Genomic DNA, 72,089 nt, shown 5'->3' with positions numbered 1-72,089 from the left:
ATTATATTTAACTATCTCCTATCTAATTCCCCCAATTTAGTTAATCTGTCATCTCTGTTATCTCCTTCTTCCTCTTTTTCTTTATGAGTTCAATCGACCAAAATTATTCAAAGCATCACCACCATAATTTCGATACATCAAATAATCATAAACAATCAATATTTCAATGTGTATATTATTAGAAAATGAAAGAAGAAAAAAAAATGGAAACTGCTACTGCAGTCGCGAAAAAAAAATAAGAAAACTTGATTTTTAATTTTTGGACAGAATTAAGTTATGATTATCACATGAAATTTGTAATATATCATTTATAAAACCTCTTGGAACAATCAATTGATCCTGAATCCTAAAAACGAACTTGAATTCGATCACAAAAGATTTGTTGACTTTTTAAATTTGAAATTTGACTCTTCAAATTCGAGTTCGATTTAGCGAATTAAAACTTGAGAATTTGAAGAAATATTCACGACATAAATCAGAACTCCTCTGCATTTCTACTTCTCTTCAATTGGTTTCGAATCAGATTAAAGGTTTGATGGGTTTGAGTTTATAAATATCGGTTCTGCGTTCTTTTTTTTTATCTGTTTTCTCTCCTTCAAATGGCAGCCATCCAAGTGGGTTTATATGATTAATTGAATGATGGTAGCAAAAACTAAAAGATCTCAATTTTGATTTGTAGGGTTCCAGTAGTCACGAGTTATACAGAGGAAGAAGAAAAACAAAAAAAATATAAAGTTGAGAGGGATGGTTATCAGTATTCGCGTTTACCTATCAGATTTATATTGTATTTTAATTTAATATTAATAATTATTAATTACTAACATATAATAATAATAATCATATAATAATAATTATTATTGATAATAATTATTAATTTTGTAATTAATAATGATATTAATAATAATGAATACAATATTTATAATATTAATACATAATAATAGAAATAATAATAACTGATAATATTCAATCTACAATTATAATATATACATAAAACTAATATTGATATTGCTATTAGTATTAATAATGATATATTTTAACTTGCATTATATATTATTATATATATCATATACACATTCTATAATAATTTATATTAGGTATTAAATTTTTATATATTTTAGTATATATTGATATACATATATTAATAATTAAGTATAGATTTCTTAAATATATACTGTATATAATTATGTTTTAAATAACAACCTTTATATATTAAATATATATATTATATCAAATAAACCTAAAGTATAACATTATACGTTTAATACATTGTTAACGTTGACATATCATGTTTGAAATCACTTATGTTCAATATACTCTAAATATTCAAAATAACTAGTTTTAGTTATTTTAAGTTATCTTAGATCCTATAATAGTTTATTAATATATTTAATTTATTATTTCTAATTATTTACATATATAAATATAATTATCTATGCATATATTTCTGTTTACAATTAGAGGTTCGTGAATCGTCGGAAATAATCAAGGATTAAATGTCTCCATGTAAACAGTTCTAAAATTTTGAGACTCAACGTTATAGACTTTGCTTATCGTGTCGGGAATATATATAAAGATTAAAGTTTAAATTTGAACGGAAATTTCCGGGTTGTTACATCAGGCCCATAGATCTATCTTTAGGATTCGCATCAATTAGGATGTCTGTTCCCTAATTCTTAGGCTACCAAGTTTAAAAGGGGCATATTCGGCTTCGATCATTTAACCATTGAATGTAGTTTCAATTACTTGTGTCTATTTCGTAAAGCATTTATAAAACAGCACATGTATTCTCAGTCCCAAAAATATATTGTAAAAGCATTTAAAAATGGAGTAATGAAACTCACGCAAAATCAGTTATAGTATTTGTATCAATTCAGTAAAACATTTATAAAACATTGCATGTATTCTCAGCCCAAAAAGGTAAAGAGTAAAAGAGAATCAAATGAAACTCACTATACGATATTTTGTAGTAAAATATGCATACGACGATACTGAACAATGCAAGGTTGACCTTGGATTCACGAACCTATATCAAGTGTATATATATTAACAACTTTAATTATAATCGAATAGATTTATATATTATAAATGTTATCTTAATAAATTATGTGTTTCATTAATAACTTAATTAAATGTATTAAAATTTATATTAATATATATGATTATATTAAAATATGTTTTTATATCACTTATACTTTACTTGGTAAAATAATATTAATAATAGGAAGTTTGTAATATTTTTATAATGCTAATAATAATAATAATAATAATAATAATAATAATAATAATAATAATAATAATAATAATAATAATAATAATAATAATAATAATAATAATAATAATAATAATAGTAATAATAATAATAGTATTGATAGTAAAAATAATGATAAAAATCTTGATTATGATAATATTAATAATAATCAGTTATTTTATTTTTATAATAAAAACAATACTATTGATAATAATACTTACATAATACTAATAATGAGTAATAATAATACTAAGTATGATAATAATGATAAAATTAATAATTTTACTAATAATGTTAATCTTAATAAAATGATAATTTTAAATTAATAATAATGATAATAATAATTATATTAATAATTATAATGATAATAATAATAATAACACTTATAAATATGATAAAATTAATAATAATAATAATAATAATAATAATAATAATAATAATAATAATAATAATAACTCTTATAATAATGATAATAATAATGATTATAATAATAATAATATTACTAATATTACTACCTTAAGAAACAAGCGTTCCAAAAATAAAACGCCGCTGCCCGGGTTCGAACCCATGACCTATCGTTAACCGCACACATGTATAACCACTCCACTGCTAGTTACTTCTTTGAATTATCTTCTTCACTTAATTCCTTTAAATCGTATCTCGGCCCAACAGAAGAAAATGGATTCGGCCCAACAGAAAGCGAATGGGATTCGGCCCAACAAAAAGCGAATGGAATTCGGCCCAAATCCAAACATAGCAGCCCAGTCAATTAATATTTAGGATGATTGGACTCTTCCTTGGAGTTTGATTACGAAAGAAAAAAAAATATAACAGCGAACTAAAATAAATTAGTCCGAAGCTCTGCTAACCCTAATCGTTATTACTGTTTCTTCATCTTTATGATCATTATCATTAATTAATCCATTATCATTGTAACAGTATCATATCAATGTTATCGTATCACCAGAGTATCATCATTTTTCATAACCCTATACGTAATCATCTTTTCCTGTCACCATATTCCACTCATCTTCTTTCATATAGTATTACCATTATTGTGCTTCTCTTCATGTATCATTGTCTTTCTACTAAATTGAAATCGTAACAGTGATTTAACATGAAACCCAGAACTGTAGCAAAAATGGCGGTGATGGTGGTTTGTTGTGGTTTTCGAAGGAAACAGAAAAGATAGAGGGATTGAGAGGTGATGGTTTAATGGTGCTTGATAAAAGTAAACAGAGAAAGAAAAAAAAAAATAAACCACACAGGTGGTTTTGGTGATCGATGGTTATAGGAGGTGGAGGATGGTGTCGTGTGGGTGGTGAGGTGATGGTAATAGTCACGATGGGTATTGGTTCACGTTCGAAGTAGAAATAGGAAACAAATAGGGCTTACACAGTAGCAACAAATATATGATAGCAGTAGTTCAATGGTTGTCTAAACAAAAATAACGAGCATGTGGCTATTGTGAATCTACGGTGGTTGAAGCAGGAAAAGTAATGGTTGTTTATGATGGGTTTGTGAGTGCACATAAAACATAAATGGGTTTCGTTGATTGGTTAATTGGTGGTGATTAAGTGGGTCTATGATGGTGGTTATCATAGGTGACGGGATCCTATCAAAAAGAATGAGATATAAAACAATGCAAGTGGGTTTGGTGGTTTAAGTGTTAGCCGAAGGTGGTGTAGGTCAGTTTGTGGTGCAATCGAAAAGCATAAGTAAAATACGAAGATGGTGCAGTTCTTGGGTGTTCAACGAGCAGTGATGAACACGAAGTCGGATAGTAGCATCAGTATATTATAAGATGGCGATGATGTTCATAATATGATAAGAGTTATGGAGAGGGTGAAGGTTGCTTGACAATAATCAAAGGGTGTTAGATTATTCTCGAATAGTAACCAGGAACAAGAAGAGAATTTGGGTGTGATGGTGTTTTTTTACACTTCATGTGTATAAGTCCCCTATATATATAAATCTATCTATATGCTATAATCTAAAGTATGATAAAGTTAATTACTATAATAATAATATAAATCCTAAACATGCCTATATTGAATTCAGCAGCCACTGAATTTGATTTTATTCTACCAACAGTTTTAACGGACTGCTAAAAGTACCCCGTTGTTAAAATAGTGGCGGATAAAAATATCTTAGAAAAATCTCAAAATTTTACAGTAATTATCTTTATTTATTTTGGTCATTATGGTATAAAATTCGATCCTTAATTTATTAAATAAAAATTACATCAATGTTCCCTCTCAATTTCGGGTAAAATATAAAAAGTGTTAAAATTAAATAACTAGATCCTAAATACATTTTTTAGTAAACCTAAAATTTATAGAACTCATTTTTTGATCACCGTTTATATTAAAATCATATAAGTTCGAATTAAACTTCTCTAAATAATAATCAAAACGTCCAACGACTATTATAATCATTTAATATTTATTTTTAATATACATTATATATACATTTAAATATATATGTATCTATTTACAAATAGTTGTTCGTGAATCGTCGGTAATGGTCAAAGGTCAATTGAATATATGAAACAGTTCAAAATTTTTGAGACTCAACGTTACAGACTTTGCTTATCGTGTCAAAAATATTAAATCGTATCGAGAGTTTGGTTTAAAATTAGTCGAAATTTTTTGGGTCACTACAGTACCAACCCGTTAAAGAAATTTCGTCCTGAAATTTGAATGAGGTCGTCATGGCTAACAATAAAAATGTTTTCATGACGAATATGAATTGATAAAATAGAATTTTATCACCGTTGCGTAATATAGATAAGATAATTCGATCATGCAAAGAGAACGAATGAAGCTATCACAAAAGAGTGAAATGAATAATTGCATGTTCGTCTTAATCAGTGACGTAGTCACGGTTGATTTCCTGAATTCAAGAGAAAAGGTAGAACTATCAAGATAATATGTTCTTGATATGTTTAGAGGTTAGATAGAATGTAAGAGTCGTGTAACATGGCACATGATGACGTTATGATCTGTGAATCATCATGTTCCATTAGAAACTCAGCATGACTTACTGTAATATAATCACGTTGATCAAGTGTCATTATATTATACTAACTCATGCTTCAGTTCCCAACACTACTTAAAAAACATTCATATTTTGATTCGAATTTTTCAGAATTTAGAAACGTAAACAGTTTCCTTTCTGATGTAACATTGATAACGCGAGAAGATAAATGATTTCGGATAAGAATAGTTATGAAATTATCTTTAGAAATATCGAAGATATTTATAATAGAGGATACGATACTATCTTAGAATTTTAGAATCAAATTGTGATGAAGAAATTCATTCACGATGATTTAGAGCAATTAAGGAGCAAGGTATTTGCTAAAGATTTCATCAGAATCATCAGGATTCTTTTTGTACAAATTTAGTCTTTTTGATTTGTCCACAGTCTCCTTCATGATTTGCTCATCCGTTTATCAGTTCCAACTTTTTTGGGTTTTGCCTACATACTATTCTTTCTCATCAAACTTCTGACGGTTAAGGTCGTTTACGGTTGTCTACAGTTTCTGCTGCTTCATTCAGCTTTTTCAAAACTGAAAGAACCGATTCATAGGCTAGAGTGCTTTTCAGAATTTCAGAATGGAAGATCATAATTCTAAAGGTTATATGTATACATATAACTGTTGATGTAGAAACATTGTGAGATTCAAAATACTGATTGCGGATTCTTGGTAATTGGTATGGCAATTCTCGTTATAAGATGTGGATGGGTATAAGGCTTTAATGAACAAATATAATGGTTCTTCGGAGAAACTTAAGTCAATGAGTAACGAAGTTGCTGGTAAGTTTACTGCTAATGTGGTGGGATATATATATATATGATTCCCTAGTAACGATGACGAACAGCAAACTTATATAACAAAGTTATAATAAAGCTAATCTGAATAAAAATCGAAGTTGATTTGCTGGAGTTGTGACAAAATTGGATAATTTGGAAAGGATTTGCAAAGTTATTTTCGGTAATAACAACGCCAAATGAGCTAGCACAGATATGTGTTAAACGTTTACTCAGGTTCCAAGAGTTTTTCAGGTGCATAACTATATGCATAAATGTCATGATCCAAAAATTTCGATCAAATTTAAACTCTGATAACTCCGACAAGATAAGCAAATTGATGTGTTGCATTAAAATATTTTTTTCATACATTTAATTAACCATTGGACTTTACCCTACGATTCACGAACAACCTATAATTTAAAACTCGAACCCGTCATGATTTATATATGAAATGATAAAAATTTACTATTAAGTGATGCTATTTCAAATTAAAATTTTTACGTATTAAGTCGTTTTATTTGTATGATATAATTTTTGTAATTTTTTTTTAAGAAACGAAGTTAAATTAAAAATGTACAATTTGTAAAGCACAACGTACAACAACGTGTAGCTTAAATAGTTGAATCAAAATTAATTCATTTACTATTCATATGAATAGTAAATGAAACGAAATTAATTAATTTACTATAAACATGAAAGCGACATGATAGAAATTATTAATTATAAGTTACATAATATACCCCTGAAGTATTTAATAAATACGACTTTTTAAAAATTTACGATTCAAATTTGATTCTAAATTTATTATTATATTATTATATTTTATTTCAATATTATTATATTTATTATATTATTATATTAAAATTTATATTATATTATATATCTTTGTCCAGTCAAAAACTAGGAAAAACATATATTACGCTTATAAACTTTATAAACAAACCTTTTTACAACTAATTTCATAAAGCTTAAGACCAAAACAGATATATATGTATTCAAATATAAAAAGTGGAATTTTTACTCATACTTTTACCCGTCAATTATTAGCAACAAGAGTACGAAATACCGGTCCGTGAAAACTGTCGGCAGATATTATTGAATTCTAATTCAAACATTTTTAATTTTTGATTTTTTTTATTATTATTATTGAATTATTGATTATTATTATATTATTATATTATTCTATATATATGAATGATTCAATCGAGAGATATAAAATCTACACACACATAAACATATTCATATACATGTACTCCGTAGTAATATTATTATTAAGATTATATTTCTTAATATTATTATTAATCTTATTATTATTATTTGTAGATTATTATTTTTATGATACAAAGATAATAATATACATAAATACTACGACGGGGTTACGTTCGGGTGATTTCAAAACAAGTTTTTCAAATGGTTTAAAGCTAAGGAATTCATGGGTATTAAATAAGGAGGTTATGGGTATTGATCGGGGGTATTATTCGTGAATCAAAGGCCAAGCATGCATTTGTTCAATGCCGTCATATGTATTTTTACTACGAAATACAGTATTGTGAGTTTTCATAGCTCCCTTTTTAAATGCTTTTGCATTATATATTTTTGGGCTGAGAATACATGCGTATTTTATAGCTGTTTTACGAAATAGGCACAAGTACTAAAACTAATTCTACGTGGGTTTAAACCAGAAATATCCCCTTAGCTTGGTAACTATAACTACTGGTGTATGACTGGTAGGCGCGAATCCTAAAGATAGATCTATTGGGCCTGACAAACCCCATCCTGACTACAAGTTATAGAATGTTTTTTTGTACACTTGTGATTCGGTGTACTTTCAGAGGGTAAAACATGAACGTTAAGGCTTGTTACCAAGTGCCTACAAGTTATATAACACTTCAAGATTTATATAACACACCTGATTCGGTGTACTTTCAGAGGGTAAAACATGAACGTTAAGGCTTGTTACCAAGTGCCTACAAGTTATAGAATGTTTTTTTGTACACTTGTGAGTGTATGGTAATTTATGAAACTGAAATCTTGTGGTCTATTAAAATTATTGAAATTCATCGTTTATGATTAAACTATGAACTCACCAACCTTTTTGGTTGACACTTTAAAGCATGTGTATTCTCAGGTATTAAGAAGCTTCTGCTGTTTAACTGCTATGTGCATGGAGTCTTACATGACATATTTTTCAAGGAAACTTTGCATTCAAACATTAATATGTATTATATTTTGACTGTTTAGTCAACTGATGTATTATTATGAACTATCATTTATTGGGATTGTCAATATGTAGAAATCACCACAAGTCGAAAACATTTATGTACATGCTTTAAAATGTATACAAATTTTAAAACTTTCTTATATAAAAAGCGCGTCTTTTGAAATGAATGCAATGTTTGTAAAACGTATCATATAGAGGGAAAACCTCGCAATGGGACCGATGAATGATGTGCTGCGTCAATAGGGATTTTGGTGGGCCATCACAGTTGGCATCAGAGTGTTGGTCTTAGCGAACTAGAATTTGCATTAGTGTGTCTAACCAGTAGTTGTTAGGATGTATTAGTGAGTCTGGACTTCGACCATATCAGCATATTATAAATTTTGCTTATCATTTCTTGTCGAAAATTACCTGCTTATCGTTCTTAAATCTAGACGTGTTTTCCTGCATTTATTGCATAAATAGTGCTTAGACGAATTCCTATCTTAGCATATCTGTTACTGTGAACTTTGCCTGACATCTTCCAAAGATTCCTCCGTAATTTATGAGATTTTGATATTATATATATACATATGTAAATTATGTATTGAAAAATACCAAATCTAAGTCCTATAATCTATTTCATACCAAACACAAATTCTTTCCCTGATTATACAAGATGGATCCCGCATCTAGTTCAAATTCCTCAGATTCCGACAGCTATTTCGATATGGAATTCAACCTGAGCTCCGAAAGCAGCGTAACCGGAATGAATCAACCAATTATCCATCATCTATTCTGGATGAATTGGGGATGGGTTCGTAATCTACTTAACCATTGGAGACAAGAAGAAGATGATCCCTTCCATCCACCACATTCACCTCTTGGCAAAGAACCTGAAGCACTTACCGGCGAACCTGTTCAAAACACAATTTCCCCTATCATTTCTAGAGTATCTCGTCATGATTATATATTATCTCAAATTCTGAATCTTATTCATCCGCTCGTCCGAACCGACAATCATCCCGGTGTAATAGAAGAAATAAACGAGCTTCGCGCTCGCGTGATGGCTTTGGAGAATATGGTGCAAGGATTACAAGCACCATCAACAACACCAGTATCGCTAACAACATCCACATCGGAAGCCTTAATACCACAAACACCAGCAGCATCACCGACATCAACAGTACCATCATCAACATCAACAGTATCATTACCACCACCAACAACCACATCCGCATCACACACCTCAATATCACATCTAAAATCTGTACTTCGAGCATCAACATCATATGCACTATAGGTACCAAGAAGTACCAACAACAACAAACGATGAAGTATCGATTCATCACTTCATTGAAGAAATATTCTGCAGAGAATATGTAATTTCTAAAAAAAATTAGAGATTACTTATTCTAGTTCTAACCATAAACTAGAAGAGTAAATGGATAGAGATGATAGAGGAAAACCTGACAAGAATGGTGAGTGATCTACAAGCTAGACTGGTTATACAAGCGCCACTAGAAGTACCACCAGCATCACCATTAGTATCACCAACACCAGTAACAACTGTAGCACCACAAGCTCCACCAACTCCATAACCACCGATGATATCGACACCACAATCACCGAGGAGTATATTGGAATAACGAGTTATGAAGTATTAACTCATTATTTCCAAAGAATTTATATATTATATATATGAATTTTGGAAACCATAATATATTTTTTCATACTAAGCTATTAAGTATGAATTGAAAAAGGTAGATACTACTCAGTTAATTCATATTACTAATATGCTATGATGTACATCTTTCGTTAACTACAATCTCTGTTTCAAACCAATGAATTCCATTTCATAATAAACGAAGTGTATTATTCAACTACATGTTTGATTTTACACTCCCATTTTCGATATACTCAAAACTTTCCAGAAAACATCATTCGTACTTTGCGGAATTCACAAGTATTTCATGAGCATCAACATCCTTCACCAAGGAATATCAATAAGAATAAATAATGATGTATTAATTACATTAGTGAAATACTCCACAAAGATTATGTAATCTCTAAAGTTTTAGGGATATTCATTTCTAGTTCCAACCGTAAACCAAATGAGATTAATATAATATTAATTCATTAAATCCATATTACATCTGAAGAAAATATACATACATATATTTTCATAAAGACTGTAATAAAAATTCTTTTGTACAAAATAGTACTTGTGAAATTTTATTTTAACGTGTAGGTAATACCCGAAAAATATTTAAGTTCACATTAATATGTTACGATGTACATTTTCAATGATGTTTCGACAATCGTTAATTATACTCTCTCTTTTCATAGCAATATACATCATTTCACAAAAATCAAGACTACCATTTTCCATGCCAATTCAATTACATATTCTGATTTTGACAAATCAAAATCCAAGTCAAGATTTAATAAGTGTCATCAATCTTAAATTCCTACTTTCTTCGAAACCATACTTTGAATTCAAAAGGTTATTCATAAAACCGAGGAGAATACTATTCGTATCTTTCATAATTCGTGATGATTTCACCTCCACCATCATATACTAATGGATACAACATGCGTTCAAACACTCCAATTCAAAATTCTTGAAAGCATCTCAGATTGAAAATCAACGAATCGGACTCGTTATATATGAGAATGCGGATAAAGCAGCCAAAGCTGTTGATGGTCTTAATAGTCGAAAGTTGATAATAAAGAAAAGTATGTTAAAAAAGAAATTTGGAACTGAAAAACGGATTGAGCAAACTATGAAGGAGGCTGTTGACAAATCACAAGGACTAAACCCGTACCTAAAGAATTTAGATAATTCAGTTTCTGATGGAAACCTCAGAAGATATGCAATCTCTTTACGTATTCTAAATCCTTGCGGAAGAATTTTCTTCATCATCCTTTGATTTTAATTTTTTTTTTTAAATTCTAAGATATCATCGTATCTTCCATTATAAATATCCTCAATATTTCTGAAAAATACCTCCACAACTATTCTTATCCGAAATTAATTATCTCTTCGCGTTATCTGTATTACATCATAACGGAAACTGTTTTAGTTTCAAAATTTTTGTAACATTCGAATTTAAGTTCACTGATATTATAGAGTAGTGTTGGAATGAAAGCATGAGTTAGTGTAATATAATGACGTCCGATCAACGTGATTATATTATAGTAAGTCATGCGGAGGTTCTAATGGCACATGATGAAGGTAGTACTTGATCAACATTACCCTCATCATGTACCATGTTACGCGACTCTTTTATTTTACTTAACATCTGAACATACCAAGAATGTATTTTCTTGATAGTTCTATACTTTTCGTGATTCCAGTAGTTTGCTAATATAATCGTGCCATTACATTTTTCTTTCTGCTTATAACACTAGTTATGCTCATTTTAAATCCTATCTATCGTATTTCTGGAGAAATCTTTATCATTTTATTTGTATTTCTCAATAGTGAGAAATTATCTATTCATTGAACTTGTGCTTATCATAAAATGGAACCCGACCCATTAAGGGTACTCGAAATACTCCATTCATCGATCTTATCATTTTCTTTGATAATGATTATACTAACAATCGAATTCATTTAAAGAATTCAAGTTACATCATATTTCGTGATACGAAAATATCCTCGTTTTTTTTATCAACTTTCTTTAGCCAAATTTCAGGACGAAATTTCTTTTAACGGGTAGGTACTATCATAACCCAGAAATTTCGGTCAAATTTAAACTCTGATAATTCCGACAAGATAAGCAAATTGATGTGTTGCATTAAAATATTTTTTTCATACATTTAATTAACCATTGGACTTTACCCTATGATTCACGAACAACCTTTAATTTAAAACTCGAACCCGTCATGATTTATATATGAAATGATAAAAATTTACTATTAAACGATGCTATTTCAAATTAAAATTTTTACGTATTAAGTCATTTTATTTGTATGATATAATTTTTGTAATTTTTTTTTTAAGAAACGAAGTTAAATTAAAAATGTACAATTTGTAAAGCACAATGTACAACAACGTGTAGCTTAAATAGTTGAATCAAAATTAATTCATTTACTATTCATATGAATAGTAAATGAAACGAAATTAATTAATTTACTATACACATGAAAGCGACATGATAGAAATTATTAATTATAAGTTACATAATATACCCCTGAAGTATTTAATAAATACGACTTTTTAAAAATTTACGATTCAAATTTGATTCTAAATTTATTATTATATTATTATATTTTATTTCAATATTATTATATTTATTATATTATTATATTAAAATTTATATTATCTTATATATCTTTCTCGAGTCAAAAACTAGGAAAAACACATATTACGCTTATAAACTTTATAAACGAACCTTTTTACAACTAATTTCATAAAGCTTAAGACCAAAACAGATATATATGTATTCAAATATAAAAAGTGGAATTTTTACTCATACTTTTACCCGTCAATTATTAGCAACAAGAGTACGAAATACCGGTCCGTAAAAACTGTCGGCAGATATTATTGAATTCTAATTCACACGTTTTTAATTTTTGATTTTTTTATTATTATTATTGAATTATTTATTATTATATATTATTATATTATTCTATATATATGAATGATTCAATCGAGAGATATAAAATCTCACACACACATAAACATATTCATATACATGTACTCCGTAGTAATATTATTATTAAGATTATATTTCTTAATATTATTATTAATCTAATTATTATTATTTGTAGATTATTATTTTTATGATACAAAGATAATAATATACATAAATACTACGACGGGGTTACGTTCGGGTGATTTCAAAACAAGTTTTTCAAATGGTTTAAAGCTAAGGAATTCATGGGTATTAAATAAGGAGGTTATGGGTATTGAACGGGGGTATTGTTCGTGAATCAAAGGCCAAGCATGCATTTGTTCAATGCCGTCATATGTATTTTTACTACAAAATACAGTATTGTGAGTTTTCATAGCTCCCTTTTTAAATGCTTTTGCATTATATATTTTTGGGCTGAGAATACATGCGTATTTATAGCTGTTTTACGAAATAGTCACAAGTACTAAAACTAATTCTACGTGGGTTTAAACCAGAAATATACACTTAGCTTAGTAACTATAACTACTGGTGTATGACTGGTAGGCGCGAATCCTAAAGATAGATCTATTGGGCCTGACAAACCCCATCCTGACAATGGGATGCTTTAGTACTTCGAGGTTTATATAACACACCTGATTCGGTGTACTTTCAGAGGGTAAAACATGAACGTTAAGGCTTGTTACCAAGTGCCTACAAGTTATAGAATGTTTTTTTGTACACTTGCGAGTGTATGGTTATTTATGAAACTGAAATCTTGTGGTCTATTAAAATTATTGAAACTCATCGTTTATGATTAAACTATGAACTCACCAACCTTTTTGGTTGACACTTTAAAGTATGTTTATTCTGAGGTATTAAGAAGCTTCCGCTGTTTAACTGCTATTTGCATGGAGTCTTACATGGCATATTTTTCAAGGAAACTTTGCATTCAAACATTAATATGTATTATATTTTGACTGTTTAGTCAACTGATGTATTATTATGAACTATCATTTATTGGGATTGTCTATATGTAGAAATCACCACAAGTCGAAAACATTTATGTACATGCTTTAAAAATGTATACAAATTTTAAAACTTTCTTATATAGAAAGCGCGTCTTTTGAAATGAATGCAATGTTTGTAAAACGTATCATATAGAGGGCAAACCTCGCAATGGGACCGATGAATGATGTGCTGCGTTAATAGGGATTTTAGTGGGCCATCACAATAAATCTTTCTTCTCGTAGATGAAGTGTGGTTGGTTTATCTTCTCGATTGAGGTGTTTTCAAGAATCATGAAAGGTTTGAACGCAGATTGTAATCGTCAAGATACAAATGAGGTTTAAGATGAAATCAAGTGGAAAAATTGAAGAAATGTTTAGTTTCATATGTTTTAATCAATATTTTAATTCATTTTAATTGTCCAATGTTAATAGTCCACTGTTAATAGTCCACAATCAGTAATTCAATAATTCATATATAATATTCGAATTAATGAATATGTATCGTGACCCATTATATACATGTCTCAGACTCGATTACAACTCAAAGTATATATATTATTTTAGAATCAACCTCAACCCTGTAGCTAACTCTCGCATTACTGCATATAGAGTGTCTATGGTTATTCCAAATAATATATATAGTTGCGTCGATATGATATGTCGAAACATTGTATACGTGTCCCGATATTTAAAGTGCGTAATTAACAGTATTTAAATGACGATAAATAAAGTGCGTAAAATAAAGAACAGAAATTAAATGACAATAAATAAAATTGCGAGAATTAAATTGCGAGAAAATAAATTGCGATAATTAAAATGTAATAAGGAATTAGCAGTTAGCTAGGAACAGTTAGCTAGGATTTTGTTAGCGTGGATTCTTAACAAAATTCTCATAGTTAATTTGTTTGTTTCTAACAAATTTTATTTTATCAAATGTTTTCTTCATTATGCCACTTGTTGGATTCTGATAAGTCAAAATCCAAATATGAAATTGAATGAAATGGTTATTCTGCGGTGAACGGATACATATATCTGTGGATGTAAGTAGGATAGTAAATGACCGTTGAATCGGATTCGAAGAATGTACAGTGTAACTTATTAATGTGAAATCTAAATATTCCTCGGGTATTACCTACCCGTTAAAATATTTTCACCATTAACAGTTTGTACAAAAGAATTTTTAATTACAATCTTTATGAAAACATATATACATATATATTTTCTTCAGATGTAATCGTGGATTTAATGAGTTAATATAATATTGATCGCATTTGATTTGCCGTTAGAACTAGAATACATAACCTCTAAAACATTAGAGATTACCTAATCGTCATGTCGTACGAAGATAAATGATGTAGAATGATTCGTAGAACGATGAGGTACAGAATGAGATGTTGAGGTGTGTGATGTTGAAACTTGGGTTGTTGGTGATACCGCTGTTGATGTTGGTGGTACTGTTGGTGCTGGTGATGTTGCTGAAGCTGGTAAGTTTTGCACCATATTCTCCAAATTGATTACTCGAGCGCGAAGTTAGTTGACTTCTTCTATTAATCCGAGATGATTGTCGGTCGGAACGAGCGAATGAATAAGGTTTAGAATTTTAGATAGAATATAATCGTGACAAGCTACCCTGGAAATGAGGCTAAAAATGGTGTTTCAGATAGGTTCAGCGGTAAGTGCTTCAGAGTTTTTGCCAAGAGGTGAATTCGGTTGATGGAAAGGATCGCCTTCTTCGTGTCTCCATTCATTAAGTCGACTACGAACCCATCCTCAATATATCCAGAATTGATGATGGCTAGTTGGTTGATTCATTTCATTTACACTGCTTTCAGGGCTTAGGTGAATATCCATGTCAGAATAGCTGTCGGAATAACTATCGGAATAGCTATCGAAATCTGAGAGACTTGAACTGGTTGAGGGATTCATCTTGTACGATCAGATGAAGGATTTTCGATAAGAAATAGATTATAGGATGTAGATTAGTACCCTACAATACATAATTTACATATGCATATATAATACTAAAATCCCATAAGTTACGGAGGAATCTACGGAAGCTGTCAGGAAAGTTTACAGTAACAGATACTCTAAGATATGAATTTGCAGATACGTTATGATATGAATTTTGTCTGTACACTATTCATGCAGTCAATGCAGTAAGATGTGTCTAGACTAAGAATAATAAGCACGTAATTTCCGACAAGAAATGATAAGCAAAACTTTTGACATGCAGACCAGGTTCAAGTCCAGACTTATTAATATATCCTAATAACTACTAGGTCGAAGTCCAGACTCATTAATGCATCCTAACAACTACCAGTTAGATACACTAATGCAAGACCTGGTTCACTACGACCACCGCTCTGATACCACATGAGATGACCCGTCACAATCCATAAGGACGAATACAATAACATATAATTACATCACGAGGTATTTGACCTCTATATGATACACTTTTACAAACATTGCATTCGGTTTTAAAAGACAAACTTTCATTTCATCGAAAGTTGATAGATATGCATACCATTTCATAATATCCAAACTATAAATGACCTAATCTGTCATTTACTTAATAATAATCTCTATTGAACTTCAACGACTCGAATGCAACGTCTTTTGAAATATATCATGAATGACTCCAAGTAATATCTTTAAAATGAGCAAATGCACAGCGGAAGATTTCTTTCAAACCTGAGAATAAACATGCTTTCAAGTGTCAACCAAAAGGTTGGTGAGTTCATTAGTTTATCGTAATCAATCATTTCCATTATTTAAATAGACCACAAGATTTCATTTATTCAATAATCATACACTCGCAAGTGTTTAAAAATCATTCGTATGATGAACACCTGGTAACCGACATTAACATAATACATATAGAATATCCCCGGCATACTCGCAAGTATGCTATAATTTTACAGGCAATCGCAATCACCTTATTAAGATCGAAGTACTAAAGCATTCTAATTTCCAGAATGGGGTTTGTCAGGCCCATAGATCTATCTTTAGGATTCGCATCAATTAGGGTGTATGTTCCCTAATTCTTAGGCTACCAAGTTTAAAAGGGGCATATTTGGCTTCGATCATTCAACCATAGAATGTAGTTTCAATTACTTGTGTCTATTTCGTAAAGCATTTATAAAATAGCGCATGTATTCTCAGTCCCAAAAATATATTGCAAAAGCATTTAAAAAGGGAGTAATGAAACTCACGCAAAATCAGTTATAGTATTTGTGTCAATTCAGTAAAACATTTATAAAACATTGCATGTATTCTCAGCCCAAAAAGGTAAAGAGTAAAAGGGAATCAAATGAAACTCACTATACGATATTTTGTAGTAAAATATGCATACGACGATACTGAACAATGCAAGGTTGACCTTGGATTCACGAACCTATATCAAGTGTATATATATTAACAACTCTAATTATAATCGAATAGATTTATATATTATAAATGTTATCTTTATAAATTATGTGTTTCATTAATAACTTAATTAAATGTATAAAAATTTATATTAATATATATGATTATATTAAAATATGTTTTTATATCACTTATACTTTACTTGGTAAAATAATATTAATAATAGGAAGTTTGTAATATTTTTATAATGCTAATAATAATAATAGTATTGATAGTAAAAATAATGATAAAAATCTTGAATATGATAATATTAATAATAATCATTTATTTTATTTTTATAATAAAAACAATACTATTGATAATAATACCTAATACTAATAATGAGTAATAATAATACTAAGTATGATAATAATGATAAAATTAATAATTTTACTAATAATGTTAATCTTAATAAAATGATAATTTTAATTAATAATAATGATAATAATACTTATATTAATAATTATAATGATAATAATAATAATAATAACACTTATAAATATGATAAAATTAATAATAATAATAATAATAATAATAATAATAATAATGATAATAATAATGATAATAATAAAGATAATAATAATAATTGACGTGCCCCGTCCTAATCCATCCGGACGAAGTCCATATCGATTATAAACGATTCACAATAGTTGATTACATCGCAAGGTACTTGACCTCTAAATGATACATTTTATAAACATTACATTCGTTTTTAAAAGACAAACTTTCATTTCATCGAAAGTTGACGGTATGCATACCATTTCATAATATATCCAACTATAAATGACCTAATCTATCATTTACTTAATAATAATCTCTAATGAACTTCAACGACTCGAATGCAGCGTCTTTTGAAATATGTCATGAATGACTCCAAGTAATATCCTTAAAATGAGCTAATGCACAGCGGAAGATTTCTTTCGAACCTGAAAATAAACATGCTTTAAAGTGTCAACCAAAAGGTTGGTGAGTTTATTAGTTTATCATAATCATTCATTTCCATCATTTTAATAGACCACAAGATTTTCATTTTCATTTTTCATAATTAAACATCTCATAGCAGGCTTTTCGCATCTTGCATAGAGATAAAAATCATTCATATGGTGAATACCTGGTAACCGAACTAACAAGGATGCATATGGAATATCCCCATCATTCTGGGACTCTACATCGGACATGATAAAATCGAAGTACTAAAGCATCCGTAACTCGGATGGGGTTTGTTGGGCCCATAGATCTATCTTTAGGATTCGCGTCAATTAGGGTGTCTGTTCCCTACTTCTTAGGCTACCAAGCTAAAAGGGGCATATTCAGTTTCGATCTTTCAACCATAGAATGTAGTTTCGATTACTTGTGTCTATTTCGTAAAGCAGTTATAAAAGTTGCGCATGTATTCTCAGCCCAAAAATATAAAGGGTAAAAAGGTAATTGAAACTCACCATACTGTATTTTGTAGTAAAAATACATATGATGTCAATTAACAAGTGTAGGGTTGACCTCGGATTCACGAACCTATATTATTCATATATTTATTAAACCATACCACATTTAATCAACTAAGTTTACTTATATTCTATAATGTATTAAGTTTAATATCTTTATATATATAATTACATTAACACTTATAATATGTTACAATATATATAATATATATTTTAATTAATGTTATAGCAATATATATATAATAAATATATTAGTTAATATATTAAAAATTTTAGTGTGTAATATTAGTATACTTGTAATATATTTTTATATAAATATTATTTGTTTGTTAAAATAATAATTATAATAATACTAAATTAATAATGATAATACTAGTAATTAAAAGAAATAATAAAAGTAATATTAATACTAATAATAATAATATTGATAATAATATTAATAATGATATAAATTATAATAATAATAATGACAATAACAATAATAATAGAAATGTTAAATATTAATAAAAATGATAGTTTTAGTATTAATGTTAAAAATGTTAATTTTGATAAAATGATAATTTTAACGTTTTTAGCAATCTTACTAATAATAACGATAATGATACTAATAATATTAATTATATTAATGGTAATAATAATCCTAACATTAATGTTATTAATAATTAACATAATAATAAAAACAATAATAATAAGAGAAAATGCTACCTCCTAAAGAATCGGATTTAAAAACAAAAGACCTCCGCCCGGGCTCGAACTCGTGACCTCTCGCTCACCCACAAACATCCTTAACCATTCATCTGTGTCTGTTTTTCTGTTTAAACTACAACTCTAATATCTTTTATCTTAATCTCCGTATTCATCTTCATGTTCTAATCACTCCTTCATATTTGTCGTAACAGCCAGCAGGAACCAGAATTTGGGGTCGGCCCAACAAGAAAAATAATTGGGTCACGACCCAAATAACTAATACGGCCCAACACTAAACAATTTGAAGACCCAGTCCACAGTAACATATGGCGGGTTTGTTCTTCCTTCCCTTCGTAATCGTTCTTAACCATTTCATTATTAATATCACGATCATTGAATTATTATCTTACTCATAATCATAATCATATTTTTTATCATTTCATGTATCATTTATCAATTATTATTATCATATATTCTTTATCACAATCACCATCTAACATCACTTATCATAATGTCAATATCACCATCTTTATAATCGTCATCTCCATCATCATATATCACGATCATCACCATACGTTCATCATAAACATAACCATTTAACATTATCATAACCACTTAACCTCATCATCATACTAATACATCATCATCATTATTTCTCTTGGCCCAACAGAAAAATGTAGGACTTCAGCCCACCAGAAACTGAAATTCGGCCCAAATAGCAAAAGGAGTCCAATTCATTATCAGTTGTGGGATATCGAGCAGGGATTTGTGACCGAAATGTATTATGCGAATAAAATAAAAAGTGGGGTTATCTATAATTGAATTTGTCGGCCACCGTATATGGATATCACATTCATCTCCGTTTTGTTTATTATTTTTTTTAATGACGATGGAAAGAAGAAAATAATGAAACCAAAAAGTGGTTACCTTTACAGCTCATTATCCTATCTTTATTTTCCATTCTTTTCGAGTTTAAATTCCACAGAATCGGGAGAGGAGTACAGCGGTTAAATTAAAGGAGACAATTAGACCAATATTACTTTGTAAGACAAATAACAAAACCCATGTTGGTTTTGGTTTCGTTGCAGCCAAACAGAAATACGGTTAAGGTGGAGTGTTGATGGGTTTTTGGTTGTCCAGTTCTTAATGGTGGTATTAAGAGATGTTGATGGTGGCGTACAGTAGAGTGGTGGTGATGAAGTCGTGAAGATGGTGATAGTAGTAGAAGGGTGGTGAGGTGCTGGTTGTGGTGGTAGTCGGTCGTGGCGAGTCGTTATAGTGTTTGTAGGTCACGGAGGTTCACAAGTCAGGAATGAAGAAGCAATTGTGATCTAGTGAACCAAAACAGAAAGAAAAAAAATATATGTACCATGAATATAATGGTGGTCCATGTTCGATCAATGAAAGGAAAACAGAAAAATTAGGTAATCGATGGTTTGTTAAGGTGGTTTATTTGGTGATAATTGTTTTGGTGACCAACCATTGATGGGTTTGTTTGAGTACATGTAGTAGGTACAGCATCCTGCAGTCTTCGAACAGTAGAAGTACAAGAACGATCGATAGTAACAAAAATGGGTGGTGATTCATGTTGATGTTGGTGGTTGTTTGTGGTTTTTGGGGTGGATATCGAACCCAACAGAAACAGTAACAGTAAGCACTTCACGATGGGGTTGTGATGGTGGTCTAGTGGTAATCTTTGTGGTATTGGTTCTATGATGTACCCAATATAGAAATAGAAAACAAATGATGAGATTGTGTTGGTTGTGTGATGGTCGTGCATCATAGTTGTAAGTTGATAGTGATAATATTATGTAGATCGTTGTTCATCTAGGAGAGGAGTAGAGAGAAGTAGCAGAGAAGAGTTGAAGATGGATATTGTGTTATAATAGAGTAAGAGAAGAGAAAAGAAAGATAATGCATGAACTTACTTTTGTTGTAATGGTAACCACATACATATACTATCATGAACATAATATAAACGATTAATATTTAAATAAGTATATATCTATCATTATGAATTCATCGTGCACTACATGAATCCTACTTTTGTTAAGGTCAATGAATGATTTAATAAGTAAAAAAAAATTTATTCCATAATTGTGCACAAACAGATAAAAAGCATGTACTTAAAGTTGATCGATAATTGAATATAAATCAATCAAACACAGTAAGCTTAATCAATCTAATATAATAATTCAATCACTAGTTTGAGTTTTGATTCAGATTATAGCTAAATGTTAAATCAATTGAAAACATAAATAATATAATAATGTATCTTAAATAAGGAATTTGTTATTAAAATTAAATAATTAGATCCTAAATATATTTCTAATAAGTCTATAATTTATATCACTCATTTTTGGATCATCGTTTATTTTAAAATCATATATATTTTCAATATTCATAAACACATTTTAAATACACGTTGCGAGTTATTTATATATTTAATTCTAATAATTGATATCTTATTTATATATTCAAATTATGTCATTTAAACCAAACATTTTCATAATCAAATTCTATTGGGTCGAAAAGCGTTTCCGCACATTTGAAAATAGATTAATCAAATATTAAGAAATTTAATTCTCCACTAACTTTTGTCTAACTTTTGTTAATTGACACATTTGTTCTTACTTGTAATCACTTTACCAATTTCCGAATCTTGTTAAAAAGAACAGATTTCTTAAATCATAGTGGACCTCATAACAGAGACTCGTAATCATAATTCCATGTATCTGATAATTCAATATATGATATTATCTTTTAATCTCGTCGATAACTATAATGAACTTATATTGAAACAAAATACGTTCATATAAAGTATTATATATCTAGTACTTTGTTAACGTTTTCAATTAATAAGTATATATTATATATACATATCTATATACACATAAACGTTCGTGAATCGTAGAGCACAGTCAAAGGGTAATGATTACATGAATATAGTTTCAAACTTTTCGAGACTCAACATTACAGATTTTGCTTATTGTGTCGGAAACATATAAAGATTAAAGTTTAAATTTGGTCGAAAATTTCCGGGTCATCACAGTACCTACCCGTTAAAGAAATTTAGTCCCCGAAATTTGATAGAGGTCATCATGGATAACAATAAGAATGTTTTCATGACAAATATGAGTTGATAAATAGAGTTTTATCATCATTGAGTAATATGGATAAAACCATTTGATTTTGTGAAGAGTACAAGTGAAGCTATCACCAAAGAGTGAAATGAGTAGGTATAGATTCATCATATCCTTTGACGTAGATAGGATTGATTTCCCAAGTTCAAGAGATTTGGAGAAAATCTTCGTAATAAGATTTGATTCTTCGGTGATCAAGGGAATTAGGATTCGCTTTAAATGATTTCATTTGTTTTGATTGCTCTGTCGAATATTTTACTATAAATCCACCCCCGTCGTTTCCTTACAACTCACACCTTCTATTCTTTCTCCCTCAACTCATACTTTAAAGTATTCATCAATATGCTCCATCCCGTTTTGATCCTTGATATACTTCTAACCTTCATATCTGTCATTCTCCTCTTTTATCTACCACCGGAGGATTTTATTTACTTCTACTATTATCTTGGGGTTATAGTGTTATTAATTTTCCCGTGTCTTTACGTTGCAATACATATTGATATACACGGTTTGTAAATTATGTGTCGTTGTTGGGATTTATATCTTTCCTTATTCTTCGAAGTCTATGCTTCTGTTTTATATAATCATTGTCATCCACAGTTAATGCTCTCTCCTATTTACTGCGATTTATACTCCAATTTCTATTTCAGAGCTTCATTCTTTCGTTTCCTCTTCCCGTCCTCAAGTCAAGCGAATAATGGTCCAGAATTTGTAGATATGAAGTTTGAAATGAACATAATTAATGTTCTTAGAAAGAAATCGTAATAGCACGATCTTGATTTAGAAAATTATCAGAATTCAAGGAAAAAGATAGAACTATCAAGAATATATATGCTTGATATGTTTGGAGATTAGATAGAATGTAAGAGTCGTGTAACATGGCACGTGATGATGGTACTGTGAATCATCACGTTTCATTAGAAACTCAGCATGAATTACTGTAATATAATTACGTTGATCAAGTTTCATTATATTATACTAACTCATGCTTGAGTTCCCAAAACTACTTCAAAAACATTCACAATTTAAACTCGAATTTTAAAAAAATTTAGAAACTAAAGTAGTTTCCTTTATGATGTAATATAGATAGATAGCACGAAGAGATAAATAATTTCGGACGAGAATATTTATGAAAATATCCTCAGAAATATCGAAGATATTTATGATGATATTTTAGAATTTCTAAGTTCGATGGTTTATGAAGAAAGATTTTACGCAAGATTTTAACATGAGTACGGAGCTAGATATTCGTTGAAGGTTTCACCGGATCCAGAATTACCTGGTTTCTTTGAATATATGGTATGGTCCTTGTATTTGGCCTTGGTCTCCTTCATGGTTTGCTCAATCTGTTTTTCAGTACCAAATTTTCTATCGAGCGTTCTTAACACTCCTTTCTTTATCATCAAACTTTTGGCCGTTTAGACCATCTACAATTTTTTTCTGTTTACTCTGCATTTAATGCTACGATATCTGAATCATCGGTTATCAATCCGAGGTGGTTTCAGGAGAATTGTGTTTTTAGATGATTAAACGCTGATGGTAATATGGTGAAATATAAAAGGTTCCCCGGTAATAATAAAAGAGCACACATATATATCAAAGTTATGATAAGGCTGTTTCAAACGAAAAGTCGAAGTTGACTTGCTGGAGCTGTGACAAAATTGGCTAATTTGGAAAGAGATTGAAAAGTTATTTTCGGTAATAATAATGCTAAAGATCTGACACATATACGTGTGGTTGGATCATCCTCTCGATTGTTTCTTAATTGAGGGGTTTCAAGGACCATGAAGGGTTTGAACGCGGATTGTAATCGTCAAGATACAAACGAGGTTTAAGATGAAATCAAGTGGCAAACTTGAGGAAATATTTAACTGTAGTAGATGTAATTTATTTACGATCTTTTAAGTCAAAATGTGTTGTAAATTATATTTCCTACTCTTTTAATAATTTTTTTTTTGTCCATGATAGTAGTCCAATAGTCCAATAGTTCAATAGTTCCACCAAAACTAGTATATTTTAAGGAAATAGTCATATAGGAACAGTTAGCTAGGAACAGTTAGCTAGGATTTGGTTAATATAGTTTTAAAGTTTTACGTAGTTAATTAATTGGTTACTAATCAATTTTATTTTGTCCATTATTTTCTTCATTATGCCTCTTGTCAAATCTTGACTTGGATTCTGATCGGTCAAAATCCGAATATGAAATTGAACTTGGATGAAAATAGTTGTTCTTTAGTGAACGGATACGTATATGTGTGAATTTGAGCAGTATTGTTAATGACTGCTGAATCTGAATTGAAGAATGTACAATGTAATTTATTAATGTGAAATCTTAAATATTTCTCGGGTATTACCTACCCGTTAAAATATTTTCATCATTAACAGTTTGTATGAAAGGATTTTTAATTACAATCTTTATGAAAATATACTTACATATATATTTTCTTCAGATGTAATCATGGATTTAATGAGTTAATATGATATTAAACTCATTCGATTTACGGTTAGAACTAGAGTACATAATCTCTAAAATATTAGAGATTACATAATCATCATGTCGAACGAAGATCAATGATATAGAACGTCATGTAGAATGAAGATAACCGATGTAGAACAAGATGTAGAACGAATATTATGCTCGAGGTATAGATTGCGATGTTGAGGCGTGTGATGTTGAAACTTGGGTTGTTAGTGTTACTGTTGGTGCCGGTAATGTTGCTGAAGTTGGTACGTTTTGCACTATATCCTCCAAAAATCATTATTTGAGCACGAAGCTCGTTGACTTCTTCGATTACTCCGGGATGATTGTCTGTCGGAACGAGTGGGTGAATAAGGTTTAGAATTTTAGATAGAATATAATCGTGGCGATATACTCTGGAAATGAGTGTGGAAATGGTGTTTCGAATGGGTTCGCCGGTAAATGCTTCAGGTTCTTCGCCAAGAGGTGAATTCAGTTAGTGGAAAGGGTCATCTTCTTCTCGTCTCCATTGATTAAGTCGACTACGAACTCATCAGATAAATTGATTCATTCTGGTGACTCCATATCAGAATCCGAGGGACTTGAACTAGTTGTGAGTTTCATTGCGTACGATTGAATAAAGGATTTTTAGAAATGAAATGATTTCCGGCTATCGGACGTTATTCTAATTACATAGAATATCTATATCTATAGAACAAAAGATTTCGTAGATTACGGAGGAAATTACGGAATATATCAGGCAAAGTTTACAGTAACAGATACGCTAAGATATGAATTAGCAGATACGCTAAGATATGAATTTTGTCTATACACTATTCATGCAGTAAATGTAGTAAGATGTGTCTAGACTAAGAATGGTAAGCAGGTAATTTTCGACAAGAAATGATAAGCAAAACTTTTGACATGCAGACCAGGTTCAAGTCCAGACTCATCAATGTAACCTAACAACTACTAAGTCGAAGTCCAGACACACTAATGCATCCTAACAACTACATGTTAAACACACTAATGCAGACCTGGTTCGCTAAGACCACCGCTCTGATACCAACTGACGTACCCAGTCCTAATCTATCCGGATGAAGTCCATATCGATTATAAACGATTCACAATAGTTGATTACATCGCGAGGTACTTGAACTCTAAATGATACATTTTACAAACATTGCATTCGTTTTTAAAAGACAAACTTTCATTTCATCGAAAGTTGACGGTATGCATACCATTTCATAATATATCCAACTATAAATGACCTAATCTATCATTTACTTAATAATAATCTCTAATGAACTTCAACGACTCGAATGCAACATCTTTTGAAATATGTCATGAATGACTCCAAGTAATATCCTTAAAATGAGTTAATGCACAGCGGAAGATTTCTTTCGAACCTGAGAGTAAACATGCTTTAAAGTGTCAACCAAAAGGTTGGTGAGTTCATTAGTTTATCATAATCATTCATTTCCATCATTTTAATAGACCATAAGATTTTCATTTTCATTTCTCATAATTAAACATCTCATAGCAGGCTTTTCGCATCTTGCATAGTGATAAAAATCATTCATATGATGAACACCTGGTAACCGAACTAACAAGGATGCATATGGAATATCCCCATCATTCCGGGACTCTACATCGGACATGATAAAATCGAAGTACTAAAGCATCCGTAACTCGGATGGGGTTTGTTGGGCCCATAGATCTATCTTTAGGATTCGCGTCAATTAGGGTGTCTGTTCCCTAATTCTTAGGTTACCAAGCTAAAAGGGGCATATTCAATTTCGATCATTCAACCATAGAATGTAGTTTCGATTACTTGTGTCTATTTCGTAAAGCAGTTATAAAAGTTGTGCATGTATTCTCAGCCCAAAAATATAAAGGGTAAAAAGGCAAATGAAACTCACCATACTGTATTTTGTAGTAAAAATACATATGATGTCATTTAACAAGTGTAGGGTTGACCTCGGATTCACGAACCTATATTATTCATATATTTATTAAAACATACCACATTTAATCAACTAAGTTTACTTATATTTTATAATGTATTAAGTTTAAAATCTTTATATATATAATTACATTAACACTTATAATATGTTACAATATATATAATATATATTTTAATTAATGTTATAGCAATATATATATATAATAAATATATTAGTTAATATATTAAAAATTTTAGTATGTAATATTAGTATACTTGTAATATATTTTTATATAAATATTATTTGTTTGTTAAAATAATAATTATAATAATACTAAATTAATAATGATAATACTAGTAATTAAAAGAAATAATAAAAGTAATGTTAATACTAATAATAATAATATTGATAATAATATTAATAATGATATAAATATTAATAATGACAATAATAATAATAATAATAGAAATGTTAAATATTAATAAAAATGATAGTTTTAGTATTAATGTTAAAAATGTTAATTTTGATAAAATGATAATTTTAACGTTTTTAGCAATCTTACTAATAATAACGATAATGATACTAATAATATTAATTATATTAATGGTAATAATAATCCTAACATTAATGTTATAAATAATTAACATAATAATAAAAACAATAATAATAAGAGAAAATGCTACCTCCTAAAGAATCGGAATTAAAAACCAAAGACCTCTGCCCGGGCTCGAACTCGTGACCTCTCACTCACCCACAAACATCCTTAACCATTCATATGTGTCCATTTTTCCGTTTAAACTATAACTCTAATATCTTTTATCTTAATCTCCGTATTCATCTTCATGTTCTAATCACTCCTTCATATTTGTCGTAACAGCCAGCAGGAACCAGAATTTGGGGTCGGCCCAACAAGAAAAATAATTGGGTCACGACCCAAATAACTAATACGGCCCAACACTAAACAATTTGAAGACCCAGTCCACAGTAACATATGGCGGGTTTGTTCTTCCTTCCCTTCGTAATCGTTCTTAACCATTTCATTATTAATATCACGATCATTGAATTATTATCTTACTCATAATCATAAACATATTTTTTATCATTTCATGTATCATTTATCAATTATTATTATCATATATTCTTTATCACAATCACCATCTAACATCACTTATCATAATGTCAATATCACCATCTTTATAATCGTCATCTCCATCATCATATATCACGATCATCACCATACGTTCATCATAAACATAACCATTTATCATTATCATAACCACTTAACCTCATCATCATACTAATACATCATCATCATTATTTCTCTTGGCCCAACAGAAAAATGTAGGACTTCAGCCCACCAGAAACTGAAATTCGGCCCAAATAGCAAAAGGAGTCCAATTCATTATCAGTTGTAGGATATCGAGCAGGGATTTGTGACCGAAATGTATTATGCGAATAAAATAAAAAGTGGGGTTATCTATCATTGAATTTGTCGGCCACCGTATATGGATATCACATTCATCTCCCTTTTGTTTATTATTTTTTTTAATGACGATGGAAGGAAGAAAATAATGAAACCAAAAAGTGGTTACCTTTACAACTCATTATCCTATCTTTATTTTCCATTCTTTTCGAGTTTAAATTCCACATAATCAGGAGAGGAGTACAGCGGTTAAATTAAAGGAGACAATTTGACCAATATTACTTTGTAAGACAAATAACAAAACCCATGTTGGTTTTGGTTTCGTTGCAGCCAAACAGAAATACGGTTAAGGTGGGTTGTTGATGGGTTTTTGGTTGTCCAGTTCTTAATGGTGGTATTAAGAGATGTTGACGGTGGCGTACAGCAGAGTGGTGGTGATGAAGTCGTGAAGATGGTGATAGTAGTAGAAGGGTGGTGAGGTGCTGGTTGTGGTGGTAGTCGGTCGTGGTGAGTCGTGATAGTGTTTGCAGGTCACGAAGGTTCACAAGTCAGGAATGAAGAAGCAATTATGATCTAGTGAACCAAAACAGAAAGAAAAAAAATATATGTACCGTGAATATAATGGTGGTCCATGTTCGATCAATGAAAGGAAAACAGAAAAATTAGGTAATCGATGGTTTGGTAAGGTGGTTTATTTGGTGATAATTGTTTTGGTGACCAACCATTGATGGGTTTGTTTGAGTACATGTAGTAGGTATAGCATCCTACAGTCTTCGAACAGTAGAAGTACAAGAACGATCGATAGTGACAAAAATGGGTGGTGATTCATGTTGATGTTGGCGGTTGTTTGTTGTTTTTGGGGTGGATATCGAACCCAACAGAAACAGTAACAGTAAGCACTTCACGATGGGGTTGTGATGGTGGTCTAGTGGTAATCTTTGTGGTATTGGTTCTATGATGTACCCAATATAGAAATAGAAAACAAATGATGAGATTGTGTTGGTTGTGTGGTGGTCGTTCATCATAGTTGTAAGTTGATAGTGATAATATTATGTAGATTGTTGTTCATCTAGGAGAGGAGTAGAGAGAAGTAGCAGAGAAGAGGTTAAGATGGATATTGTGTTATAATAGAGTAAGAGAAGAGAAAAGAAAGCTAATGCATGAACTTACTTTGGTTGTAATGGTAACCATACTATCATGAACATAATATAAACGATTAGTATTTAAATAAGTATATATCTATCATTATGAATTCATCGTGCACTACACATGAATCCTACTTTTGTTAAGGTCAATGAATGATTTAATAAGTAAAAAAAAAAAATTATTCCATAATTGTGCACAAACAGATAAAAAGCATGTACCTAAAGTTGATCGATAATTGAATATAAATCAATCAAACACAGTAAGCTTAATCAATCTAATATAATAATTCAATCACTAATTTGAGTTTTGATTCAAATTACAGTTAAATGTTAAATCAGTTGAAAACATAAATAATATAATAATGTATCTTAAATAAGGAATGTGTTATTAAAATTAAATAATTAGATCCTAAATATATTTCTAATAAGTCTATAATTTATATCACACATTTTCGGATCACCGTTTATTTTAAAATTATATATATTTCCAATATTCATAAACACGTTTTAAATACACGTTGCGAGTTATTTATATATTTAATTCTAATAATTGATATCTTATTTATATATTCAAATTATGTTATTTAAACCAAACATTTTCGTAATCAAATTCTATTGGGTCGAAAAGCGTTTCCGCACATTTGAAAATAGATTAATCAAATATTATGAAATTCAATTCTCCACTAACTTTTGTCTAACTTTCGTTAATTGACACATTTGTTCTTACTTGTAATCACTTTACCAATTTCCGAATCTTGTTAAAAAGAACGGATTTCTTAAATCATAGTGGACCTCATAACAGAGACTCGTAATCATAATTCCATGTATCTGATAATTCAATCATATGATATTATCTTTTAATCTCGTCGATAACTATAATGAACTTATATTGAAACAAAATACGTTCATATAAAGTATTATATATCTAGTACTTTGTTAACGTTTTCAATTAATAAGTATATATTATATATACATATCTATATACACATAAACGTTCGTGAATCGTCGAGCACAGTCAAAGGGTAATTGATTACATGAATATAGTTTCAAACTTTTCGAGACTCAACATTACAGATTTTGCTTATCGTGCCGAAAACATATAAAGATTAAAGTTTAAATTTGGTCGAAAATTTCTGGGTCATCACTATAATAATATTACTACCTTAAGAAACAAGCGTGCCTAAAATAAAACGCCGCTACCCGGGTTCGAACCCATGACCTCTTGTTAACCACACACATGCCTAACCACTCCACTGCTAGTTACTTCTTTGAATTATCTTCTTCACTTAATTCCTTTAAACCGAATCTCGGCCCAACAAAAGAAAATGGATTCGGCCCAACAGAAAGCGAATGGGATTCGGCCCAACAAAAAGCGAATGGAATTCGGCCCAAATCCAAACATAGCAGCCCAGTCAATTAATATTTAGGATGATTGGACTCTTCCTTGGAGTTTGATTACGAAAGAAAAAAAATATAACAGCGAACTAAAATAAATCAGTCCGAAGCTCTGCTAACCCTAATCGTTATTACTGTTTCTTCATCTTTATGATCATTATCATTAATTAATCCATTATCATTGTAACAGTATCATATCAATGTTATTGTATCACCAGAGTATCATCATTTTTCATAACCCTATACGTAATCATCTTTTCCTGTCACCATATTCCACTCATCTTCTTTCATATCGTATCACCATTATCGTGCTTCTCTTCATGTATCATTGTCTTTCTACTAAATTGAAATCGTAACAGTGATTTAACATGAAACCCAGAACTGTAGCAAAAATGGCGGTGATGGTGGTTTGTTGTGGTTTTCTAAGGAAACAGAAAAGATAGAGGGATTGAGAGGTGATGGTTTAATGGTGCTTGATAAAAGCAAACAGAGAAAGAAAAAAAATAAAAATAAACCACACAGGTGGTTTGGGTGATCGATGGTTGTAGGCGGTGGAGGATGGTGTCGTGTGGGTGGTGAGGTGATGGTAATAGTCATGATGGGTATTGGTTCACGTTCGAAGTAGAAACAGGAAACAAATAGGGCTTACACAGTAGCAACAAACAGATGATAGCAGCAGTTCGATGGTTGTCTAAACAGAAATAACAAGCATGTGGCTATTGTGAATCTACGGTGGTTGAAGCAGGAAAAGTAATGGTTGTTTATGATGGGTTTGTGAGTGCACATAAAACATAAATGGGTTTCGTTGATTGGTTAATTGGTGGTGATTAAGTGGGTCTGTGATGGTGGTTATCATAGGTGACGGGATCCTATCAAAAAGAATGAGATATAAAACGATGCAAGTGAGTTTGGTGGTTTAAGTGTTAGCCGAAGGTGGTGTAGGTCGGTTTGTGGTGTACTCGAAAAGCATAAGTAAAAAACGAAGATGGTGCAGTTCTTGGGTGTTCAACGAGCAGTGATCAACACGAAGTCGGATAGTAGCAGTAGTATATTATAAGATGGCGATGATGTTCATTAGATGATAAGAGTTATGGAGAGGGTGAAGGTTGCTTGACAATAATCAAATGGTGTTGGATTATTCTCGGATAGTAACCAGGAACAAGAAGAGAATTTGGGTGTGATGGTGTTTTTTACACTTCATGTGTATAAGTCACCTATATATATAAATCTATCTATATGCTATAATCTAAAATATGATAAAGTTAATTACTATAATAATAATATAAATCCTAAACGTGCCTATATTGAATTCAGCAGCCACTGAATTTGATTTTATTCTACCGACAGTTTTAACGGACTGCTAAATCGTACCCTTTTGTTAAATCAGTGGCGGATAAAAATATCTTAGAAAAATCTCAAAATTTTACAGTAATTATCTTTATTTATTTTGGTCATTATGGTATAAAATTCGATCCTTAATTTTTTAAATAAAAATTACATCAACGGTCCCTCTCAATTCCGGGTAAAATATAAAAAGTGTTAAAATTAAATAACTAGATCCTAAATACATTTTTTTAGTAAACCTAAAATTTATAGAACTCATTTTCGGATCACCGTTTATATTAAAATCATATAAGTTCGAATTAAACTTCTCTAAATAATAATCGAAACGTCCAACGACTATTATAATCATTTAATATTTATTTTTAATATACATTATATATACATTTAAATATATATGTATCTATTTACAAATATTTGTTCGTGAATCGTCGGTAATGGTCGAAGGTCAATTGAATATATGAAACAGTTCAAAAATTTTGAGACTCAACGTTGCAGACTTTGCTTATCGTGTCAAAAATATTAAATCGTATCGAGAGTTTGGTTTAAAATTAGTCAAAATTTTCCGGGTCACTACATAAACACCACATTATCAAACCTCATAAAACTTAAACCTGATATCAGAAGTAATAAATCCACATAAACCGAAAAAAAACACTAAAACCGAACCGATAATATTTGGTCCAGTCCTCGGTCCATGTTTTTGCTACTAGGAAGGTTGTGCACTATGGGCGAATTTTGACTCATTTACTTAAAAGCTATTTTCTCTCGCATCGTTTGTAGTTCTCGGTTCTTGTATCTCTTGTCTTGAAGAACCTTTTTGATGGCGCCGCTGCTTCTCCGGTTTCTAAGCACTTGGCTTGGAACACAACACCAAATGATCCATGCCCAACAACACGCTCAGACATGTAACTAATAGTATGAAACAAAACAAACACAATCGCATCACTACCAATGCACATATATTAAAATATCAATCCACGAAAAGAATCTGCAAAATGAAATTTACCTGTTTCGGCTACCCATTTCTACCACAAATGGTTGTCACAATTATATGGCCTGTCTCTGCTCCATTGCAATCAACTATAGCAGGCTCCACTTCCTATACGTATGAAAAGGAAAACATTGTGTTTAATAGTTGCAATATATTATAATCAACAGAAGATTATGACATAAATATGATTAGGTTACTTATTCACTAACCCTCTCACCCCTAATTTTCATGTCATTTAACTCATCAGGCAACCTTTCAACAACAACAACTGTATCTCCACTAGGTTCTCTCACTGTGTTGGTGCAGGTACCACACTTACCGAAGCCATCGATGTGGTAAATTGTCAAAGTAGGCGTCCTTTTTTTGTAACTTTATATTCTTATCTGCAAAATACACAAGGCAAGACTTTTCAAAAATCAAATCTCATAAATTCAACATAGTCATTCAAGTGCATAATAACATCTAACTATGCAACTACAGGTTTCCTCCACAAATTAAACTAATTTTTTTTGTAAGCGGTTTTAAAATTGGGACAAAGTAAAAGCCATAATTTCTTTTTACAACAGATTACCCAATCAATACTTTGGATCAGATTACATCGATTTGATTAAAACGGACAAATCAAACCCTAATAACTCGATTTTGTATATTCAAATTGACAGATCCATAACAGGAAACTAATTGGCATCCATCCAAATTAACATAAGATATGAGACCTGGACAGATTTTGATCACCTGACCTGGTCAAACCTACTCCCTGCCAATTTCACCACCTGGCTACATCTAACACTTCAAATAGCATGCCATTTCGACCTACAATACGGCCTATTTTTTCAACTTAGTGTAATCTTTTTTGTTAAATAGAGACAAAACATATAGTCAGGCTATATTTCAAAATATATTATAATAACAAAACAAACTTATAGCATATAATAGATTTAAATCCATGGCATATAGAAATTGAACACATAAAACTCTTTGTACCAATTTAATGTAAACTCCAAAATAAACATACTTTTGAACTTAAAAATATAAAACATATATACCTCAAGTGAAAGATAGTTATTCTGTAGAAGCTTCACAACTATTGGAGGAAGAACAACATGCCTATCAATCGCATAACTTAAAACTTAGGAGTGTATGGATAACCTCTGACATTATTTTTGAAGCAAAGCATATCTGAAACACATTTACTCAAATTTACAATGCAGGTTACCATTTAAAAAAAGGTATAAAATCTTTTTGTATAAAACATGTAAGTAAACAAACATACCTTTTCAACACTATCAGATATCAAAACAACTTATCTGAACCAAATACAAAAATCATCATGTACCAAAATATAAATTTGAGCCAAACAAAGTAGTTATACTATAAATTTTGAACCAAACAAATCAGTAGGGGATAGAAAGTTTACATAAGATGATAATTTAAGAATCCAAAGCTTTCTTAGCAGTCGTTTTTAGTAAGAAACTTAAAAAATATATAGAATACAAATCCATTTGAAAAAATGAACAGATAAAAAATAGAGGCATATCTTACTTGCAATAGTAATAGTAATAATGAAGTAAAGCTGACCTTACAAAGTGGTCAACATTCATTTGAAAATACAGTTGAAACTTGAGGCACTTCAACTACAAGTATAGATTATCGAGAGTTGAACAAGAGGACGGTTAAGAACAAGTATCCTTTGCCTAGAATCAATGATCTGTTTGACCAGCTTCAGGGTGCGTTGTACTTTTCAAAGATAGATCTTAGATCTGGGTATCACCAGGTTCGGGTTGCAGAATCTGATATACCAAAGACAGCGTTCAGAACGAGATATGGGCATTACGAGTTCTTGGTTATTCCATTTGGGTTGACGAATGCTCCAGCAGTCTTCATGGATCTGATGAACAGGGTCTGTAAACCATATTTAGATCAGTTTGTTATTGTGTTTATCGATGATATATTGGTATATTCAAAGACAGAGGCTGATCATGCGACACATCTTCGATTAGTGTTAGAGTTATTAAAGAAAGAGCAGTTATACGCTAAGTTCTCGAAGTGTGAGTTTTGGCTTCGAGAGGTGCAGTTTCTGGGTCATGTTATCTGTGAGGCAGGTATTAAAGTGGATCTGTCGAAAATAGAAGCGGTAATGGGTTGGAATTCACCGAAGACACCGACAGAAGTTAAGAGTTTCTTAGGTCTTGCGGGTTATTATCGCCGGTTTATAAAATATTTTTCTAAAATAGCGGGTCCGATGACCAAATTGACTAGAAAGGATGTAAGTTTCCTATGGGGAGATCAACAGGAACAGGATTTTCAGACTCTGAAATAGTTATTATGTCAGGCTCCAGTGCTAGCATTGCCAGAGGGTTCAGATGACTTTGTAGTTTATTGTGATGCGTCATTTGCCGGGTTGGGGTGTGTACTGATGCAGAGAGATAAAGTTATCGCGTACGCTTCTCGTCAGTTAAAGATACACGAACGTAACTATCCGGTTCATGATTTAGAAATGGTTGCAGTGGTATTTGCGTTGAAGCTATGGAGACATTACTTATACGGTACAAAGTGTGTAATATGTACAGATCATAAGAGCCTCCAGCATATTTTCACGCAGAAAGAACTGAATATGCGACAGAGACGGTGGATTGAGCTTATCAAAGACTATGATTGTGAAATAAAGTATCACCCGGGCAATGCGAATGTTGTTGCCGATGCTTTAAGTCATAAGAAAACCGTGGAAACTGTGAAGTTTATGAGGACCGAAATTGTTTCAGACCTTGTTGAACAATTAAAACAAGTTCAAGCCCGAGCTTTATTGGAGGAGAATTTAAAGACTGAACTGATGACCAAAATCAAGAACCAATTGACTGACGATTCCCGTGGACTAAAGACGTTTAAGAATCGAATTTGGGTGCCTATGCTTGGAGATTTAAGGAAATTGATCTTAAATGAAGCGTACAAATCGAGGTTGACTGTCCATCCGGGTAGTACTAAGATGTATAATGACTTGAAACCGATGTATTGGTGGCCAATGATGAAGAAAGATATTGCTCAATTGGTAGAAAGATGTCATATTTGTGCACAGGTTAAGGCAGAACATCAGAAACCCTATGGTTCATTACAGCAGTTGAAAATTCCAGAGTGGAAATGGGATCATATTACGATGGTTTTTGTAACCAAATTACCTAGATCTCAGAGGGCCAACGATATGATATGGGTAATTGTTGATCGACTGACGAAAAGTGCACATTTCTTAGCAATAAAAGAGATAGTTTCGATAAGTACTTTGGCAGATTTGTACTTAAAAGAAATAGTTAGTCGACATGGGGTTCCATTGTCTATCGTATCTGACAAAGATTCTAGATTTGTGTCTAATTTCTGGAACAGTTTACAGAAAAGTTTGGGAACGAGGGTAAATCTGAGTACAGCGTATCATTCACAGACTGACGGTCAGAGTGAGCGTACAATACAGACACTAGAGGATATGCTTAGATCCTGTGTGTTAGAGTATGGTGGTCCGTGGGATATCCATTTACCTTTGATCGAGTTCGCTTACAACGATACATATCATTCGAGTATTGGCATGCCGCCTTATGAAATGTTTTATGGTCGCAAATGTAGAACACCGGCTTGTTGGTTAGAAGCCGGAGAGAAATAGTTTGCAGGTCCAGAATTAGTTCAGATAACAGCAGACAAGGTAGCTATAGCGCGTGAAAAGTTAAAAGTGGCTCGTAACAGACAGAAAATGTACGCTGATCCACGTAGACGTCCAGTAAACTTTGAGGTAGGTGATCTTGTTTACTTGAAAGTTTCACCGTGGAAGGGTGTTATCAGGTTTGGTAAGCGGGGTAAGTTAGCTCCGAGATACATTGGGCCATTCAAGATTATTCAGAGGATTAATGATCAGACGGTTGTATTAGAGCTCCCGACAGAGTTAGCAGGAATTCATAACACCTTCAATGTGTGTTACCTTAGGAAGTGTAAGGTTGATGATGAGACGCAACTGGTTCCGTTGAGTGATTTAAGGGTTGACTTGAATCAAAAGTTAGTTGAAGAACCGATTAGGATTGTTGATAGAAAGGTAACCAAACTAAGAAGGAAGAAGGAGATCCATATGGTTCTCATTGAGTGGAAGCATAGTTTAGGATCGAACCTTACGTGGGAGACCGAAGAGTTGATGAAGGCTCGCTATCCACATCTGTTTGACCTTGACCAGATTCCGAGGACGGAATCTCTTTAAGGGGGTGGATTTGTAACATCCTCCGATCGGGCCTAGAAGTAAGATGACATTTTTGCCCTTGGGCATAATTATGTGGTTATTTATGCCTTTATTTTATTTATTTGTGTAATATTATTTTATTATTTGGTTAAGACCAGTTTGTGACAAGGGTCACAGAACAGGTTCGTTTATTTAATTTGGACTCCGTTAAAGTAGTCAAATTAAGTAAGAAAGATTTCAGATACCTGCTAAATACCCGTGTGTAATGGGGTATGGGATTTAACACCAATTAAGTGTATAGTACAGCTCTTTTTCCTCTCATTTCCCTAATTCTCTTGAAAATTCCCAAATTCACCCGTACATTCTTCTTCTTCATCTCTAACCCTAGATTTCACCAAATCTTGTTATTGGTCTTTAAGTTTGTTGGAAATCGATTTCTTGTGATTTCTAGTGTCTAAACAAGGTAATAATCGTTCAAATTCGTGCTTGAATCTGTGTCAAAATGAGTTTTAAAGTTAGGTTTTTTCAAAGTAGGTTTTGGTGCTAAATTGGTTGATTTAGATGTTGTTTGAGTGTAAAAGTTGTGGGTTTATGTTTCTAAATGTTTGGTGTAAAAGATGTAACCAGTTTTGAGGTCAAAAACGTGTCCAAAGTCGAGATTTGGTGATTTTGGGTTAAAACCCGTCACTTTGCTGCTGTTGCAGCTGATGAACTACCTTCGGCCGATGGTCGTTAACCATCGACCGATGGTGAGGGACGATCGGCCGGTGGACAAGACCATCTACCGATGGTGTATGGCTTCTGACCAACTGATGTAATTTTGACGATCGACCGATTGGGGGAGACCATCGACCGATGGTGTATTGACAATCGGCCGATGGATGGGACCATCGACCGATGGTCTTAGGAAGTGAAATTTTTACTAAGTGTTGAATTATAGCTGTTATGCTGTCCGTATGTTTTTATGATTTTCAGGATGTAAATTCTGAAAATGCATAAGTGTTAAGTAGACCTTTTTGTGGCGCTTTTTGTGACTGATTCCTGTACTGTGTTGTGTTGTATTAACGGACAGAAACTAACTTGATTTGCCTTATGTTCAGGTGATAAGAATAAGGAAGCCGCTCAGTGATAGATTATCTGAGCTAGTTGCTGGTATTCGGTGAGTGGGTCTATCTCCGGATAGAGTATTAAGTAGCTGACACGCTACTTGTTCAGACTTTTTATTATCTATGTTTATATCCTGTATTATTGCCATGTGTAGTTAAATATTGCCATGCTAGTTAGGACAATTGCATGTCTGCTTATTTGTGATCGTATGTGCGCACTGTTAGTTGGACATCCACTGAGGCGGCAAGGTTGGGTTGATGTGAGGTCGACTGTGGTAGCATGGTCGGGTCATGATGTTACTGATTGTTCAGTATAGCATAGAAGGACACATGTGTTGCGTCTGGATGGTTATGCAGTGGAATCAGTAAAGTTGACTATCGGTAGACTGTAGCTTGATCAACTAAGTCGTGTGCTCGTACAAGCCGCCGATCCTCATATTGTCTGTTGTTGTGTATGCTAGTTCAGGACGTTAGCATAGTTGTGACCCTTGCATGCTCAGTTGCTTATGATTGGTCTGTTAGATAGTATCCATTCACTTAGCTGTGTGCTAACTCCCCCACATTTTCACCCCTTGCAGGTTTAGGTACTGCTGATTAGGACGGGTGTTGCGGACGGGTTGAAGACATGTTTGACTACTAGCTTAACTCTGATGTTTTCTAATTTTGAAAGGATTTATGTAACACCGTCGTTTTGAAATGTTGTAATAAAGTTAACTAAGATGATTTGGTAACTATGTTCGTAAATGTTATCTAAGGGTATTTATGTAAATTCAGTCTTCCGCTGTGAATAAAAAAAAAATCAGGGTGTTACAAAAACTCAATCTAAACCCTAAATCTAAACCCTAAACCCTAAATTTCTAAACCCTAATATCTAAACCCTATAAACCCTAATATCTAAACCCTAATATCTAAACCCCAATAGCTAAAACCTCAACATACGCTCGAAAAACACGATAGTTGTTATATATTGCTTCTTCGAGCGTTTTCCCGCCAAAATAAAAACATTTATCACAAAGTGTCTCTACTAAATGTTCATATTTTCATCCCATCTATAATGTTCGTGAACAAAGTTTTTTCAAAAAACGAAAAAAAAAGTTTTTGCTTCCCCCCGCTTCCCCCCGATTGGTTACTTCCCTCTTGATCCTACCCCTATATATATATATATATATATATATATATATATATATATATATATATATATATTAATATTTTTGCCAAAAAGAAAAAAAAGTGTAATCAAATAAATGCCCACGCCTGCAATATAGAAACTAAATGAGAGTTAATTCACTCAACCAACCAGTTTTTAAAAGAAAACACGATTAGGTGACTGAGTTGTCAAAAGTTTACATCCAATTAAAGTTGGCAGTGCCTTCATCAGTTGTATGTGAACATTGTATCTTCCAAAATTCCTTCAGGTTCATGTGCTAGTATCTCCCAATATCGTTCAACAACAAATCCCAATGTGGGGAATTGAAATGGACGATATAATCATTTAATTTCCTAATTAGTTACTGTGCACTACACTTTTAAACTTTATACTTCTTTTGTTAAACAGACTTATACCTGACAAGGACCATAGCTTAGGACAAGATTTCTACCATCTGTAGAAAAATTGAAAACAATGGCATCTTTCAGTAGCATTGTCTGAAATCTTGTGAAGGAAGCACCTATTCGAAGATCTATTTCCTGCACATGCCACCAGATAGCCCTATAATTTAACAAGTAGATGCCAAATTAAATTCATTTATTATTTTTTTTTTTCTAAAGGTATATATAAGAAAAATAACATGAAAGAAAATGAAACAAATGAGAAGCAAGTAAAAAATCACCCAATAGATATAATTTTTTATTCCATAAAACCTGATATATCATTTTATCCAAATAATTAATTTGTTATACATATAAGACAACTTTTATAAGCATATTTGACCAACCTCTATAACCATTTATAATTAGTTACAAAAACATTCCAAAAACGATGTTTCAGATCATCCGACCCATTTTCAACTTAACCCATTTCGACCACCCATATCCCAACATTCCACGCATTTGAAGTAGTACTCACTCGTCTAACAGCTACAGCATCAGAAAATAATGAAGAGAAACGAGCCCTCCATATTGAGATGAGTATTCACACTTGAGCAAACTTCCACAACTTCAAATGCAATATATGTTCTCTCCTTCTCTGTCACAATCGAGCCACAAGACAAGCCATTGGCATTTTCGGGCTTCCTCCTCTAAGGTCCTTTTGATGTCTACCTTATCCTGGATTACATACACCATAGCCAAATTCACAGGTAATAAGTGAGCTCAAGACACATTAACAGTCAAAAAACCTTCAATAGATCATAAAACATCATCCAAAGGAAGCATATGTCAATTATACCTAATGTCATCCCATAACTTTGTTAGAATTCAGACTGCAACATTAGACCCAAGTCCAAACCTCACATACTAACTCTGCATCAAAGATATAGGTCTTTTGTGTATTGATGCAATGGTAACAGTTACGTAAGTTAAATAGAACGAGAATTAAAATTATCACATAAAAAAAGTTAATAGTACTAAAGCAACAGACTTTCACATTTCTCAATTGTACATAGCATAAACTTACAAAATACAAATAAGCTGTATTTATTTGCTTTTATATGTGTCAAACTTTCAGCTCATAAATATCATATATATCTAGTGACCTATTTATGTTACATTTTGCTAACACAGTAAGCTGCCACATCATTTAGTTTTCAAGTCATTAGACCACAAATACATATATATATCAAATGATTAAATCTTAAGTTTAATAAAAATTACAGTACATACAATAGTCTTGCGTGAAATCGATGATACATATAAAAACACTTAACCTTTTGCATTTACCATTCAAATAAGGCATTCTCATTTTCAAAAGCCCTCATATCATATAATAAACTAAAATAGCTCCATTATGAACACGATTTAAGTAACAAAAAATAAAACCAAATTATATACCTCTGGTACATGTTTCTGGATAGGCGCTTGAAACAGATCAACAGGATCACACGAGTGCCACTTTCGATACCGGCCATCGAATTCGATCTCCATTAAATGTCTGGCGACAGATGTAAACATCATTTGACACTGTTGACCTTGAATCTTGTAATTGAATTCGAATATTTTATTGTAACGTGATCTTCCTTCTATTCTTAAACCCTGATTTCGTGATGGTATCCCTGATATAGTTTTTGCTACTAACGGCTTCTCTGCTACGTTTAGAACCTTGATTGCTCTACCTCCGCCGCCTGCCGCCATTTCTGAACGGAAGTTGTCAAGTTGAATTCGAATAGATTATAGAATATACAATTACTGAACTAATTTAAAACGATTTTTGGGGGTTTTTAGAACCCTAGTGTTTTCCCGCCCTTTATTTAACGGATTTAATTTTAATAATAATCTAAATCTAAATATAATAGACATAATTAAGCTTTTGGTCCCTATAGTTTGTAATAGATTATAAGATGGCCCCTAAACTTATTTTTTGACTTGGTTGGACGGTTGGTGCTTTACAGGTTACGCGGTTGGTCTTTGTAGCTTATGACCATTACATATTGTTGTTAAATTCAGTCATATGTCATGTGAGTGAGGGTATTTTCATAATTTTATCTATTCTATTTTATTTTCTAAAATATAATCTATCTATCTATTAATTAATATATATAAAGCTCTAAAATGATAATGTAATTATTAAGCTAATTATTTTTTACTTTTCATAATGATGATGTCATAATTATATATTAATTTAATTAAAAAATTAATACTTATAAAAGGAAATATTAATTTTTCATAGATTGTAATTTAATTTTTTCTAAAAAATTTAAAAGGCATTTATTATTATTAATAATTATATTATTATTATTATTATTATTATTATTATTATTATTATTATTATTATTATTATTATTATTATTATTAAAAATATAGGAAATATTAATATATCCTAAATTGTAATTTTATTTTTCTAAAAAAAATTAAAAGACATTTATTATCATTAATAATTATTATTAATATAAACATAAATACTCAACTTTGAGCGAACTTTATGTTTGTAAAATTAACGAAAAGTTTCTTAGTCGGAATCTGTGGTTCCATGAGGCAATAAACTAAATGACTTTAATATTTATATTCACTTAATAACTAAAACATATAATTAAACTAACTGTTTCGTTTAAACAAACACGTGTTTCCACGGTTCATTTTACTAGTTAAACTAATAAACTCCATATTTCATCTTTCCCAAATTCTCAAACTTTAGATTTTCCAAATTTCTCAAAACCATTTCAATTGCAAATCTACTACCTTCAAAATTTAATAAACTTTTCAAGGCCACTTACAGATATAATACCTAAACCTTTTCTCTTTGACCTTCAAATCAAAAATCAAACACATGACAATCTCAAGTCTATAGTTATCAAATTCAGTAAAAGATATGATCAAAACACACAATTTTCGTCGCTATAATCTTAGATTGAGAATTTACAAATCATAAAGGGTGGGAAAATAAAAGTGGGTTCTGAATTAAGGCGGTGCAGTACCTGGTTCAGTTTATGGAGGTACATTGTTTAATTACCTACATTATATACATTATATATACGATATTTGTACAAATTGGTGTATCATAGTTTTTACGTATTGATCATTAAAATTACAAAACATTCTTTAGTGTTCATTATGTCTGGTCTAACATGGCTATTTTCAAATTATTTCTTTCAAACCGTTCATCAAATTCAATATATCTCACTATTTATATACGAGAACAATACTCAATCTCGCACATACAAGGTATGTGGAGGTGAGATCTTAGTATTTTATATGTTAGATAAAATTTGATTAAATAATTATATGTATTTATTTTCAACATATAAAAATACAAACTTTTAAAACTTATACATATATAATTGTACTTCTACGGTCTCAGTTATATTGGATGGTATTCGTTTTTGTGAAGTCTCGAATTAATCATGCACTTTAATAAATAGATAAAAGTAAAGTGGAAAAGTTTATTTATACATTTAATGTATGGATGTAAAACAAAAAGAGTAACTGAGACAGAGAGTTAAAAAAAAAAGTCAAACTTTCTTTACAAAGATTCACTATACAATTTGGCTTTAAAAAAAAAGTCAAACTTTCTTTAGCTTAAAGATTCACTATATGCTTATATAGTGAATAAGTTCGGTGCCAACGCGCTTTCTAAATTTTAATGTTTTACTAGTCTCGGCGCATGCATTTTAATGTGTCACCGGCATCACGTTATTTGGAAGCGTCAAAGTGTTTGGGCCAAACATTGAACGAGTTAAAAACTATAGAAATCACGTGTAGATGGACCGAGACCCGTGCTATCTAATACTAGTTTGCTGTCATTGCAGATACTACAACGACTGCTTAACACTGGATCACTCAGTGTTCCTGTTCCCGCTATTTAAGACTTCAAACAAGACATTACATAGTAATTGATTATTGTGCGATTGCAACCAGTAGTTTTGGTTATTGTTGTATTTGATTCATACTTCATCTACATTACCATTATAGATCCAAGTTTTGATTCCATTACTATTTGCTAATGTGTTTGATTACATGTTATACAAAACCAGTAGTTTTGGTTGCTGGTGGTTCAAGCCATTTTATGTGTTTTAAAGTTACTCTCCATCCGCCTTAAATATGTAAAACTAAGGTCCAATATAACACTACAAATTTGGTGTGTATAGCTTACAAAAAAATTAATGTATGGACTACATTTTTTCAAACTGCTTGTTGTTGAACTATCATGCAAAGAGCATTGGATTTTAATTTGTATTAACCCAAACCAACTAGCTAGCCGTTCTAACACTACAAATATAGTGCAACAAGTTAATGTGGCATATGAAACCTGTCAAAAGCAACAAAATAACTTTAAGACACGACTTGACCATTGTGAAGCTGCAGAATTTAGTTTATGAAGACTGTAAACCAAAATCTCATTTCTTACAAATAATTGACTTCATCAAACAGAGTTGTAATCCCTTGAATTCAAAAATTTGTTTGAAATCCAACGGACCAATCAGAGCGCGACATGTGGCGCGACAATCACATGTGATTGGAAAAAAAAATCAAAAATTTTTATTTTGGAAAAAAAAAAAATTTGAAAAAAAAATTGAATTTTTTTTTTTAATTTAGCATGTCAAATCCAATCACATGTGATTGTAAACCTCAATCACATGTGATTTTGCATATCAAATCCAATCACGTGTGATTGAAAAAAAATTCAATTTTTTTTTTTCAAATTTCAACCGGAAACAGACTTTAATTCGGTGATTTGATCAAGTTTGTTAGCGTTTCGTGTTAATATCTTCAAAATTTCAGATTTTAATTCGGTGATTTGATTAAGTTTTGATCAAAAACTTGGTGTTTGAAGGGTTTTAGCACAAATTTATTGAAATTCGTCATTATTTGTCATTTTATTGAAAATTTTTTTTCAATCACATGTGATTGAATTTGACATGCAAAATCACATGTGATTAGATTTTACAATCAATAAATCACATGTGATTTACTGCATTTCAAATCCAATCACATGTTATTGAAAAAAAAATTGAAAAAAAAATTTTCGAATTTTTTTTTTTTTTTAAAATTTGAAATTTTTTTTTGAAAATATATATATATATATATATATATATATATATATTTTCTTATTTAAAAAAAAAAATTTCAATCCATGTGATTATCGCGCTACATGTCGCACTCTGATTGATTCTTAGATCTCAACTTAAGAATTGGTTTCATTTGAATATTCCTCTCATCAAACATTATATAAAGAGAACTAGAAAATCAAAAATGTAAAACGATCATCCAATTTTATGTATTAATTGTCATGTCCCACAACAAGCAAGACATTGGAAACGAGAGACAATAACTAAAATCATTAATGAATTGTGGTTAAGGATCCAAGTAGACAAGTTCTGCTTTCGAGGAAGCTCGTGGGAACCGTATAACATCCTTAGCGAAGTTGAATTTTTCATTCGCATCACTAGTTTCACGGGGTCGGATTGATATCTTTTCAAGAGTGGGAGAATGCTCAAGTAAAAGCTTTATAAAGAGCAACAAAGGTCTTGATCTTTCGACATCCATTATATTTATAGTTTTTAATCCATTCAATGTTTGGTGCAAACAGTCAAACGCTTCCAAATAAGCTAATGCTGGTTTCACATCCAAATCCAAATGCATGTTCTCAAGATCCTAGAAATACATTAGAAGTGAGACTGACTGTGTATTCAAAAAACCCTAGAAATACATCTAAATACGTGATTATTATAAAAGCACACACAACACAAAACGCACAAGAGAAAACATATAGCACTCTTTACCTGATTATCGAAATCAAGTCGTTCTAAGTTAGGCGAGTTTCGAAGAATGCATAAAACACCTTGAAGTTGAAACAAATCACCAAATTTGAATTCGTATAAGGTGAGTAACTCTAAACTATTAGCAGGGTGTGGAAGCCACTTGGGAATATTTTCTGCAATAGAAAACTGTGAGGATGAAAGTGAGATTTTAAGTTACCAAAGAAGATATGGACGATGATATGAAAGAATATATGAGAACAAAAATGAATTATTAGAATTTAAGTTCAAAATAATACCTGGAGAAAATACCCGTTGATAAGTAAACTACAAAGACATGGCATATTACTTAACAAGCTAGCCAAATTAACTCTTTCAACTCCTTGAATGGGTTTTAGGAAAACTATACCAACCGATTTACTATTCAATAACTGAAGCAAAGTTGCATCAGGGCAACTTATGACCACTAACACAAACAACTTTGTAGACTTGATCTTGAAATTGTAAACATTGGTGCATTCAAACAGTTTCAACTTCTTAAGTTGTGGTATGTTGATGATAGTTCCATGCAAGTTAGCCCCAAATTCAATATTCTTGAGCGAGAGATTTTTGAGATAGAGAAACCCTTGAAACTCGAGTGATGGTTTAATGATACAGTTTCCAAGTTTGAGCTTTCTTAATTCTAGACAACGAAAAAAATAACATGGAAGTTGATAACGTCGTTTTTTATTAATAATGACAAGTTCTCTAACACCGTCTCTTGACAAGGATAACATCCACTGATCGACTTCTTGAAAGCTATCAAGAATCATGTTTGGTATGTGAAGATGTAACTTTAAGATAGGACCCTTTAGAAAGTAAAAGATTTGGTTTGTGATCCTAATAAACCCATTATGACCAAAAGCTCCTTTTTGGCAAACTTTTCAGAGAAACGTTTATCAAGAACCAGCGACCTCATTGAGGTCCATTTGTACCTCCATCTTTTTGATAAAACATGTGTCTTCACAGCATCTTGAATTGGAAGCTTCTCTAAAATCAAGTCAATCAAATTCTCGGGCAAGTTACTGAATCTATCCACTTCGGTACAAGTTACAAGCCTCCTCTTAGTATTATAATTATTACCTGTCATAAAATTCAATAAAGAAAAACAAATCCATCGTAATACTCTTGATTTGTGTTTTTATTGTAAATGGACTTGAAATTAACATGACAAGTAACAAAATAAACACTTGTCTGCAATACTTATTATTGAAGGTTGAAAGCATTTTTCTTCACACTCTTAATAATATGCCGCTGACTGTCGATAGTAACATTTTCATCAACTATCAGGAAATGAACATTCTCCTTACAAAAGAAGGGTTGTAACATGGGAATGATGTCGGATGACATAACTAAGTGGTGGAACAAAGTACTCAAGTGGTTAATAATACAAGTGTACTACTGAAGAGATAAGTAGAGACAACAATAAACATCTCAAAGAGAGAAACGAGGCGATTGCAGAAATAAACAAAGTTGAGTAGTCGAACAAGAAGGTTCAAAAAGTTATTAAGGGTAAAAATGGGGGCTATGAAATCTTAAATGGTCGTAATAGTGTCCATCCTAAAGCAATACTACGCAGTATCCAAAAGCATACGAGAAACAATTTCCTTATACATACAGAGTTATAGCTAAGGTCGACATCTGGTTTTGCTTTGAAGAAAGAAGTACTCACAAAGAAATGAAAGATGTATAGCTAGTGGCATATCCTTAACAAACTCATTTTTGCATCATGCCGAAATAAGACAGCGTAGCCTTATAGGCACTAGGATGAACAATGTACTAACTTAAGTGTGTATCAAATGAAGGTCTTGTTGTTTCAGCTCCAACATAGGTGTATCAAATGAAGGTCTTGTTGGATGAAAAGGTTGTTTTCTTAAACCCAAGTGTTAGACCTTGATTCCAAGCAGACACTCATAAAATAAGGCTATTTTTACACTAAGTCAATCCTATCATACTTGCTACTTCACTTTTTAGGGCTTCTAATAAATGTCTAGGTATAATTTCGGTTACTTGGATATGATTAAAATAAATCGCCAACTAGGTTATAACAATGATAATTACATAAAGTTGCCAAACCAGGACCTACGAATCAACTGGAATAAAGTATGTATGTATTATTATAGAATTAGAGACCAGAAGATAAAAAGTCGAATAGATAAAAATTACAACAGGAATCAAGTTTTTTCAAACATAAGTACGTTTATATGAAAGAATTAAACCAAATTATGAGGTAAAAATAAACTTGCCCATATTCAGAATTATAGATGAATCCATCGGAGTACTGATTAGAGTTTAGCGCCCAAATTGAGAAGCCATTCGTTTCAAGATTTTCATAGTTTTTAGGGTTTAGGTGACTGTAGTTTATACTCCGTAATAAGTTAAGGTAATTAAGTAAACATCCCTCCACTTTTGTTTTGTGTGTATGCTCCAAAACCTAAAACTTTTATTTGCAAAATTGGTCCCTTGTTTAATTTTAAACTCTATTTTAAATTTAGCTTTATGTATACAGACCAACATTTGAATTCTTTAAACCAAAACAGATTAAATAATTTAGTAATCATCAGAGTTAGATTAATTTTATGGATTTAATATAATTGGACCTAAGTATTTCTTTCATTGGAACATGTAAACTTAGAAAATATAAAAATGTTATGACACTGTACAATGTGATAGATAATATCAAACATTTACGGAGTACTTATGTAAGACCCTGATTTTCTGAAGCAAGAAGGACATTCCAAGTAGAGGAACGGTGTTCCAAAAGCAAGAACGACGTTGTAGAAGTAAAGTTGAACAGAACATGTTTTGAGCAGTTTGGGGAACGAGACGTTCTATTATGTGGAACGACGTTCCTGAGTACGTGTAAAGGAACGACTTTCCTAACCCTGGAACGACGTTCATGTTGCCAGATCAGTTTTAAACACGCTTTTTAGGCTTATTTGAGAGGAATCTCGGTATTTTCACATGTGGACATATTTATAGCTTGAGATCAGATCTAGATCTCATTTCTACCTAATTTCTCACCAACCAAACCCTTCGTAGAGCGAGAAAGGGGTTTTCTAGTGAGAGGAAGCTCCAATGGTGATGAAAATGGTGATGTTTGCCCAAATTGGAAGTGGATCTTGGTTCTTCTCGTTGTTTCTAGCTACTATCTCAGTTTTAGAGTTGAGGTAAACCCTAGATCTGATTTTATATACTTTGATTTTGATTTGGGGTTAGGGTTTGAGTGAGTGTTGGGTTATAAACCCCATTTCTCATAAAATTGGGGGTTTTTATTGTATGTATTATGTAAGTAAACCCGATTATTGTGGGTTTAGAGTTTGATGATGAATATGGAAGTATTTGTAATGGTTTGGGTGTTAATCACTAGTTTGTAAGTGTGTTAGTGATTTTGATGTTCGTAAGAACATTGTGTTGGTCGGATTGGGTGTTGACCTTGATTTGGTGTCAAACTAGGATTTGAGGCTAGTGTTGGTGTAATAAGTACTTAAGTACTTGGTTTATGTTGTTCATTTGTGGATTAAGGCCTAATCACTAGTCATTAGTGATTTTGGATTGAATTTGACATAAGTCAAAGGAGGTCAAGTGTGATATGGATCAATATTGCACATGTTGTAGTTTTGGTGTAAGTGACACATTGAAATGATCGCTACCTAAGTAGTAATCTAGTGTCGGGACCTAGGTTGGTCAATTTGGTTTCAAGTATAATTTAGGTTAAATTGTACTTTATAGCGTGAGTTTGAATTACCACCCGAAGTGGTAATTGGATTGTGTCCATTAGGTGTAAAGGGGTGAGTTTTGGCGAGTAAGGTGTGATCCCTCCGCTAAGGGATGATTGTGTCGGATTCTCTTTTAGGGAATGTATATTTATGTGTATATTGTGCCTATGTGTGATATAGGTAACTACTTGCTCGGATATGTGGACGAAAATCTTATTACACGACTTGTGCGGGCATTCCAAGGTGAGTGAAATAATTATATGTATGTGTATATAGTATATTTACTCGTGGGCTTGTGGTTAGTGTTATCCGTGCGTGAGGATTCACTATAGTGTTATCCGAGGGTGTGGATTCACTACTCTTTTGTGCGATGAAGACCACATGTGCGTGAAGGGTGGTTCGGTAAGTGTGGACGTCCACCATGGAGGTTAGTGTACACTAACGGTCATTGTGCGAGTACCGTTCCCTTGTGTGTGTGTGTGTGTGCGTGTGTGTGTGTCGATGGTTGCCCATGGTTATCGTGAAGGGTGGTTCGGTAAGTGTGGACGTCCACTTTGGGGGTTAGGATACACTAACGGTCAGTGTGCGAGTACCAACAGTCATTGTGCGAGTACTGTTCTCATGTGTGTGATGATGGTTAACCATGGTTATGTGTTATTAGTATTAGCATATTATATTTTATTGGTTATATGTTGTTGGTTATCCTAACGTGCGGTGTATTGGAGACTTTTAGCCTTATACTTTGTAATGGTATGCTAAATATATTGCTAGCGTGTATGCGGTATTGTGTAAGTGTTTGCAAGTTGTGATGACCCGGGAATTTCCGACCAAATTTAAACCTGAATCTTATTTGATTTCGATACGATAAGCAAAATCTGTAATGTGGAGTCTCAAAAACTTGGAACTTTTTATATGGAATCATTTGACCTTTGACTATTCCCGACGATTCACGAACTTTACTTTGTAAATAAATAGGTACATGTAAATATAAATATATGGACATATATAATCCATAATGTATACTTTAAACCTTAGGAATTAAAAATATGAAATAATAAATAGAATAAATAAATTACCATTTTACATATATAATATTATGAGTCTATATATGAATTCTAATAATAATTATTAATATATTGTGATATATAATATTTAATAAATATTATTATATAATATAGTGTAAAGTTAATATATTATTTGTAATTACAAGTTAAAATATAAATGATATATCAATATTATTATTATTATTTCCAGTATTATTACTAATATTAATATTAATATTGATATTAATATTTGTTTTATTAGTATTACTAATTCTAATATGAGATATAACATGAATAAAATTTGATAAGTATAAATGTTATGATCAATAGTACTACTACTACCTTCATATTACAATTATTAATAATATTAGTATTATTAGTATTATTGTTATTTATAATATTATTGTGATACATTTTATAGTAATTGTTATCATTATCATTAACAATATTATTATTACTATTATATTATTAAAGATTTGTGTTATTATTACTAGTATTATTATTATTATAATTATATTTATAAGATAAATTATAATCTATAAAATTATATATATTTTATAAAAATAAGGAGTATATAAATACGAAAATAAATACAGAAATATTAGATAAACATTATTGATATTTTTATTTAGTGATATTACAGCCTAATATTACTAATGTATATTTTTTTTATATAAATTATTAATTATATATACATAAACTAATTATATAAACTGGTAGAAATAGTCAGCAGGCTTTATCTGATTTTTGTTCTCATCTAAAAATCTGTTTTAAGTCGACTTCAGCCACAGACAGGATCCAAAAGCTCGTACAATTCGATTCCAAGTTTTTTTAACTTCATCTGATTCACTTAGGGGTCCTTTTCATATTTATTTCTTTTTATTATTTATGATACTTGATGTAGTATTATGTCGATCAATTTGATAAGTAAGACAAACGGTTCCAGTTGAAATAGATACCACACAACCTCACATTTTCATTTATCACTCACAAAAACCCTGTACAACTCATTAATAAGTCGAATTAAAACAGAAAAAAGGGAAGAACACAGCTAACCCCTCTGTTCTTGGTCATTTTTGTCAAAAACCCAGAATTCGAACCCCATTTTAAATTCTATAAATGTAAGGATGTTAGAAACCTTCCACTAAAACTATCTGAAAAGATTCGACGTTCAATTTCTAGTATCAAACTCCAATTTAAGGGTCAAAGTTTTAAAATCATAAAGTCAACGTTTGTTCATCAGACAAATTCGAGTTTTCTGTTTGAAATTAGATTAAATTGATAGTTTCTATAATTTCCAGGAGGGTTTTGAAATATTTTCATTTTATGATCGTGACCTAAAACAACCTCTAAACTTGAATTTGATTTTTGAGTTCAAATGAGTCATTTTTTTTTCCTGTTAGCAGCTTTTAATTAAATTAATCTGTTGTTTTAATTAACTTAATCAATCACTAATAGTTTTTGAGTCTTAAAACTAACCGTGTAAAGTGATACTAGTGTGAATCGATCCCTGGTCTGGTCTATTGGAAATTGAGGTGAAGAAGAAAAGGAAATCAGTAATTTAGTGTTAAGTATAATTAGAATCCAATATATTTGAGAAAAAGAAAGAACAGACGGATGGTTAGGCAGTTGGTTGTGGAGCGAGAGGTCTCGGGTTCGAGTCCCGGCACGGGCGGTTTATTATTTTTATGAGCATTTAAAGGTAGTTCATTTATTAATTTATTTTTATTTTTTATTACTATTATTATTATTATTACTATTAATATTATTATTGTTATTGTTATTATTATGATTATTAATTATAAATTATAATTGTTATAATTAGTAATATAAGTGATATTAATGTTATTGTTATTGTAGTTTATCAATTAAGTATTTTTATCATTATTATAGTTATTATGATTATTATTATTATTATTATTATTACAAGTATTATGAAAATAATATAAATTAGTATTATTTCCATAAACATTCGTATTAGTAACATTCTATAATTATTAGTATTATCATTACGTATTATTATTATTATTATTATTATTATTATCATTTTTAATAATGTTAACAAATCATTAAAAGCATTGTTATTAATATTATCACGAGTATCCTTATTAGATAATTATTAAAAAATTTATCATAAACATCTTTAATAGTAAAATTAGTATTTTTACAATTATTATTATTAATATCATTATATTTATCACTAAAAGGATTTTTAACATTTTTATTTTTAATAGTAATAATAAGTATTATCAATATTATCATGTTACCATTATAAATATCATTTTAGTATTAGTACAATTATTAGTTTTAACAAACAAACGATATATATATTTTATACATTAAACATAACAAAATTAATATTTTCACATACAAAATAAATACATGAAACATATATATATATATATATATATATATATATATATATATATATATATATATATATATATATATATATATATATATATGTATATATATATATATATATATATATATATATATATATATATATATTTGATATAAAAATGATATAACTAATAAATTTAAATATATAAATATATATATTGTTCGATTTCGATTATGTGTATTAATAAATAAATAAATGATATAGGTTCGTGAATCCGAGGCCAACCCTATACTTGTTCAATGTCGTTCTATGTATTTTTACCACAAAATACATTAGGTGAGTTCATTTGCCCCTTTTACTCTTTACATTTTTGGGCTGAGAATACATGCAAATGCTTTATTAACTGTTTTACAATATTTATATGTGTGAGTTCATTTGCCCCTTTTACTCTTTACATTTTTGGGCTGAGAATACATACAAATGCTTTATTAACTGTTTTACAATATTTATTTGCGTGAGTTTCATTTGCTCTCCTTTTACTCTTTACATTTTTGGGGCTGAGAATACATGCAAATGTTTTATTAACTGTTTTACAATAATTATATGTGTGAGTTTCATTTGCTCCCCTTTTACTCTTTACATTTTGGGGCTGAGAATACATGCAAATGTTTTATTAACTGTTTTACAATAATTATATGTGTGAGTTTTCATTTGCCTTTTTACCCTTTATATTTTTGGGCTGAGAATATATGCGAAGTTTTTATAAATGTTTTACGAAATAGACACAAGTAATCGAAAATACATTCTATGGTTAAATTATCGAATCGAATATGCCCCTTTATAGTCTGGTAATCTAAGAATTAGGGAACAGACACCCTAATTGACGCGAATCCTAAAGATAGATCTATCGGGCCCAACAAGCCCCATCCAAAGTACCAGATGCTTTAGTACTTCGAAATTTATATCATGTCCGAAGGAGGATCCCAGAATGATGGGGATATTCTTATATGCATATTGTGAATGTCGGTTACCAGGTGTTCACCATATGAATGATATTTTTGTCTCTATGCATGGGACGTTTATTTATGAGAACTGGAAATGAAATCTTGTGGTCTATTAAAATAATGGAAATGATTGTTATGATAAACTAATGAACTTACCAACCTTTTGGTTGACACTTTAAAGCATGTTTATTCTCAGGTACAAAAGAAATCTTCCGCTGTGTATTTGCTCATATTAGAGACATTACTTGGAGTCATTCATGACATATTTCAAAAGACGTTGCATTCGAGTCATTGAGTTCATCAAGATTATTTAAAATCAATTATAGTTAGATGTATTATGAAATGGTATGCATATCGTCAACTTTCGATGTAAGGAAGTTTATCTTTTCAAAATGAATGCAATATTTGTAAAATGTATCATTTAGAGGTCAAGTACCTCACGATGTAACCAACTAATATGAATCGTTTATAATCGAAATGGACTTCGTCCGGATGGATTAGGACGGGGCGTTTCAGTTGGTATCAGAGCGGTGGTCTTAGCGAACCAGGTCTTGCATTAGTATGTCTAACTGATAGTCGTTAGGATGCATTAGTGAGTCTGAACTTCGACCGTGTCTGCATGTCAAAAGTTTTGCTTATCATTTTTGTCGAAATCATCTGCTTATCATCCTTAGGAAATTACCTGCTCATTATTCTTAGTCTAGACACATCATATTGCAATGATTGCATGAATAGTGTATAGACAAAATTCATATCTTAATGCATCTGCTGATTCATATCTTAGCGTATCTGTCACTGTAGACTTTATCTGACACGTTTCCTTAATTTTCTCCGTAATTCACGGGATCTTTGGAAGTATGTATAGATATTTTATATATAATTAGAATATCATTCGATATTCGAAAATCATATCATATCAACACCCTTTAACTGATCGTGAGAGATGGATCCTACACCTAGCTTGGATTCCATTAGTTCCGGAAGCGATTTTAAGATGTATATTGAAGCAGACTCCGAAGTCAATGAACCAGAAGTGCCACAACCATTTAGTTATTTTTTTTTCTGAAGGAAATGGGGGTGGGTCCGAGACTTACTCACTCGATGGAGAAATGAAGAAGGCGAGCCCTACTGTGAATCAAACTTACCTCCTAACATCGGAGAAAATGATGTACTCACCGGTGAACCTATGTGCAACACTGTATTCACCCTTCTTGCTAAAGTTTTCCACCTCGAAGGTCGCATTACTGCAATCTCAGAAAATATTCAACCTCTACTTCCGAATACCAATCGAAGGGGAATATTAGAAGAAGTTAGGGAACTACGAATTGATAATCAAGATCTATCGAATCAGATGAGTGGATGGATAGAAATGATAGAGGGTAGGATAGAAAACCTGACAAGAATGGTGCGTGATCTACAAGCTATACTTACTACACCAACATCATCATCAACCTCAGCACCAACAACACTTGTAGCACCGACAGCAACAGTACCCCCATCAGCAGCACCAGCAGCATAACCAGTACCAACAGCAACAACATCCTCACATGTCTCAACCTCGCAATCTATACCTCAAGCAAAAACATCGTTCTACGAATCGTGCTACATAAACTATCTTCGTCCTTCATGGCAATTATGTAATCTCTAATGTTTTAGAGATTATGTACTCTAGTTTTAGCCGTAAATCTGATGAGTTTAATATCACATTGACTCATTAAATCCATGATTACGTCTGAAGAAAATATATATGTATATATGTTTTCATAGAGATTGTAATTAAAATTTTTATTGTACAAACTGTTAATGGTGAAAATATTTTAACGGGTAGGTAATACCCGAGGAATATTTAGATTCCACATTAATAAGTTGCACTGTACGTTCTTCGAATCTAATTCAACAGTCATTTACTATCCTACTTACATCTACCGATATACGTATCCGTTCAACGCAGAATAACCCTTTTCATTCAAACTCATAATTGAATTTTGACCTATCAGAATCCAACAAGTGACATAATGAAGAAAATATTTGACAAAATAAAATTTTTTAGAAACAAACAAATTAACTATGAGGAATTTTGTTAAGAATCCACGCTAACTGTTCCTAGCTAATTGTTCCTAACTAACTGATTACATTTTATTTATCACAATTTAATTATCGCAATTTACATTCTCGCAATTTTAATTATCGTCATTTAATTTCTGTTATTTACTTTACGCACTTTATTTATCGTCATTTAGTTTCTGTTATTTACTTTACGCACTTTATTTATCATCATTTAATTTCTGTTATTTATTTTTACGCACTTTAAATATCGGGACACGTATATAAGGTTTTGACATATCATATCGACGCATATATATATATTATTTGGAATAACCCTAGACACTCTATATGCAGTAATGATCGAGTTCTCTATACAGGGTTGAGGTTGATTCTATAATAATATATATACTTTGAGTTGTGATTGAGTCTGAGACATGTACACGGGTCACGATATGTATTAATTAATTTGAATATTATATATTAAACTGTATATGAATTATTGGACTGTTAACTGTGGACTATCGACTGTGGACGAATAATATTGGACAATTAAAATGAATTAAAATATTGATTATAACATATGAAACTAAACAAATCTTCAAGTTTACCACTTGATTTCATCTTAAACCTCAATTGTATCTTGACGATTACAATCTACGTTCAAACCTTTCATGATTCTTGAAAACACCTCAATCGATAGGATGAATCAATCGCACTTCATCTACGGAAGGAAAGATTTATGCATATAGTTATGCACCTGAGAAACTCTCGACAACTGAGTAAAATTTTAACACGTAGCCGCGTCAGATCCTTTGACATTTATTAGCAAAAATAACTTTGCGATCTCTTTTCAAAGTAGCAAATTTTGTCACAGCTTCAGCAAATTAACTTCGACTTTTCGTTCGAAACAACCTTATTATCACCTTGATTTATATGTATGCTCTTTTATTGTTACCGAGGAACATTTTATATTCCACCATATTACCGTCAGCGTTTAATCATCTAAAAACACAACTTTCTTGAAATCACCTCGGATCGATAACCAATGATTCAGATATGGTAGCAGTAAATGTAGAGGAATCGACAATCAGTACTTTGAAAAATCACAGCATATCTACATCAACAGTTATATGTATAACATTTATCTCTTAGAATTATGATCTTTCATTCTGAAATTCTGAAAAGCACCCAGTCTGCAAATCGATACCACAAATTCTGAAAAAGCTGAATACAGCGTAACACGACTTTAACCGTCGGAAGTTTGATGATAAAAATGGAGTATTGGAAACATTCAATAGAAAATTTAGTACCGAAAAGCGGATTATGCGAAACTATGAAGGAAGCCATGGACAAATCACAAAGAATAAGTTTGACTTCAAAGAATCCAAATGATTCAATGCCTGCTAAAGTCTTTAGCGAATATCTTGCTCCTTACTCTAATCATTGCGGACATAGTTCCTATCATCCACTGATCTTAGATATTCCGAGATATTATCTTATCTTTCATTATAAATATCCTCCATATTTCTGAAGATATTTTCATAACTATTCTTATCAGAAATCATTAATCTCTTCATGTTATCAGTGTTACATCATATAGAAACTGTTAGTTTCTATATTTTGTAAACTTTCGAGTTTAAAATAGGAATGTTATTGAAATAATGTTGGAAACTGATGCATGAGTTAGTATAATATAATGACACTTGATCAACGTGATTATATTACAGTAAGTCATGCTGAGTTTCTAAATGGAACATGATGATTCACAGATTATAACGCCATCATGTGTCATGTTACATAACTCTTTCATTCTGATTAACTTCTGAACACATCAAGAAAATATATTCTTGATAGTTCTATTCTCAGTGATTCTTGTAATTTAACCAAATCAAGATCGTGCTATTTTGTCCACTTTCTACTTAGAACAGTAGGATTATTCGAAACTCCATACCTATGAATTTTGGACCATTATTCGCTTGATTTAAAGTCGGGAAGAGAAAACAAAAGAATGAAGATCTGAAATAAAAATGGGAATATGAATCACAGTAAATTGGAGAGAGTATTAACCGTGGATGTTAATGATTACAGAAGGACAGAAGCAGAGACATCGAAATATAAGAGAAAATATAAAGCCCAATAACAACACGGAAGTTACAAACCGTGGATATTAATAGGAATAGCAATATAAAGATACGGTATAATTAAGAATAGTATCACCCCAAAGTAATAGTAGAAGTAAACAGATTCTTCTAATGGAAGATTGAAAAGAAGGATGACATAAATAATAATTAGGAAAATATTAGGGATTAGAACTGGACTAAGCATTTTCACAATCTTTTGGATGTATGAACTAAGAAAGAAAGTATAGGAATGGTGAGAATAATGGAACGGATGAGTTTAATTTATAATGGAAATATCAGACAGAGTAATCGAGACAGATCACCGTATTTAATTATAGAGATCTTAATCTCATTATTCACCGAAGAATCAAATCTTTTAGATTTCGAAGATTTTCTTTAAATTCCTTGAATTCCGGAATTCAACCAAGGCAATGTCAAAAGTTAAGACGCACCTTATTTTCTAAATTCAACCCTGACTACGTTAAAAGCTAAGGCGAATCTTATTTTTCCTCATTTCAATCTTTTGTAATAGCTTCATTCGTGCTCTTCGATTAATTGAATTATTTTATCTATATTATTCAATAATGATAAAACTCTATTTATCAACTCATACTCGTCAGGGAAACATATTTATTGTTAGCCATGACGACCTCACTCAAATTTCGGGACAAAATTTCTTTAACGGGTAGGTACTGTGATGACCCGGGAATTTCCGACCAAATTTAAACCTGAATCTTATTTGATTTCGATACGATAAGCAAAATCTGTAATGTGGAGTCTCAAAAACTTTGAACTTTTTATATGGAATCATTTGACCTTTGACTATTCCCGACGATTCACGAACTTTACTTTGTAGATAAATAGGTACATGTAAATATAAATATATGGACATATATAATCCATAATGTATACTTTAAACCTTAGGAATTAAAAATGTGAAATAATAAATAGAATAAAGAAATTACCATTTTACATATATAATATTATGAGTCTGTATATGAATTCTAATAATAATTATTAATATATTCTGATATATAATATTTAATAAATATTATTATATAATATAGTGTAAAGTTAATATATTATTTGTAATTACAAGTTAAAATATAAATGATATATCAATATTATTATGATTATTATTATTTCCAGTATTATTACTAATATTAATATTGATATTAATATTTGTTTTATTAGTATTACTAATTCTAATATGAGATATAACATGAATAAAATTTAATAAATATAAATGTTATGATCAATAGTACTACTACTACCCTCATATTACAATTATTAATAATATTAGTATTATTGTTATTTATAATATTATAGTGATACATTTTATAGTAATTGTTATCATTATCATTAAAAATATTATTATTACTATTATATTATTAAAGATTTGTGTTATTATTATTATAATTATATTTATAAGATAAATTATAATCTATAAAATTATATATATTTTATAAAAATAGGGAGTATATAAATACGAAAATAAATATAGAAATATTAGATAAACATTATTGATATTTTTATTTAGTGATATTACAGCCTAATATTACTAATGTATATTTTTTTATATAAATTATTAATTATATATATATAAACTAATTATATAAACTGGTAGAAATAGTCAGCAGGCTTTATCTGATTTTTGTTCTCATCTAAAAATCTGTTTTAAGTCGACTTCAGCCACAGACAGGATCCAAAAGCTCGTACAATTCGATTCCAAGTTCTTTTAACTTCATCTGATTCACTTAGGGGTCCTTTTCATATTTATTTCTTTTTATTATTTATGATACCTGATGTAGTATTATGTCGATCAATTTGATAAGTAAGATAAACGGTTCCAGTTGAAATAGATACCACACAACCTCACATTTTCATTTATCACTCACAAAAACCCTGTACAACTCATTAATAAGTCGAATTAAAACAGAAAAAGGGAAGAACACAGTTAACCCCTCTGTTCTTGGTCGTTTTTGTCAAAAACCCAGAATTCGAACCCCATTTTAAATTCTATAAATGTAAGGATGTTAGAAAACTTCCACAAAAACTATCTGAAAAGATTCGACGTTCAATTTCTAGTATCAAACTCCAATTTAAGGGTCAAAGTTTTAAAATCATAAAGTCAACGTTTGTTCATCAGACAAATTCGAGTTTTCTATTTGAAATTAGATTAAATTGATAGTTTCTATAGTTTCCAGGAGGGTTTTGAAATATTTTTCATTTTATGATCGTGACCTAAAACAACCTCTAAACTTGAATTTGATTTTTGAGTTCAAACGAGTCATTTTTTTTCTGTTAGCAGCTTTTAATTAAATTAATCTGTTATTTTAATTAACTTAATCAATCACTAATAGTTTTGGAGTCTTAAAACTAATCGTGTAATATTTTTCATTTTATGATCGTGACCTAAAACAACCTCTAAACTTGAATTTGATTTTTGAGTTCAAACGAGTCATTTTTTTTTCCTGTTAGCAACTTTTAATTAAATTAATCTGTTGTTTTAATTAACTTAATCAATCACTAATAGTTTCTGAGTCTTAAAACTAATCTGTGAATCGATCCCTGGTCTGGTCTATTGGAAATTGAGGTGAAGAAGAAAGGGAAATCAGTAATTTAGTGTTAAGTATAATTAGAATCCAATATATTTGAGAAAAAGAAAGAACAGACGGATGGTTAGGCAGTTGGTTGTGGAGCGAGAGGTCTTGGGTTCGAGTCCCAGCAGGGGCGGTTTATTATTTTTATGAGCATTTAAAGGTAGTTCATTTATTAATTTATTTTTATTTTTTATTACTATTATTATTATTATTATTATTATTATTATTATTATTATTATTATTATTATTATTACTATTAATATTATTATTGTTATTGTTATTATTATGATTATAATTATAATTGTTATAATTAGTAATATAAGTGATATTAATGTTATTGTTATTGTAGTTTATCAATTAAGTATTTTTATCATTATTATAGTTATTATGATTATTATTATTATTATTATTATTACAAGTATTATGAAAATAATATAAATTAGTATTATTTCCATAAACATTCGTATTAGTAACATTCTATAATTATTAGTATTATCATTATGTATTATGATTATTATTATTATTATTATTATTATTATTATTATTATTATTATTATTATTATTATTATTATTATTATTATTATTATTATTATTATTATTATTATTATTATTATTATTATTATTATTATTATTATTATTATTATTATTATTATTATTATCATTTTTAATAATGTTAACAAATCATTAAAAGCATTGTTATTAATATTATCACGAGTATCGTTCTTAGATAATTATTAAAAATTTTATCATAAACATCTTTAATAGTAAAATTAGTATTTTTACAATTATTATTATTAATATCATTATATTTATCACTAAAAGGATTTTTAACATTTTTATTTTTAATAGTAATAATAAGTATTATCAATATTATCATGTTACCATTATAAATATCATTTTAGTATTAGTACAATTATTATTTTTAACAAACAAACGATATATATATTTTATACATTAAACATAACAAAATTAATATTTTCACATACAAAATAAATACATGAAACATATATATATATATATATATATATATATATATATATATATATATATATATATATATATATATATATATATATATATATATATATATATATTTGGTATAAAAATGATATAACTAATAAATTTAAATATATATATATATATATATATAAATTATATATATATATATATATATATATATATATATATATTGTTCAATTTCGATTATGTGTATTAATAAATAAACAAATGATATAGGTTCGTGAATCCGAGGCCAACCCTATACTTGTTCAATGTCTTTCTATGTATTTTTAACACAAAATACATTAGGTGAGTTCATTTGCCCCTTTTACTCTTTACATTTTTGGGCTGAGAATACATGCAAATGCTTTATTAACTGTTTTACAATATTTATATGCGTGAGTTCATTTGCCCCTTTTACTCTTTACATTTTTGGGCTGAGAATACATGCAAATGCTTTATTAACTGTTTTACAATATTTATATGCGTGAGTTTCATTTGCTCCCCTTTTACTCTTTACATTTTTGGGACTGAGAATAAATGCAAATGTTTTATTAACTGTTTTACAATAATTATATGCGTGAGTTTCATTTGCTCCCCTTTTACTCTTTACATTTTTGGGGCTGAAAATACATGCAAATGTTTTATTAACTGTTTTACAATAATTATATGCGTGAGTTTTCATTTGCCTTTTTACCCTTTATATTTTTGGGCTGAGAATACCTGCGTAGTTTTTATAAATGTTTTACGAAATAGACACAAGTAATCGAAACTACATTCTATGGTTGAATTATCGAATCGAATATGCCCCTTTATAGTCTGGTAATCTAAGAATTAGGGAACAGACACCCTAATTGACGCGAATTCTAAAGATAGATCTATCAGGCCCAACAAGCCCCATCCAAAGTACCAGATGCTTTAGTACTTCAAAATTTATATCATGTCCGATAGAGGATCCTGGAATGATGGGGATATTCTTATATGCATCTTGTTAATTTCGGTTACCAGGTGTTCAATCCATATGAATGATATTTTTGTCTCTATGCATGGGACGTATGTTTTTGGGAAATGGAAATATGAAATCTTGTGGTCTATTAAAATTATGAAATTATTATTTATGTTAAACTAATGAACTCACCAACCTTTTGGTTGACACTTGAAAGCATGTTTATTCTCAGGCATGAAAGAAATCTTCCGCTGTGCATTTGCTCATTTTAGAGATATTACTTGGAGTCATTCATGACATATTTTAAAAGGACGTTGCATTCGAGTCGTCGCGTTGATCAAGATTATTATTAAATCAATCATAGTTAGATATATTATGAAATGGTATGCCTTTCGGCAAATTTTGATGCAATGAAAGATTTTCATTTTCAAAAACGAATGCAATGTTTGTAAAATGTATCATATAGAGGTTAAGTACCTCGCGATGTAATCAACTATTGTGAATCGTTTATAATCGATATGGACTTCGTCCGGATGGATTAGGACGGGGCGCTTCATCAACTCAAGTCTTGTTTAGTGGAAGGTAGTGTTTAGTGGAAGTAAACTTGGATGATTACTTGGAATGGATTTAGAAAACTTGGAAGTAAACTTGCAATCTTGGAAGTATTCTTGATTTTATGAAACTAGAACTTTTGGAATTTATGAAGAACACTTAGAACTTGAAGATAGAACTTGAGAGAGATCAATTAGATGAAGAAAATTGAAGAATGAAAGTGTTTGTAGGTGTTTTTGGTCGTTGGTGTATGGATTAGATATAAAGGATATGTAATTTTGTTTTCATGTAAATAAGTCATGAATGATTACTCATATTTTTGTAATTTTATGAGATATTTTATGCTAGTTGCCAAATGATGGTTCCCACATGTGTTAGGTGACTCACATGGGCTTCTAAGAGCTGATCATTGGAGTGTATATACCAATAGTACATACATCTAAAAGCTGTGTATTGTACGAGTACGAATACGGGTGCATACGAGTAGATTTGTTGATGAAACTGAACGAGGATGTAATTGTAAGCATTTTTGTTAAGTAGAAGTATTTTGATAAGTGTCTTGAAGTCTTTCAAAAGTGTATGAATACATATTAAAACACTACATGTATATACATTTTAACTGAGTCGTTAAGTCATCGTTAGTCGTTACATGTAAATGTTGTTTTGAAACCTTTAGGTTAACGATCTTGTTAAATGTTGTTAACCCAATGTTTATAATATCAAAATAGATTTTAAATTATTATATTATCATGATATTATGATGTACGAATATCTCTTAATATGATATATATACATTAAATGTCGTTACCACGATAATCGTTACATATATGTCTCGTTTCAAAATCATTAAGTTAGTAGTCTTGTTTTTATATATGTAGTTCATTGTTAATATACTTAATGATATGTTTACTTATCATAATATCATGTTAAATATATATATATAACCATATATATGTCATCATATAGTTTTTATAAGTTTTAACATTCGTGAATCACCGGTCAACTTGGGTGGTCAATTGTCTATATGAAACCTATTTCAATTAATCAAGTCTTAACAAGTTTGATTGCTTAACATGTTGGAAAAACTTAATCATGTAAAATAACAATTTCATTTAATATATATATAAACATGGAAAAGTTCGGGTCACTACAGTACCCACCCGTTAAATAAATTTCGTCCCGAAATTTTAAGCAGTTGGAGGTGTTGACGTATCTTCTGGAAATAAATGCGGGTATTTCTTCTTCATCTAATCTTCTCGTTCCCAGGTGAACTCGGGTCCTCTACAAGCATTCCATCGAACCTTAACAATTGGTATCTTGTTTTGCTTAAATCTTTTAACCTCACGATCCATTATTTCGACGGGTTCTTCGATGAATTGAAGTTTTTCATTGATTTGGATTTCATCTAACGGAATACTTCTTTAGCAAAATATTTCTTCAAATTCGAGACGTGGAAAGTGTTATGTACAGCTGCGAGTTGTTGAGGTAACTCAAGTCGGTAAGCTACTGGTCCGACACGATCAATAATCTTGAATGGTCCAATATTCCTTGGATTTAATTTCCCTCATTTACCAAATCGAACAACACCTTTCCAAGGTGCAACTTTAAGCATGACCATCTCTCCAATTTCAAATTCTATATCTTTTCTTTTAATGTCAGCGTAGCTCTTTTGTCGACTTTGGGCGGTTTTCAACCGTTGTTGAATTTGGATGATCTTCTCGGTAGTTTCTTGTATTATCTCCGGACCTGTAATCTGTCTATCCCCCACTTCACTCCAACAAATCGAAGACCTGCACTTTCTACCATAAAGTGCTTCAAATGGCGCCATCTCAATGCTTGAATGGTAGCTGTTGTTGTAGGAAAATTCTGCTAACGGTAGATGTCGATCCCAACTATTTCTGAAATCAATAACACATGCTCGTAGCATGTCTTCAAGCGTTTGTATCATCCTTTCTCTCTGCCCATTAGTTTGTGGATGATAGGCAGTACTCATGTCTAGACGAGTTCCTAATGCTTGCTGTAATGTCTGCCAGAATCTTGAAATAAATCTGCCATCCCTATCAGAGATAATAGAGATTGGTATTCCATGTCTGGAGACGACTTCCTTCAAATACAGTCGTGCTAACTTCTCCATCTTGTAATCTTCTCTTATTGGCAGGAAGTGTGCTGATTTGGTGAGACGATCAACTATTACCCAAATAGTATCAAAACCACTTGCAGTCCTTGGCAATTTAGTGATGAAATCCATGGTAATGTTTTCCCATTTCCATTCCGGGATTTCGGGTTGTTGAAGTAGACCTGATGGTTTATAATGCTCAGCTTTGACCTTAGAACACGTCAAACATTCTCCTACGTATTTAGCAACATCGGCTTTCATACCCGGCCACCAAAAATGTTTCTTGAGATCCTTGTACATCTTCCCCGTTCCAGGATGTATTGAGTATCTGGTTTTATGAGCTTCTCTAAGTACCAGTTCTCTCATATCTCCAAATTTTGGTACCCAAATCCTTTCAGCCCTATACCGGGTTTCGTCTTCCCGAATATTAAGATGCTTCTCCGATCCTTTGGGTATTTCATCCTTTAAATTTCTCTCTTTTAAAACTCCTTGTTGTGCCTCCTTTATTTGAGTAGTAAGGTTATTGTGAATCATTATATTCATAGATTTTACTCGAATGGGTTCTCTGTCCTTCCTGCTCAAGGCGTCGGCTACCACATTTGCCTTCCCCGGGTGGTAACGAATCTCAAAGTCGTAATCATTCAACAATTCAATCCACCTACGCTGCCTCATATTCAGTTGTTTCTGATTAAATATGTGTTGAAGACTTTTGTGGTCGGTATATATAATACTTTTGACCCCATATAAGTAGTGCCTCCAAGTCTTTAATGCAAAAACAACCGCGTCTAATTCCAAATCATGCGTCGTATAATTTTGTTCGTGAATCTTCAATTGTCTAGACGCATAAGCAATCACCTTCGTTCGTTGCATTAATACACAACCGAGACCTTGCTTTGATGCGTCACAATAAATCACAAAATCATCATTCCCTTCAGGCAATGACAATATAGGTGCCGTAGTTAGCTTTTTCTTCAATAACTGAAACGCTTTCTCTTGTTCATCCTTCCATTCAAATTTCTTCCCTTTATACGTTAATGCAGTCAAGGGTTTTGCTATTCTGGAAAAGTCTTGGATGAACCTTCTGTAGTAACCAGCTAGTCCTAAAAACTGGCGTATGTGTTTTGGAGTTTTCGGGGTTTCTCACTTTTCAACAGTTTCTATCTTTGCCGGATCCACCTTAATACCTTCTTTGTTCACTATGTGACCGAGGAATTGAACTTCTTCCAACTAAAATGCACACTTTGATAATTTAGCGTACTATTCTTCCTTCCTCAATACTTCTAACACCTTTCTCAAATGTTCACCGTGTTCTTGGTCATTCTTTGAGTAAATAAGTATGTCATCAATGAGAACAATGACAAAATTTTCAAGGTATGGTCCACACACTCGGTTCATAAGGTCCATGACCACAGCTGGTGCATTAGTTAAACCAAACGGCATGACCATAAACTCGTAATGACCGTAACATGTTCTGAAAGCAGTCTTTGGAATATCATCTTCTTTCACCCGCATTTGATGATACCCAGAACGTAAGTCAATCTTTGAATAAACAGACGAGCCTTGTAGTTGATCAAATAAGTCATCGATTCTCGGTAGTGGGTAGCAGTTCTTGATGGTAAGTTTATTCAACTCTCGGTAGTCGATACACAACCTGAATGTACCATCTTTCTTCTTGACAAACAAAACAGGAGCTCCCCACGGTGATGTGTTTGGTCGAATGAAACCACGCTCTAAAAGTTCTTGTAATTGGATTTGCAGTTCTTTCATCTTGATGGGTGCGAGTCTGTAAGGAGCACGAGCTATTGGTGCAGCTCCTGGTACAAGATCTATTTGAAATTCAACGGATCGATGTGGGGGTAATCCCGGTAATTCTTTCAGAAATACATCTGGAAATTCTTTTGTGACGGGAACATCATTGATGCTCTTTTCTTCAGTTTGTACTTTCTCGACGTGTGCTAGAACAGCATAGCAACCTTTTCTTATTAGTTTTTGTGCCTTCAAATTACTAATAAGATGTAGCTTCGTATTGCCCTTTTCTCCGTACACCATTAAGGGTTTTCCTTTTTCTCGTATAATGCGAATTGCATTTTTGTAACAAACGATCTCTGCTTTCACTTCTTTCAACCAGTCCATACCGATTATCACATCAAAACTCCCTAACTCTACTGGTATCAAGTCAATCTTAAATGTTTCGCTAACCAGTTTAATTTCTCGATTCCGACATATATTATCTGCTGAAATTAATTTACCATTTGCTAATTCGAGTAAAAATTTACTATCCAAAGGCGTCAATGGATAACTTAATTTAGCACAAAAATCTCTACTCATATAGCTTCTATTCGCACCTGAATCAAATAAAACATAAGCAGATTTATTGTCAATAAGAAACGTACCCATAACAAGCTCCGGGTCTTCCTGTGCCTCAGCCGCATTAATATTGAAAACTCTTCCGCGGCCTTGTCCATTCGTGTTCTCCTGGTTCGGGCAATTTCTAATAATGTGGCCCAGTTTTCCACATTTATAACAAACTACATTGGCATAACTTGCTCCGACACTACTTGCTCCGCCATTACTCGTTCCGACACCATTTGTTCCTTTCGTTCTGTGAACCCCTGGTCCGTAGACCTCACACTTCGCCGCGCTATAACCATTTCTTTTACACTTGTTGCAAAATTTGGTGCAGAACCCCAAGTGATACTTTTCACACCTTTGGCATAGCTGCTTCTGATTGTTGTTGTAATTGTTGCGGTTGTTATTGTTATTGGGATGATTGTTGTAGTTGCTGTTGTTGTTGTTGTTGTTGTTGTTGTTGTTGTTGTTGTTGTTGTTGTTGTTGTTGTTGTTGTTGTTGTTGTTGTTGTTGTTGTTGTTGTTGTTGTTGGGCCGTTTATTGTAGTTGCGATTGATGTTGCGATTGTTGGGATAGTTGTTGCGATTATTGTTGTAATTGCTGTTGTTGTTGTATTGGTGATTCTTATTGAAATGTCCCATTCTTATTGATTAAAAACGTTCCATATTAATTGATTTCGTTGCGAGGTTTTGACCTCTATATGAGACGTTTTTCAAAGACTGCATTCATTTTTAAAACAAACCATAACCTTTATTTCATAAATAAAGGTTTAAAAAGCTTTACGTAGATTATCAAATAATGATAATCTAAAATACCCTGTTTACACACGACCATTACATAATGGTTTACAATACAAATATGTTACATCGAAATCAGTTTCTTGAATGCAGTTTTTACACAATATCATACAAACATGGACTCCAAATCTTGTCCTTATTTTAGTATGCAACAGCGGAAGCTCTTAATATTCACCTGAGAATAAACATGCTTTTAACGTCAACAAAAATGTTGGTGAGTTATAGGTTTAACCTATATATATCAAATCGTAACAATAGACCACAAGATTTCATATTTCAATACACATCCCATACATAGAGATAAAAATCATTCATATGGTGAACACCTGGTAACCGACATTAACAAGATGCATATATAAGAATATCCCCATCATTCCGGGACACCCTTCGGATATGATATAAATTTCGAAGTACTAAAGCATCCGGTACTTTGGATGGGGCTTGTTGGGCCCGATAGATCTATCTTTAGGATTCGCGTCAATTAGGGTGTCTGTTCCCTAATTCTTAGATTACCAGACTTAATAAAAAGGGGCATATTCGATTTCGATAATTCAACCATAGAATGTAGTTTCACGTACTTGTGTCTATTTTGTAAATCATTTATAAAACCTGCATGTATTCTCATCCCAAAAATATTAGATTTTAAAAGTGGGACTATAACTCACTTTCACAGATTTTTACTTCGTCGGGAAGTAAGACTTGGCCACTGGTTGATTCACGAACCTATAACAATATATACATATATATCAAAGTATGTTCAAAATATATTTACAACACTTTTAATATATTTTGATATTTTAAGTTTATTAAGTCAGCTGTCCTCGTTAGTAACCTACAACTAGTTGTCCACAGTTAGATGTACAGAAATAAATCGATAAATATTATCTTGAATCAATCCACGACACAGTGTATACGTATCTCAGTATTGATCACAACTCAAACTATATATATTTTGGAATCAACCTCAACCCTGTATAGCTAACTCCAACATTCACATATAGAGTGTCTATGGTTGTTCCGAAATATATATAGATGTGTCAACATGATAGGTCGAAACATTGTATACGTGTCTATGGTATCTCAAGATTACATAATATACAATACAAGTTGATTAAGTTATGGTTGGAATAGATTTGTTACCAATTTTCACGTAGCTAAAATGAGAAAAATTATCCAATCTTGTTTTACCCATAACTTCTTCATTTTAAATCCGTTTTGAGTGAATAAAATTGCTATGTTTTCATATTGAACTCTATTTTATGAATCTAAACAGAAAAAGTATAGGTTTATAGTCGGAAAAATAAGTTACAAGTCATTTTTGTAAAGGTAGTCATTTCGGTCGAAAGAACGACGTCTAGATGACCATTTTAGAAAACATACTTCCACTTTGAGTTTAACCATAATTTTTGGATATAGTTTCATGTTCATAATAAAAATAATTTTCTCATAATAACAACTTTTAAATCAAAGTTTATCATAGTTTTTAATTAACTAACCCAAAACAGCCCGCGGTGTTACTACGACGGCGTAAATCCGGTTTTACGGTGTTTTTCGTGTTTCCAGGTTTTAAATCATTAAGTTAGCATATCATATAGATATAGAACATGTGTTTAGTTGATTTTAAAAGTCAAGTTAGAAGGATTAACTTTTGTTTGCGAACAAGTTTAGAATTAACTAAACTATGTTCTAGTGATTACAAGTTTAAACCTTCGAATAAGATAGCTTTATATGTATGAATCGAATGATGTTATGAACATCATTACTACCTTAAGTTCCTTGGATAAACCTACTGTAAAAGACAAAAATGGATCTAGCTTCAATGGATCCTTGGATGGCTCGAAGTTCTTGAAGCAGAATCATGACACGAAAACAAGTTCAAGTAAGATCATCACTTGAAATAAGATTGTTATAGTTATAGAAATTGAACCAAAGTTTGAATATGATTATTACCTTGTATTAGAATGATAACCTACTGTAAGAAACAAAGATTTCTTGAGGTTGGATGATCACCTTACAAGATTGGAAGTGAGCTAGCAAACTTGAAAGTATTCTTGATTTTATGAAACTAGAACTTTTGGAATTTATGAAGAACACTTAGAACTTGAAGATAGAACTTGAGAGAGATCAATTAGATGAATAAAATTGAAGAATGAAAGTGTTTGTAGGTGTTTTTGGTCGTTGGTGTATGGATTAGATATAAAGGATATGTAATTTTGTTTTCATGTAAATAAGTCATGAATGATTACTCATATTTTTGTAATTTTATGAGATATTTCATGCTAGTTGCCAAATGATGGTTCCCACATGTGTTAGGTGACTCACATGGGCTGCTAAGAGCTGATCATTGGAGTGTATATACCAATAGTGCATACATCTAAAAGCTGTGTATTGTACGAGTACGAATACGGGTGCATACGAGTAGAATTGTTGATGAAACTGAACGAGGATGTAATTGTAAGCATTTTTGTTAAGTAGAAGTATTTTGATAAGTGTCTTGAAGTCTTTCAAAAGTGTATGAATACATATTAAAATACTACATGTATATACATTTTAACTGAGTCGTTAAGTCATCGTTAGTCGTTACATGTAAATGTTGTTTTGAAACCTTTAGGTTAACGATCTTGTTAAATGTTGTTAACCCAATGTTTATAATATCAAAAGAGATTTTAAATTATTATATTATCATGATATTATGATGTACGAATATCTCTTAATATGATATACATACATTAAATGTCGTTACAACGATAATCGTTACATATATGTCTCGTTTCAAAATCATTAAGTTAGTAGTCTTGTTTTTACATATGTAGTTCATTGTTAATATACTTAATGATATGTTTAATTATCATAATATCATGTTAACTATATATATAACCATATATATGTCATCATATAGTTTTTACAAGTTTTAACGTTCGTGAATCACCGGTCAACTTGGGTGGTCAATTGTCTATATGAAACCTATTTCAATTAATCAAGTCTTAACAAGTTTGATTGCTTAACATGTTGGAAACATTTAATCATGTAAATATCAATCTCAATTAATATATATAAACATGGAAAAGTTCGGGTCACTACAGTACCTACCCGTTAAATAAATTTCGTCCCGAAATTTTAAGCTGTTGAAGGTGTTGACGAATCTTCTGAAAATAGATGCGGGTATTTCTTCTTCATCTGATCTTCACGCTCCCAGGTGAACTCGGGTCCTCTACGAGCATTCCATCGAACCTTGACAATTGGTATCTTGTTTTGCTTAAGTCTTTTAACCTCACGATCCATTATTTCGACGGGTTCTTCGATGAATTGAAGTTTTTCGTTGATTTGGATTTCATCTAACGGAATAGTGAGATATTCTTTAGCAAAACATTTCTTCAAATTCGAGACGTGGAAAGTGTTATGTACAGCAGCGAGTTATTGAGGTAACTCAAGTCGGTAAGCTACTGGTCCGACACGATCAATAATCTTAAATGG

General features: G+C 31.1%; 1 protein-coding gene and 1 pseudogene across 1 annotated transcript; both read right to left on the bottom strand.

Moving 5' to 3' along the window:
* Positions 1 to 33,006: 33,006 nt before the first annotated feature.
* On the bottom strand, positions 33,007 to 33,603 carry LOC139876650 (glycogen synthase kinase-3 homolog MsK-1-like; annotated as a pseudogene).
* Positions 33,604 to 45,533: 11,930 nt separating this feature from the next.
* Positions 45,534 to 46,749, bottom strand: LOC139875097 (F-box/FBD/LRR-repeat protein At1g13570-like). The gene is made up of 3 exons (XM_071862463.1): positions 46,237 to 46,749; positions 45,962 to 46,126; positions 45,534 to 45,833 (listed from the first exon to the last, which is right to left on the bottom strand). Exons 1-3 carry the CDS (start codon positions 46,747 to 46,749, stop codon positions 45,534 to 45,536), a joined length of 978 nt encoding a protein of 325 aa, XP_071718564.1.
* Between the last annotated feature and the right edge of the window lie 25,340 nt (positions 46,750 to 72,089).

The sequence above is a fragment of the Rutidosis leptorrhynchoides genome, chromosome 11 (genome assembly GCF_046630445.1).
Source record: "Rutidosis leptorrhynchoides isolate AG116_Rl617_1_P2 chromosome 11, CSIRO_AGI_Rlap_v1, whole genome shotgun sequence".
In the NCBI taxonomy this organism is placed as follows: domain Eukaryota; kingdom Viridiplantae; phylum Streptophyta; class Magnoliopsida; order Asterales; family Asteraceae; genus Rutidosis; species Rutidosis leptorrhynchoides.
This window is presented reverse-complemented; position numbering and strand designations above follow the sequence as displayed.

What these genes read in the sequence shown, in the direction of transcription:
- LOC139875097 (XM_071862463.1), bottom strand. Translation starts at nt 46,749, where the DNA reads ATGATTCTTGATAGCTTTCAAGAAGTCGATCAGTGGATGTTATCCTTG. An exon ending in TCAACGGGTATTTTCTCCAG is followed by an intron (nt 46,127 to 46,236) that starts GTATTATTTTGA and finishes TCATCCTCACAG; the next exon opens with TTTTCTATTGCAGAAAATAT. An exon ending in GACTTGATTTCGATAATCAG is followed by an intron (nt 45,834 to 45,961) that starts GTAAAGAGTGCT and finishes ATGTATTTCTAG; the next exon opens with GATCTTGAGAACATGCATTT.